Source organism: Mustela nivalis (assembly GCF_964662115.1).
Source record: "Mustela nivalis genome assembly, chromosome: 3".
NCBI classification, from domain to species: domain Eukaryota; kingdom Metazoa; phylum Chordata; class Mammalia; order Carnivora; family Mustelidae; genus Mustela; species Mustela nivalis.
The window spans coordinates 176,965,018-177,037,106 of NC_139022.1; positions in this window are offsets into that span (position 1 = coordinate 176,965,018).

A 72,089-nucleotide genomic window follows, 5' to 3' on the forward strand; every position below is an offset into this window, starting at 1 on the left:
CATGACCACGCATGTACCTCCACTCAGGTTGCATGTTTTTGTGTAAAAAATAACTATTGTTTCTTTTTTCTCACCAAACTACCTTATACTCAACAACTCGAGACTTCTCCAGTTACCCTTCCTTCACAGGAAGCTGGACACAGCATTGTCTCGTCATTCACCTTCCTATATTCAACTCTTGGCAACTCAGAGGTCTTCCCTGAGACCCTTGGAGGGTCTCAGGACTTTCTGCAGACAAAGGGCCCCATTTATGGACCGCATGCAGCCATAAGCATGGAGGAAGTTCCAAAGCCATCAGAGTAGGTGCTCTGGAAAATGGTACGTTCAGTGACATTCACAGCTAGAACTGAGATGCCGCAGCTCAGGTGTTCGGTTTAAAGGAAGAGAAAGGGAGGATCAAACTGACTTACGGCAGCCGCTCGCCGCTCCTCCTTAAATGGGAACAAGGGTTTTGAAAAGTCTTAATTAGAGTGTGTGTGGGGGGGAGTTTTCTGTAGAAATCAATAAATACTTAAAGGCCATCCTGAGAGTGTTTTTTGAGGAATTAAAATACAGAGATGAAAATATCTCATAAAAATATCTCATAAAAAATCTCATAAAAAATATCTCATAAAAATAAAAATCGCATAAAACAAACAAACAAACAAACAAAAACCCAAAAAAGTGTGAATCAAGGATACAATAGAGTGTGACCCAGCTGTCATGGGAAAACACAATGTGGGCACAGAGGGGACTAAGATCTGGAAGGGGAGTCCTCTGAAGATGCTGACTGTCCCCTCCTGTCCATGGGGGCACACACATCAGAGCCCAGCCCTTCTGTGGTATCGTCGTGTTGTCTCTGGCTGAGGGGACATGGGGTAGATTTCATGCACTTCTCCCTGCAAAGTGTGGGCTCAGTTACTTTAGGGAACTGTGGCCTTTTCATATATCCCTAAGTTAATGAGAATGATAAGAATGAGAATGAGAATGAGAATGAGAAGAAGCCAGTTCGGAAACTGATACCTAGAGACATTCTGGGGGCTCTACCAGGAAGGCAGGGGTCCGGGGTCTGGAAGTTGGACCACAGCTTTAACACATGGCTGGTTCTACCCGTGTCTTTCTTTTTGGCTCTCCCACACATCATGGGTCACTGAAATCTTTCCCTCTGATTGTTTTATAACCATTTACTCAAGGATAGAAATCATCCTGGCAGAATTTCTGGCTTTGTTAGACTAATGAGAAAAAATAAATTCTTTTAAAACTTACTTCCTCTTCCTTGTGTGCGACCCCCCATTACCCAGCAGGCCCGGCACTAAATCCTCTTCAGTATTTTTTTCTTAAATGGGATTTAAAATAACCTGTTAGATCTCTCTTCCGTTGCTTACTCTTTGGTAAGAGCGTCAATAATCAGAAAATCAGCCTTGCAATGCCTAATTTCCTCGTTGTATTTGAGTAATTTTGATTTTTAGCCTCCAGTGAAGATCATTTGTACATTTGCTTGTGTATTTTCCTGGGCTCACCATCTTTCCTCACGGTATGGACGTGTCCCCAGGCACACCCCTGGCCACGTGCATGGAGTCTGGAGGGCTACCTCTGGGACATGACAGCCGGGGTGACTAAGGAGGTACCCAAGCGACCCGCTGAGAAAGGCACACGCCAACGGCTAATGTAAGCATGAGCATCCCTTAGACACTGGGGAGAGGAAGAAGCCAGAGAACTGAACCTTCCAAGGGATGAGGGAGTGGGAGGCTGCAGCTGTAACATATCTGAGTGGCCCTTGACACATGGGCTTATTAAATTAAAGTTATTGGCACAGAAACATGGGCAAATGTCATGCGTTGAATATGAATCAGGGATTCATAACCTGACTCATTCCTGCATCAATTCTGCCTTTTCTGAGGTGACAGTTCTATTACCCCGTGAACCCTGGCTCTTGCGTGGTATTAGCAGGATGCCCTTTAGCCCGGACTCCAGAGATTTATCTCCTTTGCTGCACTGAGCGCCTCGTGACGTTGTTTTTCTTTGCCGGTGTCTCCATTTGTTTTAAAATATTTTCCAGATTGCAGTGGTTCACCCCTCCAGAGCAGGTTTGATTTTGTAGGGGTTTTTAAATGTCACCTCTACAGCTCGGTCAAGAGCGAGCCAAGGTGCTCTAGGATTCGCGCACACACGGTGGGACCCCCGAGAAGCTGGGGAGGAGCCGGTGGCTGACGCGTTAGTCTAAGAGCTTGAAGTCAGCCATTCGGGCAGGTTTCTACCCTGGGCCACCTCCTGACCACAGACAGAGCCAGGCCACCCATGCTACCGGCGCCTGGCAGAACAGACGGACAGACGGTCCTCTTCCCTGACACTCCGGGAGCCTGTTAGAATGTGTCCCCGCCTCCGCAGCGCTTCCTTCAGCCCGCGTGCAGGTGTCCCACACGGGCTCCGCTGGCCAGGCAGAGCCGGGGTCAGGGCTGAAGAGCTCAGGAACATGGCGGCCGTGTCCCAGGCTGCCTCCTCGTTTGATCGTTGTCACACCCACACACGTTGTCCCCACGACCACATGCCCTTCCAGCCACCCTCCAGCCCGGTGTCTGCCAGGCACCACTTCCTCCTGCTTCTGTGTTCGTCTCGGTCGGCAGCTCTTCCCAAAGTTTGCTGCAGGAACGACCACTATCTCCGTCTTCCTTTAGCGTTGGGTACCTGTCTCCTGTCTTGTGTTTCTCACTGGTGTTGTCCTCTTCCTTGTGTGGCTGTCTCCCTGGGGGCCAGGGGGTCTATGTAGGACTAGGTGAGGTGTTTCCGTCACCTCCTCTCAACCCCACTGCTGAGGGAGGGATTCCTGCCGCAAGTGTCCCGGGACGGCCAGAGGCCCGCACCCAGCTCCGGCAGCTGAAATGGACGGCAGTGCATCAGCCACACGGACTGACCTCCCAGGGGACTGGCTCGCTCACCCAGGGCCACATGGAGCTCTACTCAGGAGAGAGCCAGGCACCAGGAGCTGTGGGAGGCAGGTTTTGTGGTCATGAGAGCGTGGGGTGCCCACCAGTTCCCAAAGGACGATGTGATGGGCTTGTGTGGAGGAGTCCATGGGCTGGCGGGGAAGGGGAAGCCCGAGTCGAGGACCAGCAGGCGCCGTGCCTGGTCTCGTGGTCAGGGGGCCATTGGCTGAGCTTTATCCATGAGCAGGGAGAGGAGGGACTTGTGGTTGGGCCGTTGGAGGCCTTCAGCTCTTAGGGCGGCGTGGAATATCAGGTCAGGTTTGGGTCTCACACCGGACTAGACCACATGTCCTTGGCCGCGGGGTAGTGATGCTTGCGAGGCCACCTTCGTCACCGCACACTCCCGGTGAGCATCCTCCTTGGGAAACCTGTGAGGACCCACGCTTTCTGTCATTCGTTTTGTCCCCCTCGTTCCCTCCCAGTCCTAGTGTGGAAGGTTAGGAAGATCTCCTCTTTGGCACGGGGAGGGGTCTACGATTGGTGAGAACTCCCTCTGGTGCGGGACAGGCCGAGAGTGCTGCGAGGGGGACGGGCATCTGGGTGTCAGCAGCTGCTTTTAGGCTTTCCCCATTCGTTTCCCAGGCCTTCCACGGGCGAGCAGTCACAGAAAGGGGATTTCAGTTCGTTTTAATTGTGTGTTGATGGCGATTTAGAGCAATTCCCAGCAGAGCTGAGTGTTGGAGGGTGGGTGGGGGGCGCCATTTGGGGGGTGGGGGGGACCATCGGGCAGGCGCGTCTGGTACTCAGAAAGGAAAAGCCATCTGGCCTGGCCACTTTCAACTTTGCAACCTTGGGTGACTGGCCTAGCTCCTCTCGGCTGTTCTACCTGAAAAATGGGAACGCTAAATCGAGTACCTTCTCACTGGGGGGCGCTGAGGACGCAAGGTGAGCACATGGAGGAAGCAGTCCCTGGTGGCCCCGCCAAGCTGCGCCCCCCCCCATCCCGGATGCTGTCACCATGGTGTGCTCAGGGTTCGGAGCAGTGCTCCCAAAATTCCTGTCCTCGGGTAGATCAGCAGGCGACCTTATTTGGAAATACTCTTTGCAGATAGAATTAATGTAGAGGTTGAAATGAAATCATAAGTCATCAGGGCCCCAGATGCAAAGACAGTGTCCTTGTAAGGAACAGATTCAGACAGAGAGACAGACAGAGAAGAAGCCCTGTGACCACACCTCGGGATGGGGCCGTGCGCCCACCAGCGAGGGGTGCCAAGGGCAGCGGCAGCGCCGGGGCTGGAGAGTCAAGGATGACTCCCCTGGGACCCCCGGAGGGAGCGTGGCCCGCAGACACCTCGATTCTGGAATTCTGGCCCCAGAACTGGGAGAGCCTGTGCTTCTGTCGTCCGGTGCCCTGCACACTGTGACGGTCTGTTCCCCAGTCCTCGGAGGCTAGCGGACTGCGGCGCCCTGCGAGGGGCTCGGGGAACAGAGGGATGCGAGCTCTGAGCGCCCGGACGAGCGTGTTCTCGAGAACCAGTGTTGGGACAGTCGTTCAGCCAATGAAGGTTTGTGGAAGGCCTCCCTGTGCCGGGCACTACACGGGCAGTGAGTGCAATCGGCCGAACGCCGGGCTCGAGGCTCACTGACGGCGTCCCCAGGGGCCCGCCTGCCAGTTCTGCGTGCAGGTGCCAGGAGGCAGCCTCGCCTGCAGCCCGCTCCCCTGCGCACAGGCCCCCGTCTGTGGAATCGGGTCCCGCAGGTGTGTGCGGCACGAGGACGACACGTCGCCCGTTCCTGTGGGGCCGCTGCTGACCCACCTGTGGACATCTCCATCAGGTCCCTTTGTCCCACGGAGGTACTGCAGGCACCTGCCATGCCATGGGCTCGGGGCCAGGTGGCAGGGGATCTCCGTCAGTGTGTAGGGGAAGACCGAGTGGACGGCGCTCCTGTGCAAGGCTGCTATCCCACGCGAGGCTCCCCCTCTGTGGGATGGGAAGTCTCCACGCCAGAGCACACAGGCTGATCGAGTCACCCCCGACCTCTGGTATGTGGAGACGCATAATGCGCTTTCATGTTTTCCAAAATCGCAGGTTGACATTTCCAAGAAAAAGGAAGGCTTCATCGTTCACATCTGATGAAAACAAATGATTTCGATGCAGACATCACTAGGAATAATATCAGAATATTGGGAAGTCAGAGCTGCTGACCTGTCATAAACCCAGGGACGGACAAGGGCCTCATTCTTTTTCCTTTTTTCCATCATCGCCGTGTTTACTGATGGATACGGGGCGGTCAAGTCAGGGTGTGGACTCGACGTGGTGAATTCAGGGGACTTCATTCCCAGTTTGCAATAAGGGGTCCACACTCAAATTCTCCCCATGGGTCTGTCACCTGCAAAAACCAGTTCAAGGGCCTTGACTGTCCCTCAGAATGGGCCAGTTCTGTGCAAGAGCACCATTCTTCTCTGAAGACAGACTGTGCACTTTCCCACGCTCAAGGACATTTGAGTCCAGCAGAGGAAGCCCATTACTAGAGGCTGACATGCAGGCAGGACACTCGTGGGGTGACAGCCAGCAGTGACAGGGAAGGATCCTCCTGTGGCATCTCGATGGTGGTCGGATCCTGCGACAGGACGAGCGTCCCCGAGCCAAGTTCACTTCTGCGGCGCGCAGGGCGGCTGTCTAGGGCTGGGACTTGACACGTCTGTGAAAAAGAAAACAGAGAGAACTGCTTCTGCCTGAGAAAATGCTGGTCAACTAGGAGTGAGACATTCCGTCACCAAAAAGTGTATACACATCCATGATCTCCCCCAGCTCCATAACGGGGGTCAGGGGTCCGAGAGGCGGGGTCAGGCTGCATTTGGGGCTTCTCGTCCAGGACAGAGACGATCCTCTGCTTCCCTCTCGTGGCCGAGCCTGGAACAGGCATGAACGAATTCCCTGTGTGTTTGAGCCGAAGGGCTTCCGTAGGGCTGGTCTGGAGCCCCCGGCCCTCTGCGTTCAGCGTGGGTAGATCGTGACCTTTGCTTTGAAGTTAGGGTGGTCGTGGTCCTACCCTGGCAGGGACTGGAGGGGGACATCCCGGAAGTGGGGACTTTCAGGACTAAAATCCCCTAAGTCCTGACCCACTAGGTGGGGCCGTTGTTGGAGGACAGCGGGGCCAAGGCAGGGGAGCAAAGCGCCCCCACAGTGATCCCCCCCAGTCTGGTTTCATCCGAACTCAGCGAGCTGCTTGGCTCACCAGTGGCCTGATGACGGCCGAGCTCACCGGAGCCTGGAGAAGACGGACAGGAACCGTGGGGTGCGCGTCTCTGTGTGGCCCCTGCCCCTTCATCGGTCCGCGGCCACAGATGTTGGCTCTGGGTGGGGTTTTCTGGTCTGTATTTTAGTTACTTTAAGGCATACCCACAGGCCAGGCATCACAGGGTTCTACCCCTTGAGGTCTCCATTCTTGAGGAATCTGAGGAAAGGTGCCTTCTCAGGGCCAACAGGGTCATCAGTGTCTTTGGCTGCCCAGTGTCCAACAGACCACTTCCCGGCAGAGGGGAGTCTCCAAGTTCCCACACCCCACTCTGCCTGTGGACTAGAGTCTCCCCCTCAACTCCACACTCTTGTTGGTCTGGGGCCTTCTGTTTCTACCTGCCGGTCACCACGCTCAGCCCACCAGGAGACACGTGGCTGTGGAAAGAAGCAGGGCAGGTTCATAGAACTTTCAGCCCTTGTAAAAAACAGTTCTCTCTCTCTCTCTCTTTCTCTCTTTTTTTTTTAAGGTTTTATTTATTTATTTGACAGGCAGAGATCACAAGTAGGCAGAGAGGCAGTGAGAGAGGAGGAAGCAGGCTCCCCGCTGAGCAGAGAGCCCGATGCGGGACTCGATCCCAGGACCCTGAGATCATGACCTGAGCCGAAGGCAGCGGCTTAACCCACTGAGCCACCCAGGAATCCCCCAAAATAGTTCTCATAATAGAAATATTGAAGGGCTCTTGGGTGGCTCAGATGGTTAAGCGTCCGCCTTCGGCTCGGGTCCTGGTGTTCAGGTCTCGGAGTCGAGCCCTGTCAGGCTCCCAGTTCAGCCGGGGTCTGCTTCTCCCTCTCCCTCTGCTTCTCCCCCTGCTTGCACCTTCTCTGTCTCTACGTCTCTCTCTCTCTCAAACAAATAACTCTTTTAAAAAAATAAAAATAAATAAAGATATACAAATGAGACTGGTTAAGCTACTTTTGTAGGAATTCAATGTTTCTGTCCAATTTTTGTGGCAGACCTGATTTATGTTTCACTTGCTGCCTGTCGCCCTCTGGACTCAAGGGAGGAGCTGAACATGCGCATCTCTGCGGGGCCTCAGGTTCCTGGAAAGAAGCGAGACTTGGAGAAAGAGGAAAAGCACAGGGTCCCGTGGAAGGTGAGCTGAGACGCGGGGCTCGTGGGGAGAACCGTCCTCCTCATCCCCGCGCCCGGCTGGGGGTGCCAAGTCCTCCAGGGAGAAGAGCGAGGCCCGCAGGGTTTGTGACCCCCCACACTTGGGAGCTCGGGCTCGGTGGAAGCACCAGGGTATGGGAGAGCGTGGGCCGGACATTTCTTTGCAGAGAGGGAGGGGAGAGAGAGACCACCGAGGGCTCTGTCCGCAGCCAGCCCTGACCCCACGGAGGACAGAACGGCTCCGGCGAGCATTCCTGACCCGGCATCGTAAGAACCCGCAAAGCGTTGCAGATGCGTTCGCAGCCTCCCCATCTGACAGGCCTGTCGGAGGAGGCGTTGCTGGGCAGCTCTTGGAAAGGAAGGCAATGATTTAAAGCTCCTTTTCCAAATAGAAGCTTTCTGATTTAAAGAGAGGAGACAGAAAGCAAACACTTATAAATGGGAAGTCAAAGACTTAGAAAAATGTGTCCTTGCCCACCCATGAGCTGCTGACCGTACAGGACAGGTCAAGGCAGTTGCCAGGGAGACTGGCCCCAGAATGAGCCTCGCTGGCTCCCAACAGCGGGGTGCTCCCGTCTTCAGCCCAAACCCTACACAGCCACAGATTTCCTAAAAGAAAGAAAGGAAGGAAGGAAGGAAAAACCAAGAGCAAAAAGTTCTGAGTCAGTTAATAACTACAAACAGCAAACTTTGGTTCAGGGTCCGGGGGGCGCGGGTCGCAAATCCAGCGGACTCCCGCCCTCCCTCCGAGCCCTGGACAAGACGTACACACATCCCCCAAGGTTCTTCCCGTGGCAAGGAAAACAGTTGCAAACACTGGAGTTAGGGACGGACGCCTATGCACCATTGAGGTGGTGGTTTCCCGCACGTGTGTCCACGTGGGAACGGGAGACCCCGCTCGGCGTGGGACGAACGTGCCCCGGAAGGAAACATGCAGACGCTGGGGCGCCCGGTTGCTCCGGTGAGTGGAGGTTAAAAAACTTTAAAAAGTCAAAAGGTGGAAATATAAAATAAATAAAACAATAATATTAAGTAAGAATAGCGTATATAATGAAAAGATCATGTCAATTGTAACGTGCAGAACGGAAAAACAGGCATTTTTATTATTTGTGTTTTTATTTGTAAATGCCTTCCTGTCCCTCAAGTCTCCTTAAACACGGCTCGCTAAGTCCAACTTACGACCACCTCAAACCTGGGAGTCACATTTCCAGAACAGCAAGTGCTTCCTGCCCTGTGGAGCGTGAGGACATCCCCCCGGTGACCGAGGTGAGTGCACGTTACCTGTCCCGAGGGGCACTTTCTTGGTGGGAAGGGCACAAGTTTTGGGTTCAGCAGATCTGGCCATTTCTGATTCCTGCCCCCAGAGCTGCTAGAGTCACTGGACAGTGACCCCGGTCCAGCCCTGGCATGTTGACTGTAACTTCAGAGCCCGCTGGTGGCCCAACTTGCACTCAGTGCCGGCCATTGTTCAGGATGGTCACCGGAGCCCACGACGATGCCGTGAGGGTCTGCTCAGGAGGAGGGGCGTCCGAGAGGCCGCAGTCGGTCGTCCCCAGGTCTGTGCAGCCCAGCTGACTTCTACCCCGGCCTGGGGGAGCACAGCCCAGGGCCCTGAGTGAAGCTTGTCTGTGATGTGGCCAGCTAGCTAGTCCCCTGGAAGCCTGTCTCCACCTTGGGCTAGAGAGTAGCACCTTCTCTGCACAGACACTTGTGGCCAAACTCAGAAAACGGCCAGAGCTCACGACGGGTCTGCGGGCAGCTGCTGGTGGTCTGTGGGAACGTGTGTCTGAAGCGACCCCTCCTTTGCTTCAACACTTTGCAGCTCAAAACCCCTGTTGGTGGTCTCTTCCAGGGCTCTCAGGGCGTCTGGAAGCTTCTTCACTGCACACCCTTGCGTCTGTGCAGAGTCCAGGTTTGGGGTAACCTGAGAGGGGCTGGCACCTGCAGCGTGAGGTGACCGAGGGGGACTCTGGTCCTGGGTTTGGGGTGGGACAGAGTCTGCGTGTCTGAGGACCTGACCTCCCGGCAACCGAACCGCTCTCAGAGATCTCGCAGGTGGCGGGGACCGTCTGCTTCCCAAACCACGGTCCCCACGCTGACGGACCGTCTCTGGGTCATGCTCGCCCACGGGGAATGAATGCTTCCCGTGCGGGACTCACTGGAGAAGCGTGGGCCTGGCAGGTCCTTAGGCTGTGTGCCAGAGTCAGAACGCCTGGGAGACAGGGTCACCCCTGGAGAGTTGACGGTCTCCGGGGAGGTAGGGCAGTCGCAGGTCCCTGTAACTGAGTGAGGGTGAGCCTCTCCCCTTCCAATCAGGGGGTGTGGCGGAGCTTCTCAGGTGATCCTCCAAGGGGCATGGTCTTTAAGGATGGTCTTGGGACCCCATGCGAGCTCCTGGGCCACAGAATCCGTGAGCATCATGACCTGGCATGGTCCGTGCCACCAGGTGAGAGGACTTAGTCATGCAGTGAGAGGCAGCTGCAGTAGCCCCTGAGCCCAAAGTAGTGGAGCCCAGAGCCGGCGCCCCACGTCACCCGGCGGGTGGCTGAGACGCTGTGCAGCTGAACCAGCCTCCAGGCGGCTCTGGCGCCCAGAGCTGGCGATCCTCGTGGATTCCTGCAGACACAGAGAGAGTGTCACGGTAGGAGGAAGTGACCTTTATATCTCTTGAATGGTGTGTGCACACAGTCCTCTCGTCCAATGTCACCACAAGGAGCCACGCGGACGGACAGACAGACAGAAGAGTGAGGCATCGCTTGGGAGATTCGCACAAACCGGGTGGCCAGCACCGAGGCCAGAGGAAAATGCACGTGCTGGAGAGGGACCCCAGCACCTGCCACATCTCCGAGGGCACCGGAGAGCAGAGTGAAGGGGGCTGGCACGGACAGCGGCGCGGCATGTGAAGACCACACAGTCTTCACTGTGGACTCCTTCTGAGGACGCTCAGATAGTGTCATCCCACCTCAGGAGCAGGAGAGTGGATGGACACCGAGCTTGCTTGTGTATTTGTTTTTATTAAACAAAAAGTTAAGTAGCGTTTACTCTCTGTCTTCAAATTGTCATGGATTTGTCACCGTGGTCCTGTTAGCAGAGAGCCCTTGCTCATCAGGGACACAGGGACGCTCACCTTGCACATCAGGGACTCAGGCTCAGCTAATGCTTTGCCTAATTAACTCATCCGGACGGAGCGGAAAGCGGAAACATTACTTTTCCGTATACGTAAGTCTCTAATTTCTAGGTTTACATTTGCTAATTGTTCTTCTCGCTGTGGTACCAAGAGGGTTGTTTTGGGGCACATCCGCCTCCTGGCCATGTGGATCGGATGCAGAGCCACAGAACATCAGCCCCGACCCCAGGGGCTGCTTACCCGAGGCTGGTTCAGGTCTAGGACGGAAACGCTGCCGTCTGAGCGAGCCCCTTGTTACTGCTCAGCGATTCAGAGACAACGTGGTCCTCCCCACCCCCAGGGCAGGAACCTGAGGGTCCTCAAACGTATCTGCTCACACGGACGATCAATCCTGGGGGCACTCTCCAGGCTCAGCTACTGGGCTCCTGTTGTGGTCGCTTTTGGCCCTTTTCCTTCCAGAGTCACAGCTGTGGAGTCGGAGCCCCTTTAAAACTCCAGCGTGCCTCGAGCCGGAGCAAATGCACTCGGACACCACAGACTGATAACAAGAGTCCCAGCAGGAAGGGTAGGGCCGGACGTAGCCTCCTGGGACCCTCCCCACCTCTCGTGGGGATATATGGAAGGCTCACACCCTGACTTCCCGCGGACTCCCTCCTCTGCAGGACGCACACACATTGGAGACCCTGTGCACCTTGGGGACGTGCCCGTGTGCTGGGTGTGGGGGGTGTGGGTGGCCATGACCCTACATTCCCCCAGGACTCCTGGGGCGGCTGCGATGAGAGGCGTGGAGGGCCCAGCACCGTGGCTGGTGGGGAAGAAGCAGGGCTGAGGGGGCACGAGAAGCCGTCTACCTGCTGGAGAGGCTGGAGGTGCCGCCAGTGACCCGGGCGGGCCCAGACCGAGCCTCCTGGCAGCGTCTCCTCAGGCTCCTGCGGGTTGTCGTTTTGGGAGCTGAGCAAGGCTGGCCGACTCGGAGAGTTCCAGACACGGCGGCCGCGGGCCTCGGCCGGTGGGCAAGTCCTGCTGAGACACGTGAGCGCGGGCAGCACCCCCAGCTCCCCGAGTGCGAGGAGCAGGCTGGAGCTGCTGGGGGGCAGGCAGGGGCCGGCGAGGAGGGCGCCGGGCTTCAGACGGTTGTGTCGGGGCGACGGTGGGACCCCGGACTGGGTGAAGTAGTGGCTGGGAACAGGACAGGCAGCGCGGAGGCAGGAAGCGCGGAGAAAGCCCAGTTCCTTCGGGCCTGTGCCGACCGCGGCCGGCTGTGTGAGTACATGTGGGCGTGTGCCTGAGCCCATGTCTGGCATGTCACTGTGTCTGTGAGCGTGCACACGTGTCTGTGACAGCATCTCCGTGTGAGTGTGACTCTGTGTGTGTGTGTTTGAGTGTGCACACATGCCTATGGGAGCATCTCTGTGTGGGCGTGACTCAGGGTGTGTGTCTGTGAACGTCCACACGTGTCTGTGACAGCATCTCCGTGTGAGTGTGATTCTGTGTCTGTCAGTGTCTGTGAGTGTGCACAGATGCTTGTGAGAGCATCTTTGTATTAGTGTGACTGTGCGTGAGTGTGCACACATGCCTGTGGGAGCATCTCTGTGTGAGTGTGACTATGTGTGCACACGTGCGTGTCCAGGCAAGGAGTTTTGTGAGTCTGGGCTGTGCCCAGCTCTCAGGTGCTCCCCAGGACAGGTCTGTTTGGGACTCGAGGGGCCAGAAGCAAGGCCTGCCTCGGTGCTGACCCACGTCCTGCAACTGTGGCTTCACATCACTCTCTGTCCCACGGGGCCGAGGTGGCTGGTTGTGGGCGTCTCGCACAATTGGACCACCTGAGTGTCCAGGGCATGTGAGAGCCCACGGTCACGGCTGGGCTCGGATGACCCCAGCTGGGCCTTGAAGCGACCAGGTGACCGTAGAGTGGGAGAGGCCGGAGTGACGGGGTCTGGCTACATCACGTTGTTGTTTCAGTTGCTTGGATTTGAGGAAGTTTGTCCCACAAGAGTCGACAACTAACGCATTTCCGACCCTGCAGAGAGCTCTTACGGGGACACGTTCAGAAGGACCCGGATCATGTCAAGAAAGCAAAACAGACCAACAAAAAGATGGTGCCGGGAAAGTCACAGACGCATTTTAATGAAGTAGATATAGAGAAAAAAGAAACTGTTTTAGACAAATATCAAACAGTACAGATTCATGCTATAGAAGATAGGGTATCTTCTCAAGTGCAGACACGGCATTTCCAGAACATGGTCTTGTGTGAGTGGACGTGGGACACACACTCCGTCAGTTATAAATGCTATGGGCAGTACTTGCCGATCAGAATGGTGTAACCTAAAAATCACCACCCCCAGAATAAAGGTTATTTCCCTCAGAAACGAAAAGAAATTTAATGAAATTATTTTTGGCCAAAAGGCACAATCCTTCAGAATTACTGAAACATAATAGAAAAACATGCATTCCGTACTCTATGGAATGCTTTTAAAACAGATAGAGAGAGATTCACGGCACCGTCGTGCATATTAATAAGCAACGAAGGAAGAAAGTAACTGAATTAAATCTCCAAATCAGAAAACCAGAAAAATCCTAACAAGGCCAAATGAAAGAAAGCACAGGCAGAAAACAGCAAAGACAAAGTCAGAAATCAATGACGTAGAGATGAGTCGAATAGTCAAGGAGCGGATAAAATTAATAAATCAAATGTACGCTTCTTTGAAAGAAAAACAAGGTTGACAAGACACCGAGTATAATAATTAGAGAAATTAGGAGGATCCCCACATGTTCACAGTAAGAAACCCCAGAGGGAGAGTGTTGTGGAGACAATTACAAGTCCCACGATGCGCTCACAGCATTGGGCGACCCCAGTGAACGCCTACGTTAGTGGGCAATTTCGTAGGAAAATCGTTTATGTCATTCGGTGTCCGCAGTGGATAGAAAGCCTACCGTGGTGGATTCCCATAGAGGAAATAAAGAAAGTCCCCATGAAATGATCCCAGGAGGTGACTGGAACCTGGGGACCCCAGGGAGGGGTATCCACAGGCTAGAGATGCGACCGTAGGCTCCGTGATCAAACCTCGTTTCAGAGCACAAGAGACGAAGGGAAGCTTGTGATTATTTTCGTCAAGTAAGTGGAACACTGAATTCTACGCCTGTGATGACCAAGTGTGCAGACACACACATGCATGTGCGTGTGCACACGCACGAAAACCCCACACTCGTAATCCTTACAGAGGCTGAAGTAAAAACACTGAACCAAATGGTCAGCGGGAGCCCACGCCACAGGAAGAAATAGTCGCACTTCACATAGGAGCCTGTGCGGGACGTCAGGGGTAGGAGGAAGCTCTGGAAACAAATCCCCGGCCAGTGGAGGGCAAGGCCGGAGCCTCCCCAGGCCTGCGGACCCCCGGGGGCTTGGGAGGAGGAAAGCTCAGTCCCCTGCAAGGAGAGAAGGGAAGACCCAGCCACGACCTCTGGTTTGTGTCCCAAAGCCCAGCGGGTGCTGTCCCCCCCACAGCCAGGGATCCCGTGGGCTCTGGCTGGGACCTGCTCGCAGGAGGTTGAGATGCCACAGAACAGGCTGGGTCTGATTCCTGGGTTCAAACCAGGCTGTCCCCACCTGCCTGACGGCTGGTGAATCCATGTCCCCTGGGTGGAGCCGGTGGAAGTTCCGGCTCAAGCCAGCTGAATGGACTCTCATTAGACGACGGCTGTGGGTTATTCTCAGGGACCTGCCGGCACTGGACTCAGGTGAGCCACACAGAAGCAGACCGACCCTAGAAGACCACGACCCTGGGCTGGGGGGGACTCAGACTTGCCTCCACCCTTCTGCGTCCAGAGCGATGGGGGCGGGACTGGGGTTCCAGGCCTGTGGTGAGGTCTCAGGGCTGCGGCAGGTCCAGGGGGCCCTGGAGCCCTCGTCCCTCTGTCGGTGGATCCCTCGCCTGTCCTGACCTCGGTCTTCCTCTGCCCGCCTTCCCTAGCGTGTCCTCTGCCGCTGGAAAGAAGACCACCACAGGTCCAAGGTGGCATCTCGCAGTCTGTGTCCCCACACCGGGGCTGACACATCCTCTAACTGCCAGGTCAACCTCCCCCAGAAATGTGGTCTTAACTGCTCCGTTGGGACTATTTCCACCAGCACCAGGGAGGCTGACCCTGGGCCCTCTCCGTCCCCCGGAGGAAGACGAGGCCTCCGCAGGAGGGGACCCCTGGCTTCCCCCTACGGGAAGGCAGCCTGGCCTGGAGCAAACCTTTCTTGGATTTGTCACTTTCCAGCCCGCTCCCTTCTCTAAACACCTTCTGAGCGGTCCTCTAACGCTCCATGGACACCGCCTGGTCCGCGAATCATTTAACGAAAGAACCTTTCGATCTTCAGAATGTACTGGGTTGAATTTTGTTTTCCGACAGGGCTGACCCCTTTCCTCGACTCCCTCCTATCCCCCTGGAAACGCAGCAAGGACCAGTGACGGCCTGGAGCACAGGGCGGGGAAACCGTACACTCACTCCCCTGCTCCGTCCTCAGGCGGCCTCCAGCAGGATCAACCAGGTAACAAAATCGTCCTGCGGGCAGAGAGTGGGGCCCCCTGGGAGGCAGGGAACCCGGGAGGTAGAGCCTTAGAGCCTGAATGAAAAGCCCAGGGGACACATGTGCCCCCGCTGGACTCTAGGGTTCCCTGCAGCCCAGCCGTGTCCAGCTGCTCATTCCGGGTCATTTGATGGTGAGCAGGTAGATCCCGACGGTCAGGAGAGGGGCCACCAGGGAAGGCCCAGGGTCCGGGGAAGGCGGCCACTCCCAAGACCCACGTCTGTTCTGCTGCTCCTGCGGGGATGACATTGGTGGCCAGAGTCTGACCCGTTCACAGGAAAGCTCTGTGGGCTCTCCCAACTCACTCTGGGTCGCCCCTTCTGGGTCGCGTCCCTGACCAGGCTCCCGGGAAGCACCTCTCCAGGACCCCAGACCCCACGGCTGTCATGGGCCCAGGAACCTCCGCTCTACCCAGAACCCTTTGCCCAGAACCGGAGTCGAGCCTGGGGAAGCCCACTCCAGGTGTGGAGATGAGACCCGTGTGCTCCAGCCAAAGCAGAAGATAGACTTTGTCTCCGTAAAAAGTAGTTAACTAGGGAGTGGAAGGGAGTTACTCTCTCTGAGATGACTGTGAACAGAGAAGAACAAAATCATCGCAAGTAAAAATCATCCACAAGTCTTGTTTAAAAAAAAAAAAAAAGTTGTTGAAATGGCTTTAATAAAACTCCACCCGACTCCAACGATCTGAATAAGGTCCTGACCAAACCCCTTGCCTGGTCATCCCCTTTCCCCCTGAGGCTGTGGGAAGAGACGTTAGGACCAGGGCGTCCTTCTCAGCTCCGTGGTGCCCCCTGGTGGCACATGAAGTAGAAGCCACACGGAGGACCCCCCACCCCGACCCCACATGTTGCCTTAAGCTCCGTGAGATCCGCTCACTTACTGAGGCTCTCGTGCTTTGCTAGAGACTTTGTTGAAATTCCTTTTTCCATTTTTATTACATCACATTTTCATGTGTGCCTTAAATAATGAAATATCATAACTAGTACATATTCCTTTATTTGGACAAATGTCTCAGTTCCTAAGATTGTTTTCGGCTTTAAGCGAGGTCCTGCGTGAAACACAGTTACCACGTGTCTGGCGTCGAGTGAGCTCGCAATCACGGCTGCTACGCTTCATTGAGAAATGGTCTGGTTTCTGTTGCTAACCTGACTGCCTGTTCAAGGTACAGCCTCAGTGGGAGGGAATGAAGAGAAATAGGACAGTTTATGCGATAATTCAGCTTCATGGTCATGGCCCCCCGGTCATCCCGGGGTGGGGCTCCTGACGCTTGGCTCTTTGGCTTGGGCTACGATTAGCTTATCCATCTGCTTCAACTGGTACACACTCGTGAGCACAGGCGTCCCGCACCTCGACGTTCCCCAAAGCACATGCACACTGATTGGCCGGCTCAGTCCTGGGTGGTCCCATGGCCAGCCCTATGCGTGGTGGCATCATGACATTTTTCTTTGGGCCAACTGGTGTGCGTTTGTGAAGTGGCCGGAGTGCAAGCCTTCCCAGGCCCAGATCGGGCCTCACATGGGCACAGGTCCAAGGAAAGGAGAGTGGCTGAGTGGGGGAGTCTGGCCGTACCGGGAATCTGCAGGGGGCCCAGAGCTGCATGGGGGCCTGGCTGAGATCCGTGGGGAGGACACTGCTGTGCTGCCAGCTGCGCTTTAGGTTCTCAGGTGGGGGCTCAGCCTCCAGGGCCCTGCCGAATGGCTGCATTTTGTCCACATGTCCGCCCTCTGACCCTGCCCAGACAGGATTAAGGAGCTGACCTCACATACTGCAATGGTGGAAGGAGGCACAGGGATTGCGTCTCTGCCATGCACAGTGTCACAAGACGAGAGGAAGCCCCAGAGAGGGGCGGGGCGGGGTGACCAGCCACCACAAGACAGCTGTCCACAGAAGCGTCAGGGTCCCACTCCTGGTAAAGCCAGGGGCTGTTGGACTAACTTGTCCATGCAAAGCCTATGCGCCTCACTGGTCAGTGAATGCAGCCAGGGAAGGACTTTGTCATCTCTGCAGACAGCCAGAACCCGGCCTTGCCCGTCTCAGTACTGGACCCACTCCCTGCGTGACAACAGGCGGGTCCTCCTTATCTTTCCAACAGAGGAAGGCAGATTCACAACAAGAGCGTGCTCCTTTAGTATATACATATGTCTGCGTGTACACACGCGTGTGTGTCGTGCTGGTGTGTGCACGTGTGCGCCTGTGTGTACGCGCATGGGTGGTCCCCTCGGCCAGAGCTGATGGGCAGCACAGCCCAGGGGGCGAGGCAGAGTTTGAAATTAGGGAGTTGAAAGAGCTGAGTGTGCAGCTCTGCCCCTCCGCCCTGTCTGCCTTGGTCTCCAGCACCCCTCTGACCTGGGCCCGTGGAGGTGGTGACGCCCAGGCCCCTGGGAGAGTCCCATAGGGTAGCCATCAGGGCTCCCGTAGCACTTGTTACACTGCGCTTCCTAACGGCGCGACCGTGACGCCCTGGGAAGTTTGTGTCCTTCCATGTGTGTCCGTTCCTCTGTCGGAGGAAAGTGCCCCACACCAGGCGGCTTAGAACAACGGGAATGCGTTCCCTCTTGTAACTCTGGAGGCGAGGCATCCGGGGGCAAGCTGTCAGCAGGGCCGGTTCCCCGGGGGCTGTTCTGCCTCTTCCCTGCTGTCTGCGGGTTTGTTGGCGATATCTGGTGTTCCTTGGCATGCACAAGCATTCCTCCAGCATTTCTGTCAGTCTATTCTCTGTCTGTCTGTCTATCACCGATCATTATCTTTTTATCTGCCTAGTTCCCCATCATCTATCTGAGAACAGTTTTTAAATTACACACGTTATTCATTCAGTAAGCAATCGCTTTTAAGAGGCGATGACAAAAACATCGATTCCTGATTATGTGATTGCAGTTATGAGGGCGCCCGTGACTGGTGTGGTCCAGACAGTAAGAAACAGGAACAATTTCAGCCTGGGTGAGGAGCGAGGCGCACGGGGTTCTGCGTCGTTTTAACGGTCTGACCAGCAGAGGGCACTCCAAGCTTAACTTTGGAAGGGACTTTGTTTTGTGTTTCTAAATAAGTCTTCAAACAAGAGTAAGAGGAAGTGCAAATCAATGAGAACTCTCTCTGTGCGTATTAGGTGCATCTATGATATCTTCCAAAAGAAAAATAAAGAAACTTCATCACTGTTAACACATACACTTGGCTTGGATTGTGTTATCTCCAGGGTCCGTTTTTGGGGGGAATACCTCCGTATTTGACAACTCGCTCTAAGCAGAGGTTGCCTGAAATTTTAGCGAGACAGAATATCCCATCTATAGTGGATTGTGGCTGAACTTCTTGGAGCAGGTTTACTCCATCAGGAGAACAGACATTTTAAGGGACTGGTATTAATTCTAAGTAGTTGATTTAATTCATTTTTTATTGCATTTGTACTGCTAATAAGGAAACGTCAGAAGAGATCATGATTGTCTTCATGTTGCCTCTATGGCATGGGTTCACTTACTTATTTGAGAATAAATCTTAAGGCAGCTCCTTTAAATACTTCTTGCTTGTTTATACACAAGATAGCCACAGTTTCCTAAAGCACTCAAAATGAGAATATATTATCCCAGAGAATATATTAACTCAGAGACTTCCCAGAAGTTTGTATTGTATTTGCAGTGTTTCTGACAAGGCTATTACTATCTAGAAGCATTACTTGGGGCTGGATAAGGGGATTTTATTTGGTAGTTATCCTCTCATTTGGGTCATCTACTGAATGTGAATTGGCCAGCTGACAGTCATCTAGAAAGGAGATAAACTTATCTAATACTGTTTTGAATAGATTCATGAATTTAAATTACCTGCCTCCTAGAAGTAGCTAAAATGGTCCAGGAGGGAACATTCTTCTAAACTTGGTAAATCATTCATAAATTGAATTTTATTCAAAATGGCTGATACCTTCCCATTCCTAAAACTCACTTCTCTCTACAAACTACTGAGTAAAAGTCATGGTGTATTTTTTAATTATATTAAGGGGGCAATGAAAGCTCTCTTTTAGGGAGTAAAGCTTCAAGAACCTTGGGTCTGCAATTTCGGCAACATGGGAGACCCCAGCTCCTTTAGCGCTGTTTGGAGAGAAACGTGGGTCTGCTCTTCCAGATTAAATAAAATATATATATAGTATAATAAAAAATTTTTAAAATAGCAACTTTTAAGTAAAAACAAATAATCAGAGTTATCTTATATTATAAAGAGGAAATGGTATCACTGATAGAGGGAAACCGGCAGTGGCTAGTGGTGATGAGAAATGGCGGTGGGACACAGTCCTCTGTTCTGGACCTCCAGTTCAGTCAACTACTGACTAGTCATGGCTGCTGAGCTGCTGAGGGAGGATTGGGAAGTAGACATGAACTCACATGTGTTGTGTCTCCCTTTAGGGGCTTACCTTCCTCACCTTCCAACAAAGCAAGTGTGGTCGAGCCAGTCATCATGCCATTTGCCCATGGTCCCTGTTGGTGGAGAAGACCTGGACCGCAACGTTGCATGCTGAGCCCTTGGATGATTGCAATGGACACTGACCCGAGGATGACCTCCACGGGCTGGCCCATGTCCAGTGAGGGGTCTGAAAAGAAAGCAAGATGCACCGATCACTATATATTTTGAAAAATTGGCCAAGAAAATATTTAGATAAGGCAGAGGATAAAAATACACATCCAATGCAACCCGAGAGGGCGTTGGGTCAAGAAGAGTCATTACAAACTCAGGTTGTCACGATGCTTAGCAGGTAGAAGGTACAGATCTGTAAAATGGCATGGAACAATGCCAGTCTGAAAACATGGTCACATGGAGAAATGCTTACATGTAAAGTGCCCACGGCAATGCCTCGCACACGGCAGTCTCTGTGCACACATCTACTGGTCTCTGCACACCGCCATCAGCATTTTCATTCTGGGCATTTCCTTCTTAGTCCACCTCTGAAGAAGGTGCCATCTTCTGAATCAACTCCATGAGGCTCGTGTTGGACGGACACAAGTACTGCTCAACTGCAGCTGACCAAGGAGGATATCAGAGGTTCCCTGTGGCTGCTGCTTCCCAGAATCCCAGTGAGGATCTTCGGCTCTAAGACCTCCAGAACTATCTGGGCTTTCCCACCACTCAGCACCTCTCAAGTTTTCTGTGCTGGCTGTGGGCAAGTCAGGAATCTCTCCAGCTCTCATTCCTAAGTCGTTCTCTTTCTTCTCTCTGATGTTTCTGTTTCCTGAAGAGGAACTGGTGTGAACTCAGGTCTGTTGAAATGGGACTTGCTCTGTCTTCATGTTCCCTTCTCTTTCCAACACCATGGTTTGACTGAGAATTCCCGCACACTAACCCTCCAGGCGCTGGCTCTAGTTAGATCAAGTTGATGGATAACTGCAAAATACTGCATGATAGGGGATGCATCTCTCAATTTTTCAAAATCAGACTATATATCACCCTACACATATTCATGTTTTAGGAAATATTTATATGTTCACTTAAGAGTATTTTTATTTAATTAAAAATTAATGTTAAATAACTATGCCATAAGCATTGATCACTATCATTGATTTATATTTCTTAATGTAGGGTTGATTTGTTGAGAAATATCATATTATTGAATTTTCCATAGATCTCTGAATCTTATTGATTATGTTTAATATTGCTTAAAGCTTGGCTTAATTTTCTTTGTTATATTTTATTTAGGATTTTTATATTCATTATTTGAAGTGAGTTTGTTTGTTTGTTTGTTTGGTTGTTATTGTTCTGTGTGTATGTATGTCCCTGACAAGTTTTGGTACTTATTATGTTGGTTTCAGAATCAAACAAGCAAACATCATCTTGCTTTTTCTCTGGAATAGGGTTCAGTTTAACTGGAATTTCAATTACATGATTTGTGATCCTCACACATCCCCCCAGCTCCTTTTCCCGCCACTCCTGTGACTATTATCTTACACCTTTTAGAGCTTCTAATAATTCCTTGTATAAAATGTAAATCATAGTGCAGAAACACCACATGTTGATTTTTTATACCTACATAAAGGAGGCTGAATCTTTTTTGACTTTATTAGAATGTAATTTTTACTCTAACCTGGTTTTTAATGCTTCATTTTCCCCTTGTTTTTCCAAATATTGGTGAGTTTGTGCATTGTGTGCCTGCTCAAACATTGGCCAAAATCATAGATATTCCCTTTGGCTCTTCTTTTCCTGTTTCTACTGTGACCTCCTATCCGGAAACGGCTTTCTGTTTCCCTTCTAATTCTTTTCAGCTATGCTTACTCAATTTTCACTTTTTAAAAATAACTTTGCAAGAACATCTACATATTTTATAAGAATATTTTCTCCGGGGCACCTGGGTGGCTCAGTGGGTTAAAGCCTCTACCTTCGGCTCAGGTCATGATCCCAGGGTCCTGGGATCCAGCTCCACATCGGGCTCTCTGCTCAGTGGGGAGCCTGCTTCCCCTTCTCTCTGCCTGCCTCTCTGCCTTCTTGTGATCTGTCTGTCAAATAAATAAATAAAAATCTTAAAAAAAAGAAAGAATATTTTCTCCAAGGGAAAGACAGTCAGACCTGACCTGGGCCAGTGTAAGTTTAATTCAGCTGTGTTGACTCAGAATGATTTGCAGGTACTTGCTGCCTTCCCTGCTCTGGGATCTCCACTTACGGCTCCATGTCACAAACCACTCGGTGAATCAGAGATAGACTTGTAACTTACAAAGAGCTGACTTTCTATAGGGTCACTTGGCATCTATCTCTCTTTTATTGCTTTTGGTCAAGACATTGACCATGTTTACTTCTTTGGCTATCATTCATTCTATTGGCCTAAAATATATATCGCATATATGGGGTGCCTGCGTGGTTCAGTTGGTTGAACATCTGGTCGAAGGTCTCAGTGTCCTGGAGTCAAGCCCCCTGTCAGGCTCTCCACTCCATGGAGGGTCTGCTTCTCCCACTCCCCCTCCCTCTCCCCTCCCCCTGCTCATGCTCTGTCTCTCCTTCTCTCTCTCTCTCTCTCAAATCAGTAAACAGATGTGTGTGTTTGCTTCTTCCTTACGCAGTTTCATCTGCCAGTCCGAAGTGTGATATGGCATTAGTGTTATTCCTGAAGCCCATCTTTGCTGTCCCAAGCAAATAGGATAAAACTTTCTGGGTCCAGCTACTTGGATGGCTCCTCATTCTGCTTGACACTGTTAGAGATCTGTGTCTATGGTTAGAGGTCTGTGTCTTTGTATTTTATTTTATTTTATTCAATTTGGTTTGATTTGATTTGATTTTCATTTGCCATTCAGGTATGTAGAGATACCTTTCCATCTTCATTCTGAAGCTCTGAAATTTCTATTCTCTGTGTGAGAAGATATTACTCTCTTAGACTAATGGGGGTGCAGAGTTTTTTTTTTTTAAAAAGAAGTTTTGCATTAGCCATTGGGAATAGGACTTGTCTAGGGAAATAAACACATGTCAACAGGTAGTTTGATGTGCTCTATTTAAATTAGAGTTCAAGAGTTTTAGATTGACCAATCTGACAGTTGTGTGATTCTTTTAGAAGTCTTGGTGGTGGCACAAAGAAAACAAGAACACAGAATAATCACGAGTTGGTATTTGATGGATAGGTACAATGGGACGGCAGCATGGCAAGAGTTGCCTTTCTTCTCAGCGGACCGATTAACAAGAAACAGTGTTGTTTGCTGGAGGAGGGCTGACAGGGGCAGTGACATGAAAATAGACTTTTATGTGAGAGGTGACACAGACTCAGTGAGGTCCAACAAGCGTCAAAGAAGAGAGAAGATCTGAGGATGACCAAACAGGAGGCTGCGGTGAATGAGTGGATAGTTCAGAGGGGGGTGGAAGTGGTCGCAGAATTCTAAGTGTTGAGAGGAAACTGCTAGATGTGGCTTGACCCCCTGTGGTTGGCTAGGAACGTGCCGAGTGGGTACAGTCCAGGTGAACTCTGACACTTCCTGGGGCAAGAGAAAACAATGATGTGAACAGGGAGGCCAGGAGCAGAAACACCCCATGAGGGGACTGGGACCAGGTGTATGGGTCATGCATCATCAACTCCACCCAGGCAGTCCATGGTGGTGGGGTGTGGACTGGGACACGCAGGGTGCACTGCTGGGGTCACACCAGCCTGAATTCACTTTCCTTGTGAGGGACTCGTGTTCTAGCTGAACAGACTCTGATAGAGTTCACTGGTTTCCAGAACTGTGTCCACAGATTGAAAAATTGGCAGCCTGGGGTGGGATGTCGGCATTTCTTCTGTTTCTTCCTCCTACCAGTGCGTCTGACTTCTGACACTTCTGTATCATTGGGTTTTTAAGCCAGAGACAGAAGAACTAAAATGGATTTTTCATAGAAAAAAATTTCATAGATCACAGGATTTAAACCTATAATTTCAAATTTTCCACCTTTCAAGTCTGCTCATCAGACCTTCAGTGGGTGGTTATCCCTCGTGGAGGAACATATCATATTTGGAATGTATCACTTAAAAGTCTTTATGAGTAAGTATTGGCCGTCATTTTAATTAGTAGTTTCATCCTACCCTTCTACCATATGGAGTCCTGATTGTGTTCCTTTATTAGGGAGATTTAACTTAAAAATATATTCCAACCGGAAAAATGCTCTTTTATTATTATAATTATTTATCTATACTGATTTAAATTTCCAAAAGAGAAAAACACCAAGATGCAGGATACTTATTCCAAGTGTCAGTAATCAGATTTCACAGTCTAAGTATTAGAACGGACATGGCTGTGTTCTCCATATAGAATTGCCCTGTAAGCACTAATCTGGGTGTAACTTCCCTTGACGCAGAGGGCCCTGGTTTCCCAGCATGTGTGGGGAGGTTTCCTGCCTTCTTATTCTTCTATCAGTGAGAGTCCCCAAATCTAGTTTGAGCTGAGAACTAGGGAAGGAGGACTTGCTTTTACCCTCAGCTTCTATAGGAAATGGACTGTTTTGCTTAAGTGGTTTTTTCCCCCTCCTGGCTCATAACTAACACACACAACTCTGTTTCACACAATCATATAGAATGTGAGCTGCAGGTAGGCTTTCCAAACAGCAAAGAGATCAAAGCGTTCAGCTATTTATGAAATCATGCAAATTACTCTACCTACCCTCGTTCAGGTGGCTTGCGTGGACAATCTGCCTACCACCCAAACCTGTTTTTGAAGTTGATGAATCATGTGGTCATAGAACCCGTCAAATCAGTTTATGAAGTCACCCAAAGTAATGAGATGGGACCCACTGGAGTTCATCAATTATTAGAAAGGTTTATTGTGGCAGACATTGGTCGACGGTGTGGTTTTCCCGTTAGACATCTCTAATTAGTACTGGGGGGTAAGGCTCCATGTCTACACAGACAGATTCAAGCTGGAGTAATGACAAAAAAGGAAAAAAGAATGAAAATAAAACCCATACCAGATAAAAATGAAATATAATAATACATTTAATATCAAACACACTCTTTTCCATCTCTCTCTATATGGTTAGGATGTAGACAGCCACTCTGATAAGCCATCTTTGTACCCCAGCAGGGTAGATGACCCCACACGGGGGAAAGAATCCTGTCTTCCTCCTTATGCCACACGCATCCTGCAAATGCACTGTGCCTCATTCTGAGATACCCCAAACCCTTCCAGGAGATGAATTTCCAGCAGATAAACTGCAAACAGAAGTAGAGATGCAAATGTTCACACTGACTGCATGTAGGCACCTAGAAAACCCCAAGGGTCAGGAGATCATTGATCTTTTCTGGCTTGGGTGTTCCTGAATCCAAAAAGAGTATTTCATGAGATAGGAGGCTGATGCTCTGGTCCTCTAGTCTACCTTTATCTTTTGTAAGCTCAGAGCCTCTTTAGTCAACAACAGAAACTCTCAGCATAGCTTGGGTGTTTCTAGAAAATCTGTGGTTCATAACTGATGCTGAGGTGGAAGAGGTTATAAAAATTGGAGGGAAATCAACCTTTTGTCTATACTGTCATTTTCAAATATCTTCTCCCATTCCGTGGGTTGCCTCTTTGTTTTCTTGACTGTTTCCTTTGCTGTGCAGAAGCTTTTGATTTTGATGAAGTCCCAAAAGTATTTTCGCTTTTGTTTCTTTTGCCTTTGGAGACATATCTTGAAAGAAGTTGCTGTAGCTGATATCGAAGAGATTACTGCCTATGTTCTCCTCTAGGATTCTGATGGATTCCTGTCTCATGTTGAGGTCTTTTATCCATTTTGAGTTGATCTTTGTGTACGATGTAAGAGAATGGTCGAGTTTCATTCTTCTACATATAGTTGTCCAGTTTTCCCAGCACCATTTATTGAAGAGACTGTCTTTATTCCACTGTACATTTTTTCCTGTTTTCTCAGAGATTAATTGACCATAGAGTTGAGGGTCCATATCTGGGCTCTCTACTATGTTCCACTGGTCTATGTGTCTGTTTTTATGCCAGTACCATGCTGTCTTGGTGATCACAGCTTTGTAATAAAGCTTGAAATCAGGTAACGTGATGCCCCCAGCTTTATTTTTGTTTTTCAACACTTCCTTAGTGATTCGGGGTCTCTTCTGATTCCATACAAATTTTTGGATTATTTCCTCCAGCTCTTTGATATCCAGGATCTATAATGAACTCCTCAAATTCAACACACACGAAACAGGCAAACATATCAAAAGATGGGAAGAAGATATGAACAGACACTTCTCCAATCAAGACATACAAATGGCTATCAGACACATGAAAAGATGTTCATCATCACTATGCCTCAGGGAGATTCAAATTAAAACCACATTGAGATATCACCTTACACCAGTTAGAATGGCCAAAATTAACAAAACAGGAAACAACATGTGTTGGAGAGAATGTGGACAAAGGGGAAGGAACCCTCTTCCACTGTTGGTGGGAATGCAAGTTGGTGCAGCCTCTTTGGAGAAGAGTGTGGAGATTCCTCAAGAAATTAAAAATAGAACTTCCCTATGACCCTGCCATTGCACTCATGGGTGTTTACCCCAAAGATACAGATGCAGTGAAAAGAAGGGCCATCTGTACCCCAATGTTTATAGCAGCAATGGCCACGGTCACCAAACTATGGAAAGAACCAAGATGCCCTTCAACGGACGAATGGATAAGGAAGATGTGGTCCATATACACTATGGAGTATTATGCCTCCATCAGAAAGGACGAATACCCAACTTTTGTAGCAACATGGATGGGACTGGAAGAGATGATGCTGAGTGAAATAAGTCAAGCAGAGAGAGTCAACTATCATATGGTTTCACTTATTTGTGGAACATAACAAATATCATGGAGGACAAGGGGTGTTAGGAGAAGGGAGTTGGGGTAAATTGGAAGGGGAGGTGAATCATGAGAGACTATAGACTCTGAAAAACAATCTGAGGGGTTTGAAGTGGCGGGGGTTGGGAGGTTGGGGGAACCAGGTGGTGGGTATTATAGAAGGCATGGATTGCATGGAGCACAAAATAATGAATACTGTTTTTCTGAAAATAAATAAATTAATTTTTAAAAATTGGGGGGAAAAAGACTGAAGCTGTTTTTGAGGGTGACCCAGAGAAAACCTCCTCAAAGCCTGCAACATTCCCGTATCCTGCTTCCTAACCCAAAGTAGCCTCCCCACCCCGCCACTACTCCACTGCCTCCATGTCTGGAATACCCTCCACGTGGGCAGAGTGAGAATGGCAGATTTTTGTGTCCAAAAAGTAGAGCTTGCATATGGGTTTCAACTCCTTTTGGTTGAGTGACTTGGGTCAAGGTATTTATCTGTCTCATTCTCTTCCTTTGCAAAATGAACATTATGAAAAATAAACAAAATAATACACTTAGGAATGAACCTAAACATGTGTAAGGTGTCAGATGCTAAAAATTAGGAAACACTGATGAGTAAAGCTAAAACCTAAAAATAATGCAGAGACATACTGTTCTCATGAGTTGGAAGAGTTGGCTTCTCCCAGATGTCAGTTTCCCTGAATTTCTCTGTAGGTTCAATGTAATTCTTATCAAGCCAAGCAAGGATTTTTTTTTAACAGATCAATAAGCTTATTCTAAAAATTTATATGGAAAACAAAATATCTAAAATATCTAGGAAAATTCTGATAAAAACTTTTCAAAGTTTTAAACGTGAGAAGTCTCGCCAGTGTTGGGTGTTCTGTGGCTCTGCTAAGCAAGACGGAGTGTGCACAGAGCAATGGATCAAAATAGAAAACCCAGAAACATGGGTTTCCGTTTGGAGCTGTTACGGGCAGGAACCATGCCCAGCTGATTTTTACAGGGGTGCAAAAGCAAGTGCTTAGAGGAAGGACCATTTCCTCAACAAATGTTACTGAAGGAATTGGGTGTAAATTAAAAAAATAATAATAATTGAAAAAATTAAATAGTGAAGTAAAAAAGAACTTTGACGTAAACTTCACACCCTGTACAACATAATTCAAAATGGATCATGGATTGCCATGTAAAGTATAAAACCGTACAACTTTTAGAAGGAAATAGAAGAGAATCTTTGGACCCAAGATTAGGGAAGAATTCTTAGCCACATTACTAACAGTATGATCCATAAAGAAATGTGTGATGAACTGAACTTCATCAAAACTTAAAACAAAACAACTTTGCTATTCAAATGACCCTGATAATGAGGGGGTGAAGTGAGAAGTTATGGGCTTGAAGAAAACGCTTGCAAACCACACATCTGACCAATAACTTGTATTCCGAATTTGTTAAGAAATTGCAAAACTCAGCAGTAAAAAACAGTAATGATAAACAAGTTAGAAAGTTGGCAGCAGATATGAACAGCCATTCCACTAATGAGGAGCCATGGATGGCAAATATGTGCTTGAAGAGATGTTCAACGTCATTAACTCTTAAGGAAATGCACATTCAAATCCCAGTGAGCCTCCGCACACCAACCTGAGGGCTGACACGTCCTGTGCTGGTGAGGAAACAGAGACTATGGGTCACTCACAAATGGAAAATGGTAGAGCCATGCTGGAAAACAGCCTGGAGAACTTTTGTAAACCTAAATATAGCTCGTGGGTGGTTCACACAGAAATCTGTTCATGAGGCTTCACAGCAGCTTTATTCATGACAGCCCCAAACTGGAAAACACCCAGGTGTCTCTCAGTTAATGAATGGTTGGTTCAACAAAATGTGTATAGCAGCACCTTGGGATTCCACTCAGAAATAAAAAGGCACAAACCACTGATAAACATAACAACCTGGATGGATAACCAGGGGGTTATGCTGAGGGACAAAGTCAACTCAACAGTTTATGTCTTGTGTGGTCCTGATTTTAAACCTTGTTGAGATGACAAAACACTGCAGGTTAGGAACGTGTCAGTCTTTGCTACGGAACAGGGATGGAACCATCAAAGGGTAGCCTTGAAGGGATGAAACAGTTCTGGGTAATGACAGTGTTGGTTCTTACACACTGAGTCAAGTTGCATAAATCCGCACGCGCGCACACACACATACACACACACACACACACACACACACACACGAGTGCATACAAAAACTGGCCCATAGTCCAGATAACTACATTATACTAATGTGGGGTTCTTGGTTCTGATACTGTATTACATCTATATAAGATGCCATCATTAGTGAAAAGAGAGTGAAGGGTTCCATGAGATCCACAGAGTATTTCTGAGACTTCCTGTGGGCTTATGATTTATTTTGAAATAAGATAAAGAAACAAAGACAGCAAAGAGCATTAAGGAGAAATTTAAGAATTTCCTATTATAATACATTACACTAAAAATATCTATTTCAGCTTCTTCTTTTTTTTTTTTTTTTTCCCACAAAAGCACTGGATGCATAATGGGGAAAGTAAGAAGCAAGTGTGAGAATTCAGTCTTCTAAAGAAGGAGATATCTGGAGTCCTCTAATACCCGTGCACGAGGTCTGCCAATGGCATTGAAATTGGTTGAGCATTAGAGGGGCCCTGGAAAAGTGCACTATTGTAGTGGCCTCATCACATCTGTGCACAAGGTGGTGCCTAAAGTAGGAGGCCTGTTCTGAGGAGCAAATCCAGGGTCTGTTAGTTTGGAATGACTCAGGGCAGAGCAGGGCCTGAGTGTGGGCAGCAGCCATGCTCTGGTTAATCTTTATCACTTGAAGAGAGGGAGAAGCCAACCACTGGGAGTCACACCAGGTGATGCTCAGAACATCTCATGGCATAAGGGATGCCTTCTCGCATCTGCAGACCTGCTCTTACATGAACATTCACCTTGTCAACAGATGGCCTATTAAGAGTTCACTTCATTCTGAGATTTAAAAAAAATGAAAATAAGAAAACAGTTTTTCTAAATACTGTGAAAAGAAAATAGACACACACACACACACACACACACTAACAAAGGATGGAGAAGAGAATTTTTTTTTTTTTTGCCAAAAGATGTAAAAAATTTATTTATGATTTCCCCAAGAAACAAAATGTCTTAAAAATATCTGGTTTCTGTGAAATAAAAATTCAAATCCATGATGCAAGAGCTCAAGAAAGAAATTATGAGGGAAGGTATAGACTGAGGACTTGAAGTCAAGGAACAAAATGCAAGCAATAAATGAGAGAACTCCAAAAAGGAAGCATGCCTTGGAGATATCTCAGAGGAAGATGGAAGCTGGTAGATTTAAGTCATGGAAACAGGATTTGAGAAATACATACAAAAAATTAAATGAAGATTTTAAAACGGCTAGAGAGAAAATGATGCATAGGAAAGACAAAGAAAAATCAACATGAGTGTAACTGATAATTCTCAATGAAGAGAATCAGAAGGGAAACAGAAAGAAGCTTCCAAGGTACAACTAAGGAGCACTGTCTTAAGATTAAATGTGTGCTCATTGATTGGAAGAATGGTATGATCTTGACTCTTCAGAACTCAGAGCTCCTAGGGAAGATGGTAGGCTAGATAATCAAAAGAACCAAATTACCTATGCCACCTCTAGGGGGAGGCCAATCTGATTTCATGCTTCATCACCATAGTTTTCAGTTGAAGAAGACAGTGTAATGGTACTAAGTAATTCCACAGGAAAACATAAATTGTTTTGAGAATAACATATGGCTAAATGGTTACTCAAATACATGGAGAACAGATGCATAGTGTAACATTTGAGAACTCAGGGGTATAGTTTGCAAGAACCCTTTTAAATCAAGGACATAATGGAAAGCCAATTTCCTCCAGCCAATAAATAAATGGAAAATTTGAAGCAAAAATGTAATTTTATTTAAACATGGAACATAGAAAGAATACAATAGAAATTATAAATACAGCACACAAAGAGTTTTTATTAGATATGACAATAGAGAAATATGAGTAGACATAATAAAGGTGGAGAAATGTAGTGTGCAGAGAGATTTCTGTTAACGTTAATTAAAAAGGTTCTGGTTATTTAATATTTGAATCAAATTAATTATGGATTAATTATAAATAAATTTAATATCAATCTTTCCAAAGGGTGCTTCTAAACTTAGCAAAAAATGTATATATGATTTAATAATATATGCATTTTCATCTTTTAAAGTAAACGTTCCCTAAAAAGATTGTGCATATTTTTTCTCCCAGACACTAAGTGTATGAAAGAATTTGATACTAGCTGATGTGATTGTCACTGAAAGATTATGTGAGAACCTTTAAAAAGACTTGGACCTTAGGATACATTCTACTTCACATTTTACTGCCCTTCCCTACCACCATGCTGAGAAGTCTTGGCTTTGCTGTTATCTTTATGACTAATTCACATCTATTGGGGGCATATATCTTGTTGTCTGGAATGGAATTTGGGCTTAGCAGTAAGTGCTGGCATGAATCTCCCACAGGTATGAGGGAGGAGCAAATGTGGCCTCTATGCTATCTATTTGCCCTCATAGGGCAAGACAAATTCTCAGGTAATTATAAGGAGGATTCCAGACTCATTTGGCTAAGTGATGGAGAGTGTATGCTAGAGCTCAAACCCTTGACTCCAAGAGTAATGCTACTCCCACGTTTTGATATTGCAGAATACCTTGTTTTTCTATTGGTTTATTTGAGTGTCATCATAGGTTGACTTTGCAAGACTCATTACTATCATCACTTTAATCATCACTATCGTCATCTCTACGATCACCAGCATCACCATTACATGACAACCACCATCACCATCATCACCACCACCATCAACTCCACCAAAACCACCACCATCACAATGATCACTTCCACCATCACCACTACTTGCAATGCTGCCATCACCACCATCACAACTACCATCACCCGCACCCCCACTATCACCACCACCGTCATCATCATCAATTTCATCATCACCACCACCACCATCACTACCACCATTGTCACAGTAGTGTCATCACCACCATTGCCAACACCACCATGTCACTACCACTGCCATAGTCATCACTGACATCATCTGTCAGCACGTCTCAAAATCATGTCATCCAATGTCTCGTCTCCACTAAAAAAATCCCACTTCAACATCTCCAACAACTCTCACCAAAAATGTATAATTCCCTCCAAATCTGTCTGTAAAAATATTCCTTCAGGAAGATAAGAAATGGAATGGCAAGGAGGAAAATCAGTCATGTGTGTATCATGTTGCCATGGTCATGTCAACTAGGAAGACACTCTGGCAAGTAGAGTTAAGCCTAAAAATGGAGAAAGTGAGACACACAGAATATTACTTCATTATTTGTCTACTGACACAAAAATTAGGGAGTAAAAGAATCCCCATATTTGAAACTGAGCTACTATCTCTTAAAAGCTGGTGCTTCTAGTGATTTCTCCCATTTAAAAATCATGTTTTATTTTGTTGACCATTTTTGCCCATAAACACTAGTGATGGTCTTATTTAAAAAGTCACCTTTCATCACTTTTCTTTGCTTTGTTCATCGCTGACATGATTGTGTCTGCATAATGTATCCTTGCCTGTCTTTCTAGTAAAGCAAGGCCTGACAAAAGGGGCTTAAGTTACTCATGTTGGTCTTACAAAGATGCATGTTAGACACCAGATCCAGTCTTCACTTCTGCTTTTGTGTTCTGTCGTCCAACGTTTGCTGTTAAACAACAGCAACAACTTTTTTTTATTAAGATTTTATTTATTTATCAGAGAGAGAGAAGGGGAGAGAGCGAGCACAGGTAGACAGTATGGCGGGCAGAGGCAGAGGGCGAAGTAGGCTCCCTGCTGAGCAAGGAGCCCGATGTGGGACTCGATCCCAGGACGCCGGGATCATGACCTGAGCTGAAGGCAGCTGCCTAACCAACAGAGCCACCCAGGCGTCCCAACAGCAACAACTTTTACCTCAAAAACTATTCTCACCTCAAAGCTTCCCCTTGGGGTACAGTCCAAGGAAAAAGAGGCAGACCCCCAGTCCAAGAACAAAATGATGAACAGCTGAGGGTCTGGAAAGGTGTCTGAAGCATCTCTATCAACCAATGATGCTTTCTGAAGTCACTTCTAGTTCCACAGTGAAGCCATATGAAATAGCTCCAGAACAAAATAACAAGCTAACATGGAATTATATCTGAAATAATTCACCGGAGAACATTTTTATTCAGTGCTTGGACACATTATCCATTGTTCCACAAGACCCACTGGTAGGACATAAAACGTGAGTTTCTTGGTCATCAGCGTGACCTTTCTCAGTACTCTGTTCTTTCCTAGTTAGTGAAAAAATTCTCCAGAGAGACTGGAAGTCTCCCATTCATAATTTTCACAGAAATATTGAAAATGAAAACATCCAGAACAGATTATTTGAGGAAAAGTGATAAAGCAAACTATTCATTCTGTCATTCCATCTTCACCATAAGTGTTTTGTTATAAAACAAGAACCTTTAAACATTAATTGAGCAAACTTTAGGGCAACTTATCATAAATGTGACCTAAAACAGAAACTGACTCAAACCCAAAATTTTGTCGCAGAATATCTCTGGAGGTAGCATGCATTTCAGTAAGAGGGAAAGCTTTGCAAGAGACATAGGTGAGAGTTGGTGGTTAATGTCCAGATGAAGATTGATTGATTTTACTCTTTAATGGGTTATAAAGATTTCAAGTGTAACATTCAAAAGAAACAATTCCACCAGATGATGGATATCTAATGTGGTCAATTCTCTATTTAATTTTCTTAAAAATGTTTCATTTTCAAAGATGTTCAAAAGTGTTCCTCAAGCAACTCAAGCAACCGATAATGATGGGTGGGGAACTAGAGAGGCAGGTAACATAGCTTTGTGAGTTTTGGTGCACAGCCTATGGGATAATTTCACATTCCCTTTAATAAATCTATAAGATTTAGTATTTATATTTTATCTTGAGGTTTTATGCTTTAATCTGCCTCAAGACCCAGATGAGGTGCTTTAAATATTATCCCATGGATAAAAATCAAATAAGTAGTGACACTTTTTGTTCAGAAGGAGGCTGGCTTAGAATGCTGGGCTGGATCCCGCCACTGAAAGAGAGTTGGGGTTGCACACAGGTGTGCAGTTTTGGGAAGGATGACCCTCTACCATGTTCAGTAACAGGTTTACATGGTTTTAAGATGAGGAGCAAATCATGGTGAAGGAGAACATGAAGACGAGGCTCAGGTCACAATGGCGATTTCATGGAGAGGGTGATAAACTCAAAGGCAGGTCAGAAGTCCCTCATTTATCAGGTGTTATGTCATTTAAATTAAAGTCATAGCTAATTCATTAGGTGTCCTCCGAGTCCCCTGGTAGACTGTCCTGGTAAACCCACACAAGACTTCTGCCACAAGGTCATTAAAAAGATGCATGGGCCCCTGACTTCTCTGCTAACTTTCCACGTCGAAGCCCCAGTGACTTACAATTTTCATTCTGGTGGGTGGCGGGGATGTTTGTCAGCGATTATGAGTGGGCTTCCGGAGGTACTCAATTTACAGTATCTAGAGTGGGGTGGAAATGAATGAACATCTGTACGTTTGCTCAGATACTATGTCAGGCGATACGAAATTAGCTGTCATAACAAGTCCATAAAGCCTTAACACACTATTTGTCTTGCTCAGTTTATAAAGTACATAAACTATGGAAAGCTGATCGAAGCTGGCTCTCTCTGGAGGACAGCTTGATCGAGCAGTAATGAGAATCTCCTACAGATTTGACCCTGCTGAGAATTTTCCTTCTCTTATGTGCTCTTCTTCTATTTGTATGTTTAACTGTAGATACCAACCCGTCAGGGCAGTTTTTCTCTTGGTTCTTTTATCTTTTACTAAAATTTCATTAAAAAGTCAAAGGTTTAGAAGCATCCCTCTTTTTCTTTACACCTCAAACCTGGTAATAATAACTTGTAGTTCAGTTTCAGGAATGTTTTAGTGGGAGAATGTGAGAATAAGTAGAACCTGGTTTTCCAAAGTAGTTTATAAAGAAAGAAAGGCTGACAGATCAATAATTTAAAAGGTCACTTTTTTGATGGGACTTTAGAATTCACAAAACACTTGAAAACTACCCCAATCTTCTTCAAGTCGTATGCCTCCCATGCTTGGGTTACTTAATATTAGATACTTAATATTAGAATAAGCTCCTGCTCATTTCTGTTGATTCCAGAATTTCCAGACAGACCTCATGGATATAGGTTTTTAATGATGAGAATTAAAAACCTAAGACTTTGGGTTTGATATGGAAAGCTTTATATCAGCATTTTCAAAGTAAGATATGAACATCCCTGGACCAAATAATCTACCAGGATGCTAGAAGAAACTACTAGAACTTCTATCCACATTTATTTTCATCAGGAAAATGGATACAATTTAAGCCTTACTGATATTTATTACATGGACGGATACTTGAATCCATCCTTCATTAAGGTTAGATGATGAGTGTGATCAGCTACTTTAGTTCTCAGTTTCTGGTGTGGGACAGAAGGCAAATCAGGTATGCCCACTTAGGAGAAAAATGATTTTCAGTAGTTCTGCAAAAATTGAAATTAAAGATACTTCTTATAGAGTATTTATGGGAAAACCACACACACATAAATGTCCTTTGTCTACCACATTACTACAAAATGATGACCTAATTGTACTGTCAGGAAAATGACCCAAAAAGGACGAGATTATCAAATAGATTATTTGAAATATGGTTATTAAGGCCAGTACTTTTGTAAAGATTTTATTTATTCATTTGAGTCAGAGAGATGCAGAGAGACAGAGAGCAAGAGCAAGGTGAGGTGTGGAGGGAGAGGGAGGAGCAGACTCCCTGCTGAGCGGGGTGTTCCACAGAAAGACAATTGTTAAACTTTGCTAATAGTTTCTGAATGTGAGGACCCTGCTGATGTGGATGCTAGCCAGATATTTTTAAGTACGCTCAATGCCTCCTTTTAAAACAAAATTTTAGTGAGCAAGTCTGTGGCTAATTTTAAGTTTTTCCAGTGAAGATATAAAAATGCTGAAATAAGAGATATCATATTAGTCTTCATTATTGTATAATTTTGTTACAATAAATAACATAAATGAATCACCTTCTAAAACTTAAACAACCAAACAATTCATTTCGATTCAATTATCATATGGTTTCACTTATTTGTGGAGCATAACAAATAGCATGGAGGACAAGGGGAGATGGAGAGAAGGGAGTTGAGGGAAATTGGAAGGGGAGGTGAACCATGAGAGACTATGGACTCTGAAAAACAATCTGAGGCTTTTGAAGGGGTGGGGGGTGGGAGGTTGGGGTACCAGGTGGTGGGTATCATAGAGGGCATGGATTGCATGGAGCAGTGGTTGTGGTGAAAAAATAATGAATACTGTTATGCTGAAAATAAATAAAAAAATAAATTAAAAAATATATCAAATCTGCTTGAAAATGACGTGGGATAATTGGGGACCTTTTGGTAATATTTAATTATTTAAGGATTTCTATTTCTTGGCACTAATAACAATGAGGCAGGGAAATAAGAAAAATTACTCACCAAATTCAGCAAAACCCAGAATAATTAGTAAGTGGGATTGAACAAATTTGTTTTTGTTTTCTTTTAGCAAACATAGCCATAAATAGGCTTTTTTTCATGTAAACATACTCAGCTCTAAAAGCAACATTTACCAACAACAAGGAGACCTTGCAGTCAAAGAAGATGTGGTATATATACACAATGGAATACTATGCAGCCATCAAAAGAAATGAAATCTTGCCATTTGCGACAATGTGGATGGAACTAGAGCGTATCATGCTTAGCGAAATAAGTCAACTGGAGAAAGACAACTATCATATGATCTCCCTGATATGAAGAAGTGGTGATGCAACATGGGGGCTTAAGGGGGTAGGAAAAGAATAAATGAAACAAGATGGGATTGGGAGGGAGACAAACCATAAGTGACTCTTAATCTCACAAAACAAACTGAGGTTGCTCGAGGGAGGGGGGTTGGGAGAGGGGGGTAGGGTTATGGACATTGGGGAGGGTATGTGCTTTGGTGAATGCTGTGAAGTGTGTAAACCTGGCGATTCACAGACCAGAACCCCTGGGGATAAAAATATATTATATGTTTATAAAAATTAAAAATTAAAAAAAAAAGATTGTATGCTAACATAAAAAAAAAATCCAAACAAAGTGATCCTGGAAACCAACTTCCAAGTTACTTCAGAGCAAGATGCCATGTCGAGTTAAAACCAGAAACAAACAAACAAGCAAACAAAAAAACTAAGTGCCATTGCTCATCTGAAAATGAGCCCAGCATGTAGTATATGTTGTAGTGAGAACAGAATTATTTCTGCTGCTGACAAAACAAACAAACAAACAAAAACAAAAAACAAAAACAAATAAACAAAAAAAGCAAGCAAATAAGTCACTTGTTTCATTTTTATGAAATGAATGTAGTGCAAATGTTTTTACAATACTGCATGTTTATGTCAGAGACCTGTTTTTATGTATAAGGAAGATCTAGATCATCAGTGTGAATTTTATTAATTCCTCTAGGTAAGAACCTCGTTAAATCCTATCTTCTTACAAGTTCAATGTACAAAGATGGGTCTGTACAGTCAGAGTGCATTTGTACAGATGCTCAAATGTCATATTTTTCTTCTCAGCCAAAATAGTCATTAGATGGAAATGACTGGTTTAAGTGATTTGGTGTTTGAACTTTCATTTTGTGATTCTAAATTTACACACCATCAAATAATGGTTTTCCTTCTTACAGAACGTGGGACGTTTACTCATGTCCTCTGCGTGGCTGAGGAGTCTCTCTCCTTCCCCTGACTTTCCTCATTATTACTCCACAGTGTGTTCCTAGGAAATTCCATTTTATCGAAAACCGATTATAAAAACAATTATTTTAAAGTAAAGAAGATAGTTCTACGAAAAAGAGTTTGAAAGAGTTGAGTTTCAGTGTAACTAACAGATCGCTATCTTTATGGGATGTGGGTGCTAGTATGTTGTCCTCCTCTTAGGACCTTGGTTTCCTCTGCTGGAAACTGAACCTGGTCGAACGTAAGGGAAATAATACATGTAAAGTGTCTAGCACAGTGCCTGATGCCTAGCGCAGGTGCAATACACACCAACTTGTATTACATTTATCATTCCAAATGACATGGGAGATAGTCTTCTGTGTAATGTGTCATTAAACTTGCTAATTAATTAAGGAGAAGAGTGTGTGTGTGTGCAACAAACATGCATACACGTATGATCGTTCTCTGTGTGTGCCTACATGCACACATGGGCATTGCAGAAAGTGTCTTTCTTGAATTTTCACAGCAAACAACTGAGAGTGGGTTAATATGTCCATTTTATGTTTGGGTAAAGTGAGGTGCAGAGAGGAGTAACTCAGGCAACGCAGGCAAGGCCACCGTCTCGGGAGGAGGAGCTGGGATGTAAACCCAGCTCTGTGGCCTGGAGCGGCTCTAAGCACTGACTCATCAGCTTGTCGCATCCAGACAAGGTGGGGCACGGGGGTCGATCTGGAGCCAGTGAGCCTGCTCTCACGCTCCTGGACATACCTTAAAAGCTAAAGAGGAAAGTGTCTGTCTTCATTGTTTTCTGAAATACTGCTCCCTCCTTGGAAACCGACAGACATGCTGGAGATGGCCAGGTCTGTGCCTAATGCTTCAGTTTGTCCTTCCAAGCTTGATTTACTCGTGCTATGCAGATTCTCATAGGGAAGGAACAGTAAATCGACGAGTAAACGCCCAGCAATCACCAAGTAATCAATGTATCTCTGAGGGACAGGCGACTGTTTTCCCTCGGATTCCTCCTTGGCGTTGGTATTGTCTTAGTGGGGCTGAGTTTCTAAATCGCCTTCTCATGTAAATGTAGAAAAAATCAAAATAAAGCCTGAAGATGCAGTTAGAGCAACCTGAAGCTGACTGCATGGTTCATCCGTTTGACGTTTTGAGAGATTTCTTCTAGGTCTTTTTTCTACCCATATTTTTATATATCTTTTAAATTTTTTTAAAGATTTTATTTATTTATTTGACAGAGATCACAAGTAGGCAGAGAGGCAGGTGGATTGGGGGGGGTGGGGAAGCAGGCTCTCTGCTAAGCAGAGAGCCTGACTCGGGGCTCAATCCAGGACCCTGAGATCATGACCTGAGCTGAAGGCAGTGGCTTTAACCCACTGAGCCACCCAGGTGCCTCTATATTTTTATATATCTTGAGATCATATTACATGTGATTTTCTTCCATTATTTTTAAGAATTATTAAAGAAAGATTTTATTTATTTGTTTGAGAGAGAGAGAGCCTGCGTGTGCATGAGTTGGGGGAGGGGCAGAGGGATAAGCCCACTCCTGCTGAGCAGAAAGCCCTATATGATGCCGGGAGTGAGCAGGACCCCAAGATCATGATTTGAGCCAAAGGCAAATGCTTAATCAATGGACCCACCCAGATGTCCCTTCCATTAATTTTACTTAAAATTGTAACATGATGCTCTTTCATTTTATTGCTGGTTTTAATCACGGGGGTCCAACCTAAAAGCCTGTCTCTAAATGCCAACCCTGAGAGCATACGCTCTGCCTGACTAAAATAAGGCTTCAATAAACATTATTGTGCCTACCACTGTGCTTAGTTGGTATATTTCTGTCTATTTCTGATTACTTATATATTTTTTAAAGATTTTCTTTATTTATTTGAGAAAGTGAGAGAGAACATGAGAGGGGAGAAGGTCAGAGAGAGAACCAGACTCCCCATGGCGCTGAGAGCCCGATGTGGGACTCGATCCAGGGACTCTGGGATCACAACCTGAGCTGAAGGCAGTCGCTTAACCAACTGAGCTACCCAGGCGCCCTCTGATCACTCCTAAGAGCAATAAACGGAAGAAAAGAAGGCTGACAACAGCCTCAAAAGACCTGAGCCAGCTAGAATGCCTTTAATGCACCTCAGTGAATTACTTTTTACAGGAATGCTGTCTCCTTCCCCTGATCCTGCTCTCCTTTTAAATCTTTCTTAACTTTGATAGGAATTCAGATACTTTGTCACTGATTTGGTTTCACTTGATTTGCGATCAGAGGCTAACACATCTAGGGCTGGCCAGCATTGAGAGGCTTTGGTCTTAAAGCAAACATTTGAGTAAACCATTAAAAACAGACCCAGGTCTCATCTTCCACCGCCCACATGTGCTGCACGTGCGAATTCCGGGGCCTGTCACCCTGGCCTGTTTACAGATGTACAAGATGTACTGATGGTACAAAATGGACCACAGCCAACCACCTTCCACCTGACCTCCAGAAGGGAGCTTTCGCCAAGTCAGGTCCTGCTCAGCTGAAATTTCTGTCCCCCAGGAAGGAGTTTTAATTTTACTAATTTTCTCCCTTGTTTTCTGTTATCAATTTTGTTGACTCTTACATTTATCATTATTTTCTCATTATTTGAGCTTGTTTGGGATTTAACTTGTTCTTTTTTCTACTTTCTAAAATAAATGTGTACATAATTGATTGGGAATACTTATTGTTTTTGAAGAAAGAATTTGAACACTATAAATTTTCCTCTTAATACTGCTTTAGCTGTGTGCCACACATTTTGATATGTGAGTACTATTTTTTTTTACGCTGTCATTCAATCAAAAATATTTCCTAATTTCTCTTGTGTTTGATCCTTTGATCAGTGAGATGGAAAGAAGTGTGGCTTATTTAATTTCCAAGTTTTGGGAGATTTTACATGCATCATTCTGCAACTTACTCCAAATTTAATTCCATTATGATCCAAGTTACTTTGATTTCAAGTCTTTTCAGCTTTTTGGGATTTACCTTATCACCTGGGACACAGTCTAAAATTTCACAGCTTTTTGAGCAGACTGTGTTTTTTGCTATTGTGTTGGAACATCCTTAGTTTCCTGTAAATACCAGCTGGACCAAGTTGTGTTTAATGTGTCTTCTGTATCCTAATAACTTCCTGTCTACTTGAGGTCTGCATTAGTAAGGCAGAATACTGACGTCTGCAACTATAATTATAGAGTTTTCTACTTCTTTCAGGTCTATCCATTTTTCTTTTATCATTTTGAAGCTCTGATACTCCTACATGTTTAGGATTGTTCTGCTGTCTTTATCAATATACTCTCCTATAATTATAAAATGCCTTCTTTTATCCTTAACAATAATCCTTATTTCGAAATATACTTTGTTTGATACAAGAGGCACTCTGGCTGTCTTTTCTTAGTGTTTGTGGATTGTAGATTATCTCATCTCCTTTTAGCTATCTTTTTTTTTTTCCTTTTATTTAAAGTGGGTTCCTTTTTACACCTACCTCTGACTTCTATTTGTCATTTAGATCATTTACATTTAATGTGCTTATAATTAATTCTATTTAACTGGGTGATGGACATTAAGGAGGATGCGTAATGTAATGAACCCTGGAGATTGTGTAAGACTGATGAATCACTGAACTTTACCTCTAAAACCAATAATATTATATGTTAATTAATTTAATTTAAATAAAAATTTAAAAAAGAAAAAACACTATAGTTTTATTTAAATACAAAATTTTGCAATTTGTTTTTTATCGGTCCTTTTCTTTTCTTTTCCTTTCTTTCTACCCTTTTGTTGGAATAATTAAGTGGTCTTGCTTTAATCTCTACTCTCCACTTATTAGTTACACCTCCAATGGGCTGCTGTCCCTAATTTCCTTACTTCTGGGTCATTTTACTTGTATCATTCCCCTATCCACCCAGCCTATCCCCAGCCATAGCTTTTTTCATCCTTATATTCCCAGGGGCCCTGTTTGTAATCTCTCAAAGAAGAGGGTTCATGCTCACCCCTGAGAGGAGGCGGTGGGCTTCCTCAGGTGTGCTCTCAGTCTCTCTGGGTAAGTAGACTCTGTCAGGTTCTAATAACACTATCCAACACATGATTTAGTTAGAAAAAGGACCTGGAATGAAAAAAGGATTAAGCCTAAAGAGAGATCATTTCTGTGAATTAAATTTTCATTGATCATTTACTTTGTATTTTGAAAAATTGGGGCCAAACCTGGAAATCATTCTGAGGTAAGGATCTTCAATTTCAGTTCAATATAAATGACAGCTACACTTGTGGAGAGCATAACTGGGCATGTAAAGTTGTCCAGTCACTGTGTTGTGCTATAACTCATGTAGCATTTTGTGTCAATTATACTTCAATTAAAAATATAAATGTATTAACAAAATTTCAATTCAACTTAATTTTCTTTGGTCTTGATAATTCTACATTTACTAGATGTAACCTCAAATTCATATTGGTTTAATGATATTAAGTTTGTGATTATTGTTTGTTGGTTGGCTGTTTTTTGTTTTGCTTTTTAAATGAAAACATCTGTTTTGGCCACCAGAATCACGTTTTGTTCCTTTTGCAAAGATGGGCTGGACTTTTGTCCAGCTGTGGGTCAGGAATACATTCTGCCAATCTCTCAAGTATTAGCTCACAGTCTTGTGTTTGAGATACGTGGGAGTCTGGCCAACATGGACAAACACAGAAGTATTTAATGTTCTTTAAAAATTAGAATTTCTCTTTAAGGGTATTCTGATGAAGGTTGAATTTTTATTCCTTCAATTTACTGGTATGTATAATACTTTAATTTTCCTCCACAATGTTTCTGGCCATAAAGATATATTAGAAGCCCATGTTTCTGGATCCTGGTTCCAGAATGATAAGGTGAAGGACATCCAAATGTTATTTATGTTTCACATGGAAATGATTCTTTTTTACCCTTCCAACCCAAAAAGGAAACCAATCAAATAAGTAAATAACAAAATATCTCGAACTTCACATTGTTCCTAATGACCTCAGATGATATGGACAAACTGTCAAAAATGCGATTTGCATCATTTTTTTTTTTTTGAACTTTTAACTTTTTATTTTTTATAAACATATATTTTTCTCCCCAGGGGTACAGGTCTGTGAATCACCAGGTTTACACACTTCACAGCACTCACCAAAGCACATACCCTCCCCAATGTCCATAATCCCACCCCCTTCTCCCAAACCCCCTCCCCCCAGCAACCCTCAGTTTGTTTTGTGAGATTAAGAGTCACTTATGGTTTGTCTCCCTCCCAATCCCATCTTGTTTCATTTATTCTTCTCCTACCCACTTAAGCCTCCATGTTGCATCACCACTTCCTCATATCAGGGAGATCATATGATAGTTGTCTTTCTCTGCTTGACTTATTTCGCTAAGCATGATACGCTCTAGTTCCATCCATGTTGTCGCAAATGGCAAGATTTCATTTCTTTTGATGGCTGCATAGTATTCCATTGTGTATATATACCACATCTTCTTGATCCATTCATCTGCATCATTTTTTAAAAGATTTTTATTTAAAAGATTTTTCTAAAGATTTTATCTTTAGATATCTTTAGACTTAGATTTTATCTAAAAGATTTAAAAGATTCTTTATTTTAGAGAAAGAGAGTATCTGAGCAAGAGGGGGTCTAGGAGCAGAGGAAGAGGGAGAGACAGAGAAGCTGGAGCAGACTCCCCACTGAGTGCTGAGTCCCACGTGGGTTTGCTCTCCAACTCTGAGATCATGACCTGAGTCCAAACCAAGAGTGGAATGCTTAACTGACTTGAGCCACCTAGGTGCCCCTGCATCATGTTTTAAAACAATAAATATTGTACGTGTCTTGGCTTGGCCTGCTCTAGAAAAATACCCTAAACCAAATGTCTTGAGTAGAAGTTTGTTTTCTCACAGGACTGGGACCTGGAAAGAGAAGACCAAGGGGCTGAGTGACTTGGGCTTGGTGAAGACTTTCTTCCTGGCTTATAGATGGGTGCCTTCTTGCTGTGTCCTTATTTTGGGATCTCTTGTTTGTGCTTATGTGGAGAGAGATAATTTGATGTCCTCTTTTTATAAGGACACTAATCCAATTACAGAGCCCCAAGCCTCATTACCTCATGTAGGCCTAATTACTTCCCAAAGGGCCATTTCCCAGTATGATTGCTTTGGGGATTGGGAGTTTAATATCCTTCCCATAATAATACGTAAGCATCATTCATTCTTTGAAACTTGCAAGGGTGGGTTTCAAATTAAAATAAGGTGTAAAAAGTTATTCCTTATGCAAAATTACTTAGTTTCATTTTCATTGGTATGTCATTGTTTCAGAAACAGAAAATGATTGCTTCTAGAACCAAAACTGAACTAAAAAAATCTCCAAGAAATGTAACTGAAATTCCATGAGGGAAAACTTGCAGTTTAAAAAAGACTGTTTCTCTCTCTCTCTCTCTCTCTCTCAAATAAATAGATAAAATCTTCTAAAAACATTTAAAAAGACACTGCTACTATTACAAATAAAAACAGAAAAATCTCCAGCATCAGCATGGAGGGCAGGCAGGAGGCTATTAAGTCAACCCGGTTAAAAGTCATAAAATCCTGTTAGCTGGGTGATTGGCCAATGGTGCTTCTTCATGAGACCTGGAGAAGCAGAGTGATTCCTGGGGTGGGGGGGGTCGGAGAACCTCAGAGCACCCACCGTCTACCTGCTCTCTCTCACTGCCTCTTTCCTTGGGCCAGTTTGTGCCCGATTCTGAGCATCATGAAAAGGAAGCTGTTGAGTCTTCTGAGTGCACCTAGCTCTATTCATGGGGAGAATGGCTTCTCCCATTAGCCAGGCTCTGCTCAGAGCCTGAGGGCTGGGTTCCTTAGAGGGAGGCTGTTGTTTTAACTAAACGGACCAGCAATCAAGGAGGAGGGACAGGTCTGTGCAGAGGAGCGTCTGCTGTACTGACCTCACTGCCTGGCACAACAAGAACCGCACTTTCTCCAGCGTGGGCTTTGCGCCACTGTTCCCATGCTCCGGCATCCCCTGTGCGGCGGTGATGCCCCAAGAATGAATGGGAGCTCCGTCCTGTTTGAGACCCTGGAAATGAACCCTGTGGCGAAAAGCGGTTGACAAGCAGAAACTTTCAGACGTTTTTCTGTCTGGTACTATCACTGGAAACATTTCTTACCTCTCACTAATTCATCAAAGCTTCCCACGAGGCATCTTAGGGCTCACAGGTCTGGGCCAGAGCTGTTTCCTTTCTTTGCACTGGGAGAGATTAACTTTTCTCATATCTCTGCTCTCCGAGGGCCGTGGGATCTTGATCATTTTGTTAGGACACCGAGATCCCCCTAAAAGCCCTTTCTCCCATGGGACTGAGATCCAGGGCAAGGTGCTCCTAAGCACCCCATCTGGCAGTCACGTGGCCAGATGAGGGAGGGACGCCGTTGCCTAAGACTCAGGCTTGGGCCTGGCCCGGAGACGCCGGCTGGCTTCGCCATGCCCAAATCAGAGCCTGCGAGGAGGGCAGTGTGGTGTCAAGGAGACTGGACCCAAGCATGAAACAAAGACACACGAATCCACTAGACGGTCCCCTCTCATCTAGCCCCACTGACCTTCTTTGGCTGGGGGGCCTTTCCCTCATGGGCGAGTCCTCTTTGTTGGCCACGTGGTGGCGTCGTAGTGGCCGGGGCTGGCATTCCGGTAAAAGAATGAGGAAAACTGTAAAACAGTTACTTCACCAACCCCGGGCACACCGTAGTTCCACAACGTGGCCAACAACACGGAAAGCACTGCTGTCCCAACACTGAGCTAGGTTTTCTGAATCCCGTGCTAAGCACTGTGCCGCCAGAACAGAGCACCCCTGGAGTTTTAAAGGACTCTTAATCACTAACCCAGCAAATATATGCGTGCAGGTCTGGATAGCGTTTCATGTCTTCAGAAAATGATTCATGCAAAATATCTCAAATGACAAGAAATCGCTGAAGGCCGACGCCCTAATTTCAGATGTACTGATGGGAGATATCACTTAAAGTAAAGCGCTAAGTTTCTGATGCCATGGGCACCGACATTGTGCTATTTACAGTTAAATAAGGGGGACTAAGCACAGATGATAACATGCCAAGTGGTAATTTCGTCTGATGAAACCGTGATTATAAATTGGCCATCAGTACCCTTCCTCTCACTTCACGTTCATTTACGGTGACAGATCAGTGCCTTTCCCCCAATGCAAAGTGGCCAGTAATGTTATGTGAGACAATCTCTAGCAGGGAAAGGAGGGGAGGGGAAAAAAAAAAAAAAGAAAGAAAAAAACCTGATAAGTCGGGGCATTAAAGTTACGGGCCGAGCAGATCTACACCAACCACTTAAGCACACTCATTATTATGGCTACTGCTCCCCCAGGCCACTGGAGACTTGATAATTTAGTCAGCATTATGCAGTTTGAAGTGTTTCATGTTCTGCATGGGAGCCGGCTGCAATTCAAGTATCAGTAGCCATGAAAAATATGCACATACGTTTAGTAGGAAAATCTCCAAGGGGACAACAGAGGAGATGGGCATATGTCGTCGCTGTGTGATGGCGAGTTTCCGTGAATTAATCATCTGGACATAGTTTATCACCATTTTTCATTTTGCCAGAAACATCCCCCCTTCATTTGTTGGAGAAGCTTTATTATACATGCACATCCTGGAAAGATAATAGGACCACGACCTCTGATGCTTCAGTGCAACAGGGTTTTGTGGGTTCTGTCTGGCACCCACGGCTTCCCCACCGACGGAGCTCTCTGATAGAAAGCGTGATTGCTTACTTCATCTAGTTTAGGGCCCTGGCTCTCTTTCGAGCTGCTACTTTATTACATCAATTACCGCAAACCATCGCCTTGTATAATTTATGGGGAAGAATCCAATTGCATTCAAGTCGTCTTTTAAATGTAAGACATCCTTTGTTCACTTGCTTCCAAATATTAAAATTTTTATCACATGTCCTAGGAACCAGCAGTATTTCATTTTCCGTGTGGATTTAAACATCTGGCTAGACATGTCACCTGGGCAATTTGTTTGTTTAATTCGAGGGTTGGAATGGGGGTTGTTTTGCCTCCCAGATAAGATATTTCTGAGTGAAATACCTAATCTTTAAAGTGCAGTTAACATAAATGGCAATTTTTAGAAATGAATCCCTAATGCCTTTAAAGCTGGGGGTGAACGTGCCTGTCAGAATTCTGGCCCGCAGTTACGCCATTTGGTTGTTGTTTTGCTTTAGAAGTCCTGAAATGTGCTGCTATGGTTAGCAGTGTAAGTGTAAACCACAGCAATTGCTTTTGACACTTAAAAAGGATTTTATTGACAGTTGGAAACACGTTGGGGATTTGAAAAGAGTACTTTTCCATCTGTAATACTTGGTGTGATCAAAGATCACTCAGCAGCCCCAGATTAGTGGAAATGAGGCTGCCGTGAGTGTTTGCCACTCCACACGGGATGAGGGCTTGGGTTTTGATTCACACTAATCCCCATCACGATCTAAGTGGAATTTACGGTAACGTGGATATACTACTCAGGGCTCCTGCCAACGTAATTTTAAAGAGCCCTAAAGTAGATAATAATATAGCCAGATTTAAATTCCCTTTTAAAGTTAAATCTTACTTTCCCACTCTCCATTCATACACTGGTTTAATGTTTCTAACATATTATATTTAACTCTCTGCATTTTCTATATGCATTTACCAGATAGGCGGTGGTACTTTAGCTCATAGGGACCAGTCGGCCTTGATTCTCAGGGAGCAGTGGCTCGCAAGGTGAGGTAGGGGGTCATCTGGCTGCAGAACAACTGAACAACGGTAGATATATACATGTACACACACACACACACACACACATGCACACACACACACACACATTTATTTATAAAATGGCGACGGAGTTCCCTCTACCTGCTCTAAGACCCTGGCTTATCGAAGCTGCGGTTTTTACTTCTATTAAGGGAGGAAAATAATCACAACTCACTCACAGCATTTAAGCAAGAATCAAATAGTGCACTATAGGCCAAATCACAAAGCCAATGCCCTCGTTACCGTGGGTCAAGTAGAACCCACAGAGACATGGAACAAGATGGATCCTTCTATGAGCATGAGATACGGTGACCACCCAGAAGTCGGGAGAAAGGGACTTTTTTTTTTTAATAGCAGAAAAAGAGACACATGAGCCATGAGACAGAAGCAACTGCCGGGTCTGAGGAGCCCCTGGCCCTGTCTAGGGAATCCGCAAGAGAGGGGCATTCTGAGGAAGTTGGGAAGGAAACAAATAGTATAACACCACCCTCCAAACCCTAACTTCAGATTGAAACCTTCGTACCAGCTATACCTACAAACTCTGGTCCCAACAACATCCTATGTCCTACCACCAAGATAACACCATCAAACATCAGCATTATTCTAGACCATATATGTGTCTTTTTTATCTTCAAGAAATATATCCATGTATATATACATGGATTTGTTTCATATATATATATATATATATATTTATATAAACATTTATTTTGGTTTATATATATTTATTATATACATATATATGAAGATTATCTATCTGTATTTATGTTGTTAGCTTTGTTAGAAAGAATAATTCCTTAAAATGTTTCTGAAAACCTATGAGGAAAAAGAGTAGAAAAAAAAAAGTGATTTGAAAACAAACAAAACCAGAAATGGAGTCATGATCGTACATGGTTTCCTACTGTACTTCTTCCAAGCAGACTTGCTCAGGAGAGCTGAGGTATCCAGGGGAATATAGCAAGGCCCTCCCACTTCCTCAGTCTAACATGTGGTCCCCTTGTTCAATAAGGCAGGTGCCCACAAGACTACCAGCTATAGCAGAGATTTTGGAAAACCCAACAGAGTTCATGAGTCACTAGATCCTTGAGAATTTTAAGAACAGTGAGCAGTTGCCAGGTACGGATTTCAGAACAAGGGCCCCTGGGCACAGCTTGGCCTGCTAGGGATTTTTTGTTTTGTTTTGTTTTTTCTTGTTTTTGTTTGTTTGTTTTTGGTTTTTGTTTTTTTGTTTGTTTGTTTGTTTGTTTTTTGTTTGTTTTTTCCCGAGATGACATTCTGCAAAAGACATAGAAAGGTGCAAGACTCTTGGATGTGACCATCAATTCACATAAGATAAGATCCCTTGGCTGACCCTGGGACCCTAGCGACAGGCTTTGATGGTTGTATTATGTGTACAGTGATAGAGAGCCTGGTGACCTGGCCCCATGGCACACCACTTTGGGCACATTCCAGGTCACAATTTGGGGCTATTATAGGTGGAATCACTTATTTTGAAGGTAATTTCAGGCTGACAGAGGGGGTAAATGGCATAAAAGTCTGTGTAAGCACTTGACAGACTCTAATTCCTAGGTGGCCAGTGGCCCTAGCTGCAGATCTCAGATGTCTCCAAGAACACATGGACAGTTACTGGGCCAAGGCATGATTTCCAGCTGGTCAGGGGACCCAGAGAATTTTTCACAGAAGAAGCCATTCTTTTTTTTTTTTTTAATTTTATTTATTTATTTGACAGAGATCACAAGCAGGCAGAGAGGCAGGCAGAGAGAGAGAAGGGGAAGCAGGCTCTCCACTGCTCCACTGAGCAGACAGCCCGATGAGGGGCTTGATCCCAGGGCCCTGAGACCATGACCTGAGCTGAAGGCAGAGGCTTAACCCACTGAGCCACCCAGGCACCCCAGAGAAGCCACTCTTATTTCAAAGCAACATCACGGTTTCTGAGGTGATAGAAGATTGCTAGGAAGATGATGCCCCGTTGTTAGGGAAGTAGGGAATGGTTAATTTCTGGGGGTGCTGGTGCTCCATTTTAATACCACGATATGACCGGCATTGTCACAGTGTCAAAAATATTCTAGCATTTCCCACGACTAATGTCATATGTGACTATTGCTTTGAGATGTAAAGAGAAATTTCTCAGTATATTTTACTGTATTTGCCAAGTATATTTTGTGACAGTTTTCTATCATAAAGGAAATAGCTCAGGTTTCATAATCGTTTTACTACACCAATGCTAGACTTACACAAATCTGTTCTTGTGTGAGTTTTTAAAATTCAGTTTCTCCTTTCAAAAAAATACACAAGATGAGGGATCTCTGGAATGGCAATGAGAGAAACACAGTGGAGCCTCTTATTAGGTGAAATACCCATTCAACCAGTGACAATTATGAAAACAAAAATTAAAGAAGGGAGGGGAGTGGAGAGATGGGTGACCCCAGTGATGGTTATTAAGGAGGGCAGGGATTACATGGAGCACTGGATGTTACACACAAACGATGAATCATGGAACACTACATCCAAAACTAATGAGGTACTCAATGGTGACTAACATAATATAATTTAAAAAAATAAAAATATAAAGTATCTGAAAATTGTTCTGAGGATATACAGCAAATGGGGAGACATTTATTTAAGAAAATCTACTGTGACCCAGTAAGAGCAATGAGAGTCTGTGGCATGCAAGTCACGGCCCCCTTCCAATATCCTTTCCCAGTTTGGTGTCATGAGAGATGTACACCAGCTGCTTGTGACCAAGAAACCGGGTCTGATTTCTCCCCTACATCTCTGGCTGGAGCTATAGTTTCATTCTGAAAGGGGAAGACCACTGTCCTGTCTCATTCTGTGCAGCATCATGATGCAGAAGCTGTATTTCAGGAAAGTGCCGGCAGCTGAATTGGAGAGCTTTCCCTCCAACCAGCCTCAACTTGTGGGACAGAAGCCCTAACTTGGATGTGGTATAACAAGCGTTCAGGAACTTGATAACCACAAGCCTGGGGTTACCATTCGTGTCCAGCACTCAAGTTGTAGAGCAGGGTGCCTGCTTCAGAAGATACCCCATCCCCAAGGCCATGATGCAGAGATTCTGTGCAGGGGGTGATGAAGCCATGAGAAAAGAGTAGTGTTTATGGTCTCCTCAAGTCAAACGACCATCTGGAACAGGTTGTGGGGAGTTTCATGCCTAAAGGTTTTGTTGAAAACAATGGAGATTTTGGTGCTGTAGTATTAAGACACCAGTAGCAACAATAGAAACAGTGGACTGGCTAGAAGTTCGACAGAGAGATCAAGAAAAGTGATGGCAAAAAAAAAAGCCCTCTGAGGTGCTAAGAAACTATCAAGAAGATCCTGCATTTTAGCAGTCTCAGATTTAATTGGTCTGATTTGTGGACAAATTTATGTTGTGGAACATTGTTGAAAACAGCTAGCAGGTGTGTAGCAATTAGTGGAAGTTAGTGGTTTAATGTGGTACCCATAAAGGCAGATGAGCCTGATGCTTAATGAGAAAATTACAGAAAGAGACACTCCAAAGACTTTGGCTAAAAAGTTACCCACAGTTATTCTTGGTGGTAAGAAAGACCCCACATTTGCTCAGGATGCACACTCTGAGGAGCAATTTCAGAGGCTGAAGACTGTGGGAGAAAGATAGTACTGAATTAGGTGGTGTTTTGTTGTTTTTGTTGCCTTGCTTTTGTTTTTTGTTTGTTTGTTTGGTTGGTTTTCTTTTTCTACCAGAAAAGTAAATAAGAAAGCAAACAACAGCAAGAGCAAAAAGTCACAGGGAAGAATCCTTCCCAGAGTTGCTATAAGAGATTATATCAGATGTCCAAAAGAAATAATAAGTTATGCAAAGATAGGTGAACATGTGATCTATAAACGAGGATAAGAAGAGAAGAGCAAACAGACACTGCCTTTGAGAGGGCTCTGATGTTGGACTTTGCAGACAAAGACTTCAATGAAACCATCATAAATATGTACAAAAAATTAAAGAAAAAAATTTAAATAACGTAAGACAGTCCTGTTGACATGTCTCATTAAATAGAGCCATACTAAACAAAACCACACTGAAATACCATTCACACTCACTCTCATGGATGTAGTGAGAAAGCAAGTACCATATGTTGGTGAAGGCATGGGGAAACATTAGTCCTCGTAATTTGATTGTAGCAACACAAAATAGTGAAGCCATTTATCAAAACATCAATATGAGAGTTAACACATGACCCAGGAATTCTGCTTCTAAGTGTTTATTTCTGAGGGATGAGAACCTATGTATAAAACAAAACAAAACAAAACAAAACAAGACACCTGTACTCAAATGTCCATAGAAGCATTAATTATAGTGTTCAAAAAGTAGAAACAACCTGAGTGTCTATCAACAGGTGAGTGGATAAAAACGAGGGTATAGGGGTGCCTGGGTGGCTCAGTGGGTTAAAGCCTCTGCCTTCAGCTCAGGTTATGATCCCAGAGTCCTGGGATCGAGCCCCACATCGGGCTCTCTGCTCAACAGGGAGCCTTCTTCCTCCTCTCTCTCTGCCTGTCTCTGCCTCCTTGTGATCTCTGTCAAATAAATAAATAAAATCTTAAAAAAAAAAAAAAAAACATGGGACGGGGGGTGGGAGGTTGGGGGAACCAGGTGGTGGGTATTAAAGAGGGCACAGATGGCATGGAGCACTGGGTGTGGTACAAAAACAAGGAATACTGTTATGCTGAAAATAAATTAAAAAAAAAAACAAGGGTATGAACATTTCATCTAATTTTGGTATGCATGCTACAAAATGAAGTATATGAATGTATAATCAGGTGGATGAAGTCAGATTCTGGTGATGGTTACACAACTCTGTGACACACTAAAAAACACTGGACAGTCCACTTTATGGGAATGATTTGTATGGTATAGGACTTGTATCTCAATGCAGCTATTTAAAAAAAAAGTCCTGGGGTTTTGTGAGATGTGGAGAGAATCAGGCCAGGGTATAGCTGGGGTGCCAAATTCCTGCCTGTGCCCCGTGACTGAGTGTTTTACTGATGTGGGTTCTTGTCCACCCTGCATGGTTCAGTCCCTTCAACTTCTCATGGGTATTTTGCTCCTTATATATTCTAGTGGCTCTGGAGTCAATCTCCACTTAAACCTTTTGGGTATGAAATGTGTCAACATTGTTCCAGGCCACTTCCATTTCCCTGGCCATGGTGCTGAATTGTGGCCTATTAACAAACTCGACAAAAGTTGATGCACCTGCTCCTGATTTTTCCCTTTGGGCTGTGAGTCATCTCAACATAGACATGGTGTCTCTCGACCAGCTGGTACTCTGTCCATTTATGTATAAGCTCTATGAGTCCAAGATGCTTCCTGTCCAGAGATAAGTTTGTCTCATTGACTGCCATACCTGGGGATTTTCTAGTGGCCATCTCTGTTGTTTTATGGTAGTGCTATTTGTCAACAGGTTTGATTTACACCTCCCTGTGCTGCAGGCTCCAGCCAACCGTTGCTCTTCGTATTGACCAAGCGTAATGCTCAATTCACTTGTGCATCTCATCTTTCATAGTTTCTGACTAGACACCTTGATGATGTAATCTGTGAATCAGTGTGTCTTGGTCCAGGGCAAGGGATCTGGGGTACAAAGTATTGAATTTCCAATACCCCATTTCTCTAGAAATCCAAGAACCAATATCACTGGATATAGTAGGCAAAGTGTTGGGCAAACTGGGTGCCAAGATGTTGCCAAGCCCTGAAATGTAAAAGTGTTGTCTCTGTTATTCTCCTCAGTCTGGGAACATTGAGTATCAAATACTTCATCTGATTTAAAAAATTTTTCAGGTAAGTCCCATGATTTTTTTCTAGAGTTATGTTATTATCAGTGGTTATTTTTCTATTTTTTAATTTAAATCCTAACACTGACTTAAACATATTTTTCTTGATTCTCTCAGGTGAAAAATTCCACTGCTCATTTTCTTATCAAAGTGACATCACTCACAGGCCCTAATGACCACCTGGTGTTTGTATCCATCACTCTTGTTATTATTATAATTTATATAAAAATTACACTACTATTACATAAGTAATTTATATAAACTTATAATTATTCATTTTATTTTATGAATAACTCCTTTAGCATATATCCCTGTAATCCTTTACTAAATCAGGTTTCCACCACACACATTCTTCAGAACTTTTATGAACTCACCATGGTAGCAGAGGCTTAAACAGATTTCCATGTCGCTGACAGAGTGGTAATAACCACTGATAAAATCCTGAAGAATGTTGATGTATTGAAATGTGTTTTGAGAACCACATTTTCGATTTTGAATATTATTGAAGATCTTTTCAGACTCTGGATTAACTATAGAATTGGTGACAGTATGACGGATGGGATGCCCTTATACGAGTTTCTTTATGGAGTTGTCAGACACCGCCTCCTCTCCATCCCTCTTGAATGAGTGTAGCTCCCACTCTTATGCAAAGATTTGAGAGTGTGAGTAACTTCATGACCTCGTTAGGACCAAGTAGGAACTTCATATCAATCAATAGTTGTGAAAGTACAAATTTGTTTCTTGCTCCTTTAAGTACTAGCTCAGGTGCTGTACAACTGCCTGCCTTTGTGATATCACTTTTGGCAGGTTTGGGGAACATGAGCTATTTTTGAGGGGAGCCATCAATGTTTTCCACACTGAATGTTGAGTTCCTAGTTTCTGCTCATTCTACCTTTCCCCCTTAAGCTTGAAGTGAGGCCCTGTGACAACTGTCACATGTCCCTATAGAATTATAAATCTCCTCCAAGGAGTTCTGAATGTCTCTTAACTGTGGAAGCCTAGCAAGGCATAGAGAAAGAAAAAATAACAAGAAAAAGTTTTAGAAGCTACACATTTCCCACCATGCTGGCCTCCAACATGTGGTTGGAGGTTCCTCCAACATGACCAACATGGGCCTGTCTTGCTGCCTTTGCATTTAGTCTTGTTTGTACTTAGAATATTCTTTTTCACATAACTTTTCATGCACATTTCTGCTGAAATGCCACCTTCTTGGGTAAATTAATGTAATGACTTATTGGACTTAAACCATATGTTAAACCTACTATCCAATGTCTCTATTGCTCTTTGCTGAGGTTATGCAGAGAAAGGGGACCACCTGAGCTATAGTTATATGTACTTAGATGGGTTAAGGGATTAATCTGACTTTTCTCCAGCAAGGATGTGTGGATGTTTTCCAGAGAAGGCCCCTGCTTGCTGGAGTATGATGCACCCAGTCCTTCCTTAACATACTTGCGGGATTGCTCTGCTCATCAGGCTGAAAGTAATGTCCAACCAGGTTTCCATATCCTGTGATTGGGAGGGTGACAGTATCAGAATGGCGGGCTGGCCATCTAGAGATGCAAATTTCTCCAATCACAAAAACACCTGGGAATTTTCCCTGAAGGAAGAGTTAGGAGCATTCAGACCTCCCTGTGCTAAAATCCTCTCCCCTGCCCTCCCCACCCAGGCCAAGACATCAGTACTAGACGCCTTGGACATCAGAGAACTTTATCATGGCTCTGGTCAACAGCCAAAGAAGCTGTGCATTAGGGGAGAAGTTCAAGGCTTGCTTCAGTTCCTAGACAAATACAAGAATTCCATAGTGTTGTTCATTTGTCCAAGTTGGATATCGTGATTCATGCATTCATTCAGCAAACATTTATGTTGAGGCAGTTTGTTTAGGGCAAGAGACACAATGCCAGATGCACACATTACTCCTGGTTCCAAGAAGCCTGCCATCAACTGGGGAGATAGTCCACAAACAATCACAAAATAATGTTGCGATAGCAGTTATGGTAAGTGCTACAGAGGAATATACACTCTATTGTGAAGTTTAACAATGTCTCTGAGAGATTATGGGGGCTCAAGATGGCCTGTTTGAAGAAATGCCCTTGTGAGGAGATCTGAGAGCTATGCTAAGCCTGCCTTACTTTTTGATTATAACTAAGTGGACTGACACTTTATTATTAATTATTTTTATTATTACTACTATCATTATTTTACATCTGTCACCTGCCTTTGACCTGACTCCTATATAGGGTGCCATATGTGGATATTATCCCTGTCCCAATATCAGCCAAAACTGCTTTTTAAATGTGTGAGGCAGACACACAATTTTCTAGAAATAACCAAATTAAGATTTTGTGGTAGTAAACAGAAAATATTTTTTTTAATATAATTTTTTATTTTTTATAAACATATATTTTTATCCCCAGGGGTACAGGTCTGTGAATCACCAGGTTTACACACTTCACAGCACTCACCAAAGCACATATCCTCCCCAATGTCCATAATCCCACCCCCTTCTCCCAAACCCCCTCCCCCCGAGGGAGTGGTGATGCAACATGGGGGCTTAAGTGGGTACGAGAAGAATAAATGAAACAAGATGGGATTGGGAGGGAGACAAACCATAAGTGACTCTTAATCTCACAAAACAGAAAATATTTATCAGTGGAAAAAAAAACATGAAAAAGAATTAGAATCACTAATATAAAGTTGAAATATTGGTGGGGAAACTGATGAAAATTTAAAGTAAACTTGGAGTTCTAGAGTAAGAAAGAGAAAAAACAAAAGGAGAAAAAATAATAATATAAAATGCTTGATTTGACAAAAATGGTTTGTTCTTTGGTCAAGAACTCATTCTGATTACAGTGAAATATGAATGAAGAAATACAATAGTCATAATAATCTAGAGATATTCCTACACTCCAGTGAGGAGGATAAAATATCAAAGTTTTCTTATTGTTATTTTTAAATAAATATTTTCAAAACAAAGGTAATCCAAATATTGTAGACATTTCATGTGCTATGATGGAAGCCTGAGATATTTGGGTTGTATTCATTTATTGTGAGGAAATTAATGTTTTTCACCAATATTTTAATAAATGATGGCATCATTCAGTCTTCTGATCAGAAGCAAAATAATTTTTGACATTTTAGCATGTGCAAATATTCAGAAAGTAGTAAGCTCATGTCCTCTGTATGAACGATTCTTTTTTTTTTTTTTTTTGTATGAATGATTCTTGTCTAGAAAGTATCCAAAAGGGTTGAACCGGAGAAAAATGAAAACAGGGCAAGATTGGATTGGAAAGATACAATAATGAGAAAACCTATGCACTGTAAAAATAAAAATCTTCAAGATCGAAAGTTTCTGCACAGCAAAAGAAAGAGTCAAAAAAACAAAGAGGCAACTCACAGAATGGGAGAAGATATTGGCAAATGACATTACAGACAAAGGGCTGATATCCAAGATCTATAAAGAGCTCCTCAAACTCAACACTCAAAAAACAGACAGTCACATTAGAAAATGGGCAGAAGACATGAACAGACACTTCTCCAATGAAGACATACAAATGGCTAACAGACACATGAAAAATGTTCATCATCAGGGAGATTCAAATCAAAACCACATTGTCATTACACCAGTTAGAATGGCCAAAATTAACAAGACTGTAAATGACATGTGTTGGAGAGGGTTTGGAGAAAGGGGAACCCTCTTACACTGTTGGTGGGAATGCAAGTTGGTACAGCCCCTTTGGAGAACAGTGTGGAGATTCCTTAAGAAATTAAATATAAAGCTACCCTATGATCCTGCAATTGCACTACTGGATATTTACCCCAAAGATTCAGATATAGTGAAAGAAGGGCCATCTGTACCCCAATGTTTATAGCAGCAATGGCCACAATCACTGAACTATGGAAAGAGCCAAGATGCCCTTCAACAGAAGAATTGATAAAGAAGATATGGTCCATATATACAATGGAATATTATGCCTCCATAATAGATGGAGAATGGAAGAACACCCAACTTTTGTAGCAACATGGATGGGACTGGAGGAGATTATGCTGAATGAAATGAGCCAAGCAGAGAGTCAATTATCACATGGAATCACTTATTTGTGGAGAATAAGGAATAACACGGAGGACATTAGGAGGAGAAAAGGAAAAGTGAGTTGGGGGAAATCAGAGGCAGAGATGAAGCATGAGAGACTGTGGACTCTGAGAAACAGACTGAGGGTTTTGGAAGAGGGAGTGGAGGGTTGCGTGAGGCTGCTGGGGGGTACTAAGGAGGGCACGGATTGCATGGAGCACTGGGTATAGGGCATAAACAATGAATCTTGGATCATTGAAAAAATAAAATTAAATTAAAAATAGAAATCTTAATTAATTATGAGAATACAATTGGAAAGGTAATTTCAGTAATCCATAAATTTTCCTAAAAACAAAGGATATAGAACTGATTTTGAAACCATCAGAAAACCAGAGGTGGTGGATCCGTGACTCGGGAAGGAGAGTCATTGTGGATACTCTCAAGGTTCCACCTCAGGAAAAAGAGTAGATGACAGAAACATGTCAGTGCAAGGGCACAGTTATGATGGTGTATACTCTATGAAGGAAATATCACTCAATGATTTGTCTTAGAGAAGCATAAAGGAGAAAACCAGAACCGGATTTCCCGATTAATGTAGAGGAAGGAGAAGTGTGGAATGGAGGAGAACCTGAAATACACTAGAATAAAAGGGAAAGGGAAGATGGGGAACATTTTTTAAAAGGATTTTATTTTTATTTATTTGACAGAGATCACAAGTAGGCAGAGAGGCAGACAGAGAGAGAGGAAGGGAAGCAGGCTCCCTGCTGAAAGCCTGATGTGGGGCTCGATCCCAGGACCTCGAGATCATGACCTGAGCTGAAGGCAGAGACTTAACCCACTGAGCCACCCAGGCGCCCCGATGGGGAACATTTTAAGGAGGCAGAAGTACTATTTATAAAAGAGGTGTTAGAAATTAAACTAAATAAACCATAAATGTGCAGATGATACATCCTTATACAATTATATAGAATGTCACCTTGGATCTTAAAAATCGAGGCAAATTAGCAGAAATAAGCAGAACCATAGCTCCCAAAAAGGAAGGAGAGGAAGATTAAAATAAACAAAGCTTGAAATAAGTTGACCCCCCAAAAATGTGAAACAGAAGGAAGTATAGTATTAATAACAATTAAATCACATTGAGGGAAATTGGAAGGGGAGGTGAACCATGAGAGACTGTGGACTCTGAAAAACAATCTGAGGGTTTTGAAGGGGCGGGGGGTGGGAGGTTGGGGGAGCCTGATGGTGGGTATTAGAGAGGGCACAGATTGCATGGAGCACTGGGTGTTGTGCAAAAACAATGAATACTGTTACACTGAAAAGAAATTAAATTTTTTTTTAAAAAGCCCACATTTTTAAATGAGAAAAAAATGGTTATGTAACTAAAAATATATAATAAAAACTCAATATAAAATCCTGTACACACTATCCTTATCACATACAAAAAGACAATTGCAAGAAATGCAAATATGAATTAATGAAAATGAAATTCTTTGAAGAATTTAATGACATATCCAGTAATCAAAAATAAAAACATATATATTTATTTAGTTTAATAATAATTATATTAATTATATACATATGTGTATGATTAGATACAATTTAACAATAGATATAATTTAACAATTATAAGAATGTATACAAATTTAACAAACATTCTTATAGTGCAAGATAATATTAATAATTCATTAAAGAATGGAAAGTTCACTGAACTCAGTAAAACAGATTAGTATACTTTGAGACAGTTCAATAGAAAAGATTCAAATCAAATCATAGAGATTAAATTAAATTTAAAAAGTAGAGGGCGTAAGAGAAATGTGGGATATGAACATCAGACCTGGCAAATGTGTAGTCATGTTCCCAGAATGAGAGAAGAAAGAGAATGGGAAAAGAAACACTTGAAAACAAAGGCAACTAATGCATAAGCTTGTCAAGTCACTAATCCGTACAGTCAAAACTAACTCTCCTCAAAAAAAAAGAAAGAAAAGAAAAGAAAAGAAAAAGGAAAACAAAAGAACGGATGAAAAGAAAACAAGGAAAGCTAAAACAGTTTTGAGCTGTCTTACAGATGTCAACCCACAGGGCCCAGCCCCTCTGGGAACACCACGCTGAGTGAATAGGAAGGAAGTGCCATGTAGAACGCATCGCTAGAGATGGGCACCTGGGGGGTCTCTGTTGGTCAAGCGACTACCTTCGGCTCGTGTCATAAACCTGGAGCCCAGGATTTAGTCCTGCCTCACGCTCCCTGGTCAGTGAGGAGTCTGCTTCTCCCTCTGACATTAGCCCCTCTGGTGCATTCTTTCTCCCTCTCTCAAATAAATAAAATCTAAAACAACAACAACAACAAGAACAACAACAACAACCCCCCCCCCCCAAATAACTTGTAACTAAAGAGACAGCTTGAAAGCAGGCAGAAAAGGATTAAGCAGTGATTCTACACCCCCCGGATTTCCTTCATGATGGAGTGTGAGGCAAATGTCTCAGACAGATCTGCCTGCACTCCTGCTTTATTTGATTTTGGGATCATTTAAATGATCCCAGATTGAAGGGCAGAGGCGGCAGGGGTGTCACCAGATAGGACATGGATCACTGGCCCAAAGGATCCTGACTGGGAAGGCAGATGGCAGGGCAGGAGTGGAGAAGAGCATAGCATGGTTTCCTGTGGTTTATACAGTGTTTCCACCTGTAGCCCAACTCCTTGGTCTCTCATTAAAACCAATGACATTTTGGGGCTCCTGGGTGGCTCAGTTGGTTAAGCATCTGCCTTCGGCTCAGGTCATGAGTTCAAGATCCTGGGATTGAGTCCCACATAATGTTCCCTGCTTAGTGGGAAGCCTGCTTCTCTCTCTGCCTGCTGCTCTCCCTGCTTGTGCTCTCTCTCTCTGACAAATAAATAAATAAAATCTTTGAGAAGAATAAAATTAGAAATACAACCAATGATTTTTATTTTATTTTACTTTACTTTTTCAGTATTCCAAGATTCATTGTTTAGGCACCACACCCAGTGCTCCAGGCGGTACGTGTCCTCCTTAATACCCACCACCCACAACCAATGATATTTTAAAAGTTAAGGGTTCTTTAAAAATGCCCAGTGAAAAAATATGAAAATAATGATAGAATTTAAAAATACTTTAGAAGTACTAATTTAGCTACTGATTGGAGACAGTTGTTATGAATTGTTAATTCTTCATAATTGTTAATAAAATGTTTAAGTGAATGGGTGATGGTAACTCGGTGTTATGGACTAGATTCTGTCTACCCCACCCCACACCCACACACACAAAAACCCATGTGTTGGAACCCCAAGCTCCAGTGTAGATCTACCAAGAGCTAGGTCCTTCAAGGAAGTCACTGATGTCAAAGGAGGTCCTAAGGATGAGGCCCTGACCTGATAAGATTTCTGTCCTGGTAAGAAGAGACATTGGTCAGAAGTTTGATCCTGGACTCCCAATCTCCAGAACTATCAGAAAGTAAATTTATGCCATGTAGGCTGCCCAGTCTGTAGTATTTTGCTATGGCTGCCTGAGTGGACTAAGACACTGGGCATTTGTGCAGTGCCACGCCCCACCCCCCACCCCGTGAAGGAAGAACAAAGGTTGTCCCCACCCTAATGTGGTGGCTAACCTGAGTAGTGTGTGTCTCCTGAGGTGATCTGACATCGGCAATTCAACATCACCTATGTTTTTCCTCCAAAAACAATATTTAATGTGAAACATTTAAACTGAATTTTCAGTTCAGGAAAATATGGGAATGAAGAACAAATTAAATGATCCCAGGAGGAAGCAGAAATAAATTAAAATAGTGGCTCTTTCTACAGAACATTGGACTAAGTTTCTTTAATAATCAGAATATTTATGTTATATATATATATATATACACACACACACACACATATATGTATACACACATATATGTATATATGTATATATACATGTATATAGATGTATACATGTATATATGTGTGTGTGTATATATACACACATATACATGAAATAACAATGCAAAGTGTGTACTAGATTCTGACAAATTGAAAGAGTATTTTAAAACACAATTAGGAAAAATTACATATAAAACAGTAGCTTTGAAAAAAATATACCAAAAGTTTAACAAGAGTATGCACCGTTAGCTGTAAGATCCCATTTTGATCCAGACACCTGTGTGTGTGTGTGTGTGGGTGGTGTGTGCACACACACCTGTGTGTTGGAAAGGCCAAGATGGAAGAAAGTGTCAAAGGTTACTGGTGACCTCTGGATGGTCTGGGAATAACTTTTTTTTTTTTAGGATTTTATTTATTTGAGAGAGAGAGAGAGAGTGTGCATGAGTGGGGGTAGGGGAGGAGGGAGAAGCAGGCTCTCCACTGATCAGAAAGCCCTCCATCACAAGACCCCTCAGATCACAACCAGAGCCAAAGACAACTGCTTAACCAACTGAGTCACCCAGGCACCTGGGAATTGTTTTTTAATGTGTTTAACTCATTTATTTTGGGTCTGTACTTTTTTAGTTTTCTGAGGACATGCATATACAACTGCTATAATAATAAGTGTTTTTAGAAAATCCACTCCTGTAAGGAACATGTTCTTTCATGGGCTGCCAATAATGGACCTCCCTTCATTTTGTTAATGAGTGCAATTCCTACATTGTGAAGCTGTTTCTCTTGACCCTTGCATCTGACCTCCTCCTCCAGGAACTCACATGAATGCCCGCAGAGAATGGGCCTCCACACTCGGTCATGTCTTCTTTCCGAACATCTCACCTTAACCATGCCTCTCAGGGCTGCATTCATGTCTTTGCCATCCTGGCAACAATGCCACTCTGAAATGTTGATTCAAATCTTCCACATTGATCTAGACATCTTCCCGTGCAAGTTGCCACCCTAAATTCTTGTCTGTGATGGACGCCCTTTCTTTGAGTAGATGCTGCTCACCTCTCCCCCAGCACATCCTCAACTCTCTTCATTTGTTTACATACCTTATGATTTCATTATCACATCCTCTTAAAAATACATTTGCTACCTCGTGATTTCAGTCACCTGTAGAGTACTTAAGCCTGGAAAACCCATTTGGTAGCCCACTGTTCATGTCTCTATGTTCCGAGAAAAACATTTAACCCTGCTTACAGGGAGTACTTTCCACAGTTCTCACATTGACCCTCAAAGCTCTTCCAGTCTTGAGTATGCATTAGCATGTTTCTCCCCAGCTCTCCTGAGCAACCACCTTCCATTCCTCAGCATGGTCAAACACCTCACTCTGGGGTTGATGACCTTTCCTCATCTGTATTTAAGAACACTGTTTCAAGTAGAGTGACTTGTCTTGGTATTCTGCCATCAAATATGTAAGCCAACCTGCATCTGGTCACTGAACTTCCTACACTTTCTACAACGGAGGAAGTGTCTCTGTGCCCATTCAAGTCCAGTCTCTTCACTGGCGTCTCCTTGCCTTTAGAATGAAGTCCAAATCCCTCGCCGTGGCTTCCATATCCCCCTGGCACCGGCATGCCTTTCCTATCATTCTGCATAAGTCTTTCCCAAGAAGGTCCCATCACATTCCACTTTTCTCACTCCTGCCACAGGGCCCTTGTGCTTGCTGTTACTCCAGCTGGAAAGCTCTAGCACAGGTCCTTGCAAGGTTGTTTCCTTTTACAATCATGTAAGACATAGCTCATGTCACCACTTCAGACAGTGCTTCTCTAATAGCCCAATGTAAGTACCTGACCCTGGGTTTTCTCTCATGCTAGGTGTTCTCACCTCCTCTCTCCCCTTCCTCCTTCCTCATTTCCTCCTCCTCCTCCTTCTCTTTCTTCTTTGCTTCATAGCAGTTATCAAAATGAGAAATAGTTTATTGTTTATTCCTTTATTGTCTTTTCTCCCCTTTATAATATAAACCCATGACTGTTCTGTTCATTGGTATGTCTTCCTCACCTACACCTTTGCCTGCCTGATACCTACTATCCTCTCAATGATATTGAGTGAATACTTGAACACAGCTATACTGAATCTGAGGTGGACCCCAGCTTCTTTGTCTCCTGGTATTTCTGTCTTTGTGTAATTCCTTCCCTTGAGTCTTGGCAGAGCCTGGAAATTACACTTAACTCAGAGAATAATGGCAAAGATGTGGAGATAAGCATGGCTCTGGGCACATAATTACATGATGAGATCACCCAGTATATTGGGGCCTCCCTGCTTGAGTCTGACTGTCCTTGCTCTCTCAGAAGAAGACAGCTGCCACAGGGGAGGCACCTGGCAAGGAGCTGTGGGTGGCCTAGAAGAACTCAGGTTGACCTCCAAGCAGCAAATAGCCTTTAGTTCTTTGTTTTACAGACGCCAAAAAACCTTATACTAAAATACTCTGAGGGATCTTGGATGTGGTTCCTTCCCCAGTTGAGTCTTTGATGAGATCTAAACATGGCCTGCATCTGGACTGCAGGTTCTTGAGACCCTGAGGTGGGACTCCCACCTCACCAGACTCCAGATCCACAGAACCTGAAAGGTGAGAAAGCAATGTTTCTATGCTCATTGGCATTTCTGTATGCAGCGGTAGGTGGTTAATACACTGACTTACTGGAGACCATTCAGAGATGTCTGCAGCATCCTCTGGAGGCCATGAGTGGCTGTTCCTGGCGGACAATGATGCTTGCTTCTAGCTTAATCCTCTAGACCCTTCAGAGCTTCGATGAGGGTTTACTTTAATAACACACTAACAGAGCCCACGTAGCTTTATAGGAACTAAATGTGATGGCTGTGGAAGATGGGAGGGAGAATTTGATGTATGTCTCCATAATTGCTCTCCCAAAGACTACATCCTAACAATGATGTGAGGAAGTTTGGTTCATGTACTTACTTTCTCTGGAAAAGAAAACCAATTTTTGACTTCCTTTGACAATTTTTTTTTTTTTTGGAGGAACAACTTTTGCTATTAGAGTACCATTTATTAACTTTTATTAGTGTTGAAAAACAAATTAAAAACATAAATAAAAAATGCATATTTAAAATTAAATTCTAAATTCTGTCTTAAAAGTTTTGTGAAAAAAATAAACAATAATAAAATAAAATAAACGCTGACCCTATTCATGGTCTCTATGTTTTCATGACTCTGAGAGTGATAGGAAGGCTTCTTAGCCATATGCTTATCTGCTTCCTCCTTTGGATCAGGAGTCTGCATTCAGTACATGTTTTAGTCCATGTCTCAGAACAAACATGGTGCCTTGGAGCTTGTGGTTGCTATTGATGGGAAGTGCGGCATTGGCTGGTGGTGGAATGTCAATGCTGGTACCTAATGCTCCCCCTAGTACAAGAACCCACAGAGCCCACAGCTGCTGTGGTGACTTCTGCTCTAGTCTCTTCCGGTGCTTTCCAGAAGATGAAAGCAGAGAGGAAGTAAGAGATTAGCACAGCACTGACCAACCAATGATAACCAGTCAGGCACAGAATCACATGTGAGAACACACACATCTCTGAAAACTTGAAGGAAAATAGCCCATTCGTAGAAATCAAATTGACAGCTACATTTTTAAACTTTGATCTCAAGGAGCTGGTTTAACCTCCTGATAATAAGAACATTTTTTAAAGCAAAGCTTTTTTCTTTTCTTTTTATTTTTTTCAACTATATTCGCTTAGTCACTCCCTATTACAAGATTCTTATATTCAGACACTCTGTCTTATTCATTTTTGTAAACTTCCCAGGATCCAAATTGTGATAGACATAGATAAATAGATAGGGTAGATTCTCAAAAATATAATGGGTGCTCAGAAATGTAAAAAAGAAAACAAAAGGAAGGAAAAAGAAAGGAGAACAGATAGGAGGGTGAAGGGAGCGAGAGAGGAAGAGAGAGAAAGAGAAAAATGTGTCTACTCCATGATTACCAAGAGGATTTTCTGGAATATTCTTGATCCTTACAAATCTCAACTACTGCTTATTATATGATATCTTTTAATACATTTAACCACAAGGGAGACTAAGTACAATAGAGCATTTCAAAATGTATGAAGAAATACCAATGTAGTGAAGTGAATGATTATTAAATAAACATATAAAGATAGGCAAGTAATAAGCAGTAATTTTTTTCTTTTTGCAAACATTATAGAGTGGAAGGACATTTAAAAATACCTACATTAATGTTGATGGACATAATAAAATTTGCAAATACTGATATGTTATCATTATTAGGATTAAGTGCTCATTTCAATAGTTCGAAAATCTGTTTCATATTGTTACTATTATTATTTACTATTTGCTTCTTTTTTCTCACTTTTATTAAATCATACCCTAATTTTGGCCTATAGCTTAGGACAATACAGTATATTGTTTAATTTGCTTCAAAAGCCACAGAAATCTTTAATAAGGAGGGTTTCTCAGAGACCCAACAGCTAGGGCATTTGGTGGTGTGGAACTACTCAGTAAATTTAGAGACACTGTATCAGTAGGTCTAGCAATCAAGATGCTTCCTACATAATCATGTATTTCAGTGTTTGAGAAGTCAACACCACCATGAAATTGGTTAATAATACACTAACTGATAAGCTGAGTATAAAAACGTCCATGTAATATATAATGGGCTCTTTTTTTCTCTCCCATTGGTATATATATATATGAAAACCTTTAAAAATATTCTAGAAAAAAAAAGTGGATGTTACATTCTTTACCATTTGCTTTAAAAGGGATTTTCCACTCGTTCATCTCTAGAAGGTCATCTTTGAGATGTACGAGCCCGCCCTTCATTAAGCCCCCTCTTGCAGTCATATTTAACTTTCTTTCATTCGGTGGCCTTTATTAGCTGAGCTCCTGCAGCTTGTAGCACACTTTAAACAGCAACACTGGGAGGATGTAAATGCAGAATAATGTATCAGGACTCAAATCTGCATGGTCAAATGTCAAAAAAATTAGGCCTTCCCCAGAACCATGTCAAGAGAAATAACATAAGTGGGCAAACTCAACAGCAGGCCCGCCATTATCATTTAGCGCAAGCTGTCATCAGTGCCAGCGAGTGGGAACAGTGGTCATTAGCTGGAACTCTGCCGGGGGACGTTGCAATTCTTCCCTTTCTTTTCTTTCTTTTTTTTTTTTTTTAAGATTTTTATTTCTTCCCCATCATCTGACAGTATTTCACAGACCACCGCAATGCAATGTTGCCTCCCTGACAGGAAAGTCAAGAGATGGGGGATGGGGACTCTGGAGGAGGGAATCCCAGAACAGAGGGCCCAGGCTCGTCCGCTGTCAGCTGGAGGGTGCAGAGCTGCGTTACCTATGGGGTAAATACTCATTAAGAGTAATCACTTTATTTCAGCTCTGGAATGACATTAACAAGCTTGGAATACAGGGAATTACATGAGTCAGAACAAATAATTGAATATTCTACTGCAGAGGGAACAGAGCCCAAGTCTGCCTTCATGTCATGCCGTTTCTGAAGCTAGCACAAGCATGCAATTAGATAATAAGCTTAAACAGCATTAAATTGGCACTGCTCGTACCACCACTGAGAAAAAAGAAGTATTAATTGTTCAACTCTCACCTGCTTGTAATTTCATGCCATGCAAATACTTGTCAGGCTGCCCTATTTTTATTTAAATGGACTCATACACTGGATTCAAACAAACCAATAAAAATGGAATATAGAGAAAATTTGAAGAAGAATGTAAGAAAGATAAAGGACGTGGCAACAGATGCTGGTGAGAAACCATGTTGGGGGAGTACCTCTTTGAAAAAAATAAAGAGGGATGCAAATTTGGCTGAATTTTTAAATGGAATAATATGACTAAGTATCCTATGTGGCAATTTTCTTTCAAAGCTACTATCAAATTTGAGTATGTGCACTGAGGAAGGATCCCTGCAGTTCGTTAAAATTAACGCAGCTAAATTCATGGGTGTAGAAGAGAATATAGATGCAGATGTGGATACAGAGACAGATACTGTGCATACACATGGATACCAATGTGGTCACAGGTATGGATACACAGGTTACAACTGTAGGAGCTGATGTAGACACATGTATGGGTGCATATGTGACAAACACATAGACACACATGTGGATACAGACAGAGACTCAAATATAGGTACACATGGATACAGACAAAGATGCAGATGGATTCAGATACAGCTATAGACTTAGGCATTCACGTAGATACAAGACTTAGGCATACACAATGATGTACAGTGTTGGCACATCATTAATCATAGAAAATGTTATACATAAGTAAAGCTTTCAAACAGAACATATGCTTCTGTGTTGTGGCAGACAGGAAAAGATGGTAGAAAACTGGTAACAGCATGAGTCACTTTCTTAACTTGTTTAATTTATTAGAAAATCAGAATTCCAAAAGAAGAGAACGCTGTGTTTTTGACACCCCATTCCATTTGCCACACAAAGGCAAAGGTGTCATTTGGTTTCCTTGAGACGGCCTCAAGTGTGAGTTAAGCTGATGGGATGCACCGAATTACATGAGCTGTTAGGGAAAACTGAGGAGAGAGCTCGAATCGCCCGCTGCCTGCTCTGGCCTCCACACAGCGAGGACGGTGTCTTCCGTTCCAGGGTGTGCTGCCAAGATCGGCGCAGACTGAGATGAGATGTGAGAGTTGGGGGCTCTGGGGATGACAGATTTGGGAACCATCAGTTTATAGCTGGTTCCGACCATAACTCCAAATCTGTGTGGTTATTCAGACGAGCCAATCAGCACTGGATATTTGATAGGCAAACTCAATAATCATTTATAATCCTGACAGGTTAAGGGTCTCCAAGGCAAACCTTAATATACACAATGGGTTTGAAAATCAGAGAAAACAAATAAAGAAATCTCTATATTCCTGAGCAAATGTCTTTTCTTTCTCTGGTCCTACAATCTTCCAATCAGAGGTTTGCTTTATCATCCCATCCTCCCAGGACACACAAAACCATTTTCAATCTATTTTTCTAAGTAGACCACCATCTAGCCTTCATCTCTGGGTCTGTCTGTAGCTCACGTGGCTGCTTGGAAGTTATTCTTTAATAAAGACGGGGAGAAAGGGAAACCAGAGCTGACCTGAGGACACTTTAGAATGTGTCAATAAATTTAAGATTGAGAACTGAACTAGAAAATCGAGTGTTTATCACATCTGTCCTATAAAATAACTTGAAATTGTGAGAAGAAAGATTATCCATAGCCCAATCTTTTTGAAGGATTAACACCTAGCATATTGCATTGCTCATGGTAGGTACCCAATTTAGCCTAAAAAAAAAAAAATCTAGGAAAAGGACATTCTTCAAGTAGTAAACTGAAATTAAAATTATCAGCAGCAAGAATTCTCCCTCTCTCTCTCTCTCTCACCCTCCTTCCTTGGGTTCCTTTGCTTTCCCTTCATTTTGCTTTTTCTCATGCTTTCCTTCTCTCTCTCATTATAAAACAATTCTATTTTCAGTGTAGTTACAATGAGACTCCATTATATGGGACCTTAGCTTACACAAAAAGTATACTAACCATATGAAGAACTGTGCCAATCACCACTCAGTCAAAATGAACGTGTGTGTTTATTGGTTATTTAGTAGGAGAAACCTTTAAGTATTTATATTTCCTTTGGTTCTACAAGTTGCATGAGACAATTGTAAAAGAATAAACACAAGATCAAGGGTCCATTACATCAAAGAATAATCCAAAACTTAATTCCCCAGGAAGGAGGGATTTATGTATTCAGCCAATACATGTTGATTGATCACCTTCCATGGACCTATACCAGGCACCACACTTTGCGGAAAGCATAAAACACACCAAACTTCCTTGAGGAATTCTAGTCCCTTGGAGGGGCCAGGTATGCACCACGCGATGCAAAACATGGTATTCATTGTGACGTTTCGTTTTCAAATGGATTCTTTGAAAGAAGCATTCTTGTCAAGATGCAATCCAGAGAGACATGACTTTTGGCAGCAAAGTCCTGTGGGAAAGGCAGCCAACAAATGGCATAAAATAATAAGACAAAAAGGATGGGGCGTGAGAAAAGCAAAGGCCAAGTTTCCTCCAAGTGAGGACCCATGACCATCCCCAAGACCATCCCACTTAGTACTCAGAATCTGGATCTTCAGTAGAGTTATTAGGGTCCACATGTACCGGAGCCACACAGGCTGGAGAATCACTGTTGTTACTTTTTTTTTTTTTTTTAATCAAGGCAGAGGGAACAACATTCCATATAGATACAAAGCTTGAGAGAAAAATGGTGCCTTGTGTGCCAGGGACTTTTGAGAAGATCCAGAAGGCTTGTCTGACTGCAGAGAAATTGTAGCTCAACTCAAGTGCAGGATGACCCACAGTAAAACTTTTCTAAGCCCTGAGCCTTTGAAACAGGTATGCTGGAATTGATTATTTCATGCAGAAAGAGAAGTTTGTGCAAAACCATGAAGGCATCAGAGAATGTGTCTTTCAGCTCAATATTACTGTCAATTGTGGTTCGTTAGGGAGTATAGTGGGTGAAGATGATTTCTATATCGTGGAAGTGGGGTAGTAATTTTTCCTGAAGGCAATGGAAATCCATGATGAGTTCAGAGTGAGGTGTGGGGGCGAAGCGGTCATCTTGGTTATATCACCACTCCACTCCAACATTGGAGGCAAAACCTTTGCATTTCCAGAGGGCTGCTTGAGTTCTGGCCACTGTGTCTGATTAAATACATTGGTTTGGGAGCCACGCCCTATGTAGCTGGATCTCATTGTAGGTCATGATGTAAGCTTTGCTCTAGGAGCAAAGTCGTAGGCAACCTTTTCAAAGGTCACACTGTGCATTCTTTAAACATCTACAATGGGGAATAAAAAGTAAAACTTATAAACGGAAATGGGCCATGGAAAGACAGCCCTGGCCATTGAGGGCCTGCCAGTGGCACCTCGGGGTTATGTTGAGTAAGCTGCTAGGACTCTAGTCCAATGGACATTGTCCCAATTCTGTGGAATGGACCTTGCCTTAATTTATATTCAAATATCAGTGTGTTTCTATGACTCACTAGTTATGCCTTTGGGCAAGATGGCATGATAGGACTTAAATTCTTTGTCCACCTATCTGTCCTAACAGGAAATTTGTTTGCAGACATGATCACTGTGTCTGAGGTCCTTCCTCACAACTACCAAGTGCCCATTGTAACTGCCAAGATTTGCAATCCAGGGAGCCTCAAGGGTTAATGAAGGTGTTTTGTTTTGTTTTCCATATATTGAAGGATTTTCCTCTTAAAGCGAATCTTATTACTAGATCCTCTAATTTTAAACGTGAGGCAAAGCAATTGAAGGTGAAATGTAAAGCAACCCTTAATCTCAAAAGACACAATTGTCTCCATGCAAGCACAGGGAAATCTGGAGGTAACTGTAAGAATGGGAGAACTCAGGAAATTGTTATATAAAATATCAATAGACAAAAAATCAGTTACACTCTTAAATATAAGCAGTAACCAAATATAAAATGTAATTTTAAAAATCTCGCTCAGAATAGCAACAAACAAATTATATATATAACAAATGTAATTTAAATACATAAAAGCTTCATTATAGAGACTATGAAACTACTGAAAGACAGAAAGGAAAGCAGGTAAATAAACATCCCATATTAGTGGACAGGAACAGTGCATCATTTTTTCCCTCCAATTTATTTAATACATGCAAAGCCATTTACATCATCCGTTTCATATTTTTCTACAAAACTGGATGATTGCCTCCTAAAACTTAGTAATAGTCCAACAGTGGTTAAGATAACTCTGAGGAATCATAAAGGGAGGATCTCACCTCATCAAACAACAAGAACAGCTGTAATGTTGTGCTATTTAATGTCATGTAGGACTTGAGATGAACAAATGAACTGACTGGACAGCATGGAAGGTGCAGGAACAGAAACACAAGCACACATTTATATATTCATGTATGAAATGGACAGAGGTAGATAGGTCCCTGCAAATCATGGGAGAATTGGCTACCCATATAGAAAATTGAAGTTAATTGAAGTACAGATATATTAAAGACGTAAATGAGCAAAACAAAAACAACACAAGTTGTATGTAGGGAGATACAGTGTGTCCACCAGTGGGTTTTTCTATAAGTCATTAAAAAGAAAAGGAACATGGGGAAAAATAACTATAGCTTTCCTTTATTAAAATAAGATGAAAATTTCTGTATGGCCAACATTCCCTAAACTGAGTGCACTCGCAAGCCACAGATTAGCCACAGACTAGGGAAAGACCACGCCAGGGCATATGATAGACGAAAGTAAGCTTCCATGATAGGTGGCATTCCTACCGTGGAATGTTTATATAACCCAATGGAAACACAATGGCTGTGACCTGGAAATGTACAGGAAGAGAAACCTGGAAGGACCAGGGCAGATGGACTCATCATCAGAGTATCATTCAGAAGAGTTTCATTGCTCTAAACAGCCTCTGTGCTTCACCTATTCACCCCTACCCACAATCCAACTCTGTGGCAACTGTGACCTTCTTAAAGATCAATTATAGGGGCACCAGGGTGGCTCAGTTGAGCCAGCTGAGTTTGACTCTCAATTTTCGTTCAGGTCAAACTCAGTTGAGTTTGACTCTCAATTTTCGTTTGGGTCATGATCTCTGGGTCAAGGGATAGAGCCGCACCTTCAGCTTCATGTCAGGCTCCACATGAAGTCTGCATGGCCCTCTCCCTCTGCTCCTCCCCTGGATCATGCTCTCTCTCTCTCTCTTTCTAAAATAAATAAATAAATTAAATCTTTTCAAAAAATCAGTTATAGTTTTACCCTTTCCAGAATGTCACATGGTTGGAGTCACACAGTCTGGCTTCTTCTACTTACCAACATGTACTGAAGGTGCCTATTTGATTCTTCATGGCTTGATAGCTCATTTCACCTGAATGATACGAATCGTATCAGATTACATGGGTGCATCACACTTGGTCTCTCCGTTCACTGACAGAAGGCTACCTTGGCTGCTTTCAGGTTTGGGAGATGATGAGTAAAGTTGCTACAAAACTCCTTTAAAAGGTATTTTGTGTCTGTAAATTTTTAGCTCCATTGGGCAAATATCCAGGAGCAGAATTGCTGAAATACATAGTAGAATAATGTTTAGCTTTAGAAGAATGTGTAAAACTGTTTCCAAGGTGGCTATCCGATTGTGCATTATTTTATAAATGGTGAGTGAGAGATCCTATCACTCTGTGTTCTTATTGGCAGTTAGTATTATAAGTTTTGTTTTATTTTAGCCATTTTAATACGTATACAATGATAGCTCCTCTTTGTTTCAATTTTCACTTCCTTGATGACATATGTCTTTTCATATGCTTATCTGTCTTGTGTGTATCTTCTTAGGCAAGGTATCCCTTCAGAT